This window comes from Furipterus horrens, unplaced genomic scaffold (assembly GCF_987537825.1).
Source record: "Furipterus horrens unplaced genomic scaffold, mFurHor1.1.pri manual_scaffold_17, whole genome shotgun sequence".
Classification (NCBI taxonomy): domain Eukaryota; kingdom Metazoa; phylum Chordata; class Mammalia; order Chiroptera; family Furipteridae; genus Furipterus; species Furipterus horrens.
This window is the reverse complement of record NW_028327187.1, coordinates 38,526,473-38,591,402: the sequence shown is the minus strand read 5'-3', so window position 1 is coordinate 38,591,402 and position 64,930 is coordinate 38,526,473. Positions and strand designations below refer to the sequence as shown.

The 64,930-nt window shown below is 41.4% G+C and overlaps 2 pseudogenes; one reads left to right on the top strand and one right to left on the bottom strand.

Moving 5' to 3' along the window:
• Positions 1-12,568: 12,568 nt before the first annotated feature.
• On the bottom strand, positions 12,569-13,495 carry LOC149990831 (homeobox protein NANOG-like; annotated as a pseudogene).
• Positions 13,496-16,077: 2,582 nt separating this feature from the next.
• Positions 16,078-17,110, top strand: LOC149990830 (twinfilin-1 pseudogene; annotated as a pseudogene).
• Positions 17,111-64,930: the final 47,820 nt, after the last annotated feature.

Genomic DNA, 64,930 nt, shown 5'->3' with positions numbered 1-64,930 from the left:
GCAAGAAAGTGGTTTTTCACCACCATTACCCTATATGAAAGGCTTTTATTCTCAACCTCATTTGTGGAAATTAAGTGCAGCTTTTGAACCTCTTAATGTCTGGACGGGACGGCTATATCAGGCCAATGGTTTTCATAACCTTACTTTTGTGCAAAATGTTACCAGATATTTTCAGGCTTGTGTTAAACTTCCCTATTTACTACTCAAAGGGAAAGTTACCTGGGTTCCTGAGACCGGCGAAATCTCTTGTTTTAATTGTACTTTGCATACCTGTGTTAATCATACTATGAGTTTGTCTCCCAAGGAAAGTCTCTACCTCCTGAGAGCCCGAACTGGAGTCTGGATGCCTGTTCAGCTTGGCCGTGCATGGCAAGACAGCCCTGCCTCTGGACTACTTCATAAGGTGGCTGAACGACTGCTTCGCCGGAGCAAGCGCTTTATTGGCCTCCTTATTGCAGTCATCATGGGACTAATTGCTGTCACCGCTACCGCTGCGACTGCTGGTGTTGCTCTTCATCAGTCTGTGCAGACTGCGGATTTTGTAAGGACTTGGCATCAGAATTCTGAACAATTATGGACTGCTCAACGCCAAATTGATGCTGAAATGCAGTCTGAGTTAGCTGATTTAAACCAAGCAGTTGTTTTAGTAGGTGATCAACTACAAAGTGTTAAAAGACAGTTATTGTTAAAATGTGATTGGAACCAATCTTCTTATTGTATTACTCCTGTTCCTTATAATGAAACTGAATTCCCTTGGGAACGGGTTCGTAAGCATTTGTTAAATCATGATAATCTAACCCAGCATATTATTACCTTACAAACTAAAATTCATACTACTTTTGAGAAACATTTAGAACAATTATCTGGTCAAAGTATTTTTGAAGATGTTATGAGTGGAATTGATAAAATGGATCCTGTTCCCTATATTAATGGGTTCATTGGAACTCATGTTGGAACAATTTCTTTATTCCTTATTTTCGTTTTAGTAATTGTTATTGTGTTTTTGCGCTATAAGAAAAGACAGAAAGTTAAGTCTGCTATCTTCTCAGTCATGCTCCGTAAGACATCTGTAAAACAAAAAGGGAGAGATGTTGCAGGAAGACAGATCTCTGGGTAGGGGCATTCTCATGCCCCACCACCCAGGTGGCATCCCGTGACTCAGGAGACGATGAGCAACTCTCATCTCCGCCTTCAGCTTTAGGCTGTCGAGGCCACTGAGTCATGGAATCCTGGGTAAAACAGGTTCTGTTGTGTACTCCATCTGCTTCCTTTAATGAAGTCTTGATATGGAGCTGGCCTTGAGGATTAGTGGATCTTCCTTACTTCCTTGACAGGTGCTAGATAAAACAGGAGTTACCCTGGCCATATTTTACATATTAATGCTACTGTAAGAATTCTTTCACTTGTAAAATTCTCCTGTTGTTGGCTGGAATGTCACACCCTGTTCTATTTTTAGTAACTTTTGAAACCCTAATAAAAAGAGGATGAGGCTTCTCGCTCTCCGCCGATGGTCTGAGCGAGCCACAGCCCTCTGTTCGTTACTGGCCAATCATCCTGCCTGCCGGATTTATTTCAGCGTCCGAAATCACAACTAACGCAACAGGCCCTCTGTATGTCTTCTTTGGAGAAGTGTTTGTTCAGGTCCTTTGTCCATTTTTTAATTGGGTTGTCTGTCTTCTTGGTGTTGAGTCGTATGAGTTCTTTATATATTTTGGAGATCAATCCCTTGTCTGAGATGTCATTGGCGAGTATATTTTTCCATATGGTTGGTTTCCTTTTCATCTTGCTGATGTTTTCTTTAGCTGAGCAGAAACTTTTTAGTTTGATGTAGTCCCATTTGTTTATTCTTTCCTTTATTTCCCTTGCCTTAGGAGATATATCAGTGAAAAAGTTGCTACGTGGGATATCTGAAATTTTCCTGCCTATTTTTTCCTCTAGGACTTTTATGGTATCACGGCTTACATTTAAGTCTTTGATCCATTTTGAGATTATTCTGGTGTATGGTGTAAGTTGGTGGTCTAGTTTCATTTTTTTGCATGTCCCTGTCCAGTTCTCCCAACACCATTTGTTGAAGAGGCTCTTTTCACTCCATTTGATGTTCTTTCCCCCTTTGTCAAATATTAGTTGACCATATGAACCTGGGTTTATTTCTGGGCTCTCTATTCTGTTCCATTGATCTCATCGTCATCATCGGCAGCCGTCCGTCCCGAGAGACGATGGTGTAGCTTCTTAAGAGGCTATCTGCACCGCCGAGAATGGTTGTGCAGTCCGACTCGGGAGTGACACGGTATCTGTCTCCTCCCGTGTTGAATCGACATCTTGCGATGATGCTGGAGTGTCCTCTCCAGTGGAGCTGAAGCTACAGAGCCTGGGCAGGGTGATATGGAGGGTCTGCTGTTGCCCATGCAGCAGACCCCCCCTCTCTTCGCAGCTGAAGGATCCAAGGGAAAGACGGAGTCAATACAGCTTGGCTTCAGGTGCGCCGCAGGAGTTGCCGGTGTTGACTACAACGTCAAACCGCCTTAGGGACTCCGGCTCCGGATTTTCTGTCGGGGTTTACTCCCTTAGCCTTTCCCCTGAAGAGGTATGCCGCAAGGCAGCGGAGGTTTTTTGGAGTCAGAGTTTTCCTTCTCTGATGTGCCCTGACTGGAAGATCGAACCAGCGACACTTAGCTCGCAGGCCGATGCTCAATCCACTGAGCCAAACCAGCCATTGATCTATATGTTTGTTTTTATGCCAGTACCAGACTGTTTTGATTACCGTGGCCTTGTAGTATAGTTTGATATCAGGTATTGTGATTCCTCCTACTGTGTTCTTCCTCAAGATTGCTGTGGCTATTCGGGCTCTTTTTTGATTCCATATAAATTTATGAAGTATTTGTTCTAGGTTTGTGAAATATGTTGCTGGTATTTTAATAGGGATTGCATTGAATCTATAAATTGCTTTGGGTAGTATGGACATTTTAATGATGTTGATTCTTCCCATCCATGAGCATGGTATATGCTTCCATTTATTTGTATCGTCTTTAATTTCTTTCTTCAGTGTCATGTAGTTTTCTGAGTACAGGTCTTTTACCATCTTGGTAAAAGTTTATTCCTAGGTATTTTATTTTTCTTGTTGCTATGGTAAATTGAATTTTTCTTTCAGTTTCTATCTCTGAGTTTTTATTGTTGGTGTATAAAAATGCCTTTGATTTCTTAATATTGACTTTGTATCCTGCTATTTTGCTGAATTCACTTATTAAGTTTAGTAGTTTTTTTTGTGGAGTCTATAGGGTTTTCTATGTACACTATCATGTCATCTGCAAATAATGACAGTTTTACTTCCTCTTTTCCAATTTGGATGCCTTTTATTTCTCTTTCTTGTCTGATTGCTGTGGCTAGAACTTCCAAGACTATGTTGAATAGGAGTGGGGAGAGCGGACATCCTTGTCTTGTTCCTGATCTCAGGGGGAATGCTCTCAGTTTTTGCCCATTGAGTATGATGTTAGCTTCAGGTTTCTCATATATGGCCTTTATTATGTTGAAGTATGCTCCCTCTATTCCCATTTTGCTGAAAGTTTCTATCATAAATGGGTGTTGTACTTTATCAAATGCTTTTTCCGCATCTATTGATATGATCATGTGGTTTTTGTCTTTCATTTTGTTTATGTGGTGTATTACGTTTATTCATTTGCGAATATTAAACCATCTTTGCATCCCTGGGATGAATCCTACTTGATCGTGGTGTATAATCTTTCTAATGTGTTGCTGGATCCGGTTTGCCAATATTTTGTTGAGGATTTTCGCATCTATGTTCATCAGCGATATTGGCCTGTAGTTTTCTTTCTTTGTTGTGTCTTGACCTTGTTTTGGAATTAGGGTTATACTGGCTTCATAGAATGAGTTTGGCAGTCTTCCCTCTTCTTGTATCTTTTGGAATAGTCTGAGGAGGATAGGAGTTAGTTCTTTCCTAAATGTTTTGTAGAATTCACTTGTGAAGCCATCCGGTCCAGGGCTTTTGTGTGCTGGGAGTTTTTTGATTACTGCTTCAACTTCACTAGCTGTTATTGGTCTATTCAGACTTTCTGCTTCTTCTTGATTCAGTTTGGGAAGACTCTAGGTTTCCAGGAAATTGTCCATTTCCTCTAGGTTGTCATATTTCTTGCCATACAGTTGTTCATAATAATTTCTTATAATCCTTTGTATTTCTGTGGTATCAGTTGTGATTTCTCCTCTTTCGTTTCTGATTTTATTTATTTGGGTCCTCTCTCTTTTTTTCTTGATGAGTCTGGTTAAAGGCTTGTCAATTTTGTTTATCTTTTCAAAGAACCAGCTCCTACTTTTGTTGATCTTTTGAATTGTTAGTTTAGACTCTATGTCATTTAATTCTGCCCTGATCTTGATGATTTCCTTTCTTCTATTTGATCTGGGCTTTGCTTGTTGTTCTTCCTCTAGTTCTTGTAGCTGTAGGGTTAAATTTTTTATTAGAGATTCTTCTAGCTTTTTTAGGTAGGCCTGTATTGCTATGAACTTTCCTCTTAGTACTGCTTTCGCTGTACCCCATAGGTTTTGGGTTGTTGTGTGTTCATTATCATTAGTTTCCAGAAACTTTTTGATTTCTTCCTTGATGTCATTGTTAACCCATTCATTATTTAATAGCATGTTATTCATTCTCCATGAGTTTGAATGTTTTTGAGTTTTTTCCTTGAGGTTGATTTCCAATTTTAAGCCATTGTGATCTGAGAAGATGCTTGATATAATTTCAATTTTCTTGAATTTGGTAAGGCTTGTTTTGTGTCCTACCATGTGGTCTATCTTTGAAAATGTTCCATGTGCACTTGAGAAGTATGTATATTTTGCTTCTTTGGGATGAAAACTTCTATATATATTGACTAAGTCCATTTGATCTAGATTGTTGTTCAGTGCCTCAATATCTGTGGTGTTTCTTTGCTTCGAAGATCTGTCCATTGTTGACAATGGGGTGTGAAAGTCCCCTAGTATGAGTGTGTTGTTGTCTATATCTTTCTTGGAGTCTTTCAAAATTTTCGTTATATATTTGGGTGCTCCTAAGTTGGGTGCATATATATTTATAAGGTTTATATATTCTTGATGTACTTTTCCCTTAAGTATTATGAAATGCCCTTCTTTGTGTCTTTTCATGGACTTTGCTGTGAAATCTGTTTTGTCTGATATAAGTATTGCTACCCCGGCTTTTTTTTCATGTCCATTTGCTTGAAATACTTTTTTCCATCTCTTTACTTTCAGTCTGTGTAGATCTTTTGTTCTAAGGTGTGTCTCTTGTAGACAGCATATATGTGGGTCATTCTTTCTAATCCATTCAGCTACCTATGTCTTTTAATTGGACCGTTTAATCCATTTACATTTAAGGTTATTACCGATAAGTACTTATTCATTGTCATTTTTCCCCTTTGTACTCGTGTTCTTCTCTGTCTCTCTCTGTTTCTTTATCTTCTTAGAGCAGACCCTTTAGCATCAGTTGCATTGCTGGTTTGGTGGAGATGTATTCTTTTAGCCTTCTTTTGTCTTGGAAGCTCCTTATTTCACCCTCCATTTTGAGTGAGAGCTTTGCTGGGTATAGTATTCTAGGTTGTAGACCTTTGTTTTTTATTGCTTGGAATATTTTTTTGCCATTCCCTTCTGGCTTGTAGTTTTTCTGCTGAGAAATCTGATGATAGCCTTATTGGAGCTCCCTTGTATGTTATTAGTTGTTTCTCTCTTGCTGCTTTTAGGATCCTCTCTTTGTCTTTGAATGTTGCCATTTTAATTATGATGTGTCTTGAGGTGGGCCTTTTGGTGTTCATCTTCATTGGGACCCTCTGTGCTTCCTGGACTTGCGTGACTTTTTCTCTCCTCATGTGAGGGAAGTTTTCTGTCATTAGTTTTTCAAAGAGGTTTTCTATCCCTTGCTCTTCTTCTCCTTCTGGAATTCCTATGATACGGATATTATTACGTTTCATGTTGTCCTGCAGCTGTCTTAGAACCTCTTCAGTCTTGTTCAGTCTTTTTTCATTTTGTTGCATTGTCTCAGAGTTTTTGTGTACGTTGTCCTCCAGCTCGCTGATCCGATCTTCTGCTTCCTCTAGCCTGCTTTTAATTCCTTCTACTGTGTTCTTCAATTCAGAAATCGTATTCTTCATTTCCTCCTGGCTCTTACTGATAGCTTCTATGTCCTTTTTGATGCTGGTATAATTCTCAGTAAGTTCCTTATAGTTCTTCTGGAGTTCACTGTAGTTTTTCTGGATTTCTTTGTAGTTTCCGCTGAGCTCATTTAGCTTCTCCATAATCCATGTTTTAAATTCTGTATCTGATATTTTGCTCCCCTCTATTTCATTTAGCACTCTTTCTGGGGATTCTACCTTTCCTTTTGATGGGAGGTTGTTTCTCTGTCTCCCCATTTTTGTGACTCCTATTGTTGGTTGGTGCTTCTTAGAATTATCTGCACTTCCTGGATCTACCTCTGGTGGCGTCAGATCATGTAGCAGTCTGGCCCTAGGCAGCCTGTTGGAGACTTCCAGGGATCTACTGCTGTTGTCTGTCTTCTTTAATTGTTAATCTATTCAATCTGTGATTAGCTGTCAGGCTTAAGGACCGTGGGTGTGGCAGTTTAATTCCTGTAGGCAGGGCTTTTGCTTCCCCTCAGGCTGACGCCACTTGGAGGGGAATGGTCTACCCTCAGTACTGGGAATGAGTCAGCACTGGGACCCAGTCGGCTCCTCCTCCAGTTCTCCCCTCAAAGCCACCGTGCCAAACTCTCCCCAAGTGTCTCCAGTCCTCTCTGCCTTCCCTCCGCTTGATCCCAGGGTAAGTGGGGGCCTAAATATTTTCGTATGTGGTCCACTTAACAGTTCTTTTTCTCCTGCTGTTTCTCTCTGGCTAGCAAGAAACCCTGTGGCTTTTCGCTTTTCATAGCTGATACTATTTTACTTTCCACTCTGTTGTTGTAGGCTGGGAAGCCCAGCTGGGGCTTTAGACCCTGCCCTTCTCGGGGGGAACCCCGGCTGCTGAGCTGTTTCTCAGTCCCTTCAGCAGCCACCCGTGTGAGCCCAGCCAGCCCTTCCGCGTCTCCACACTCCCTACCGGTCACGTTGCGATGTAGCGGCCTTTTCTGTCTCTCCGTGGTTATAAGACTTCTTTCCAGCTAGTGTTCGGTTGGTTATTCCAGATGATTTCTCCAAAATTAAGTTGTAAATCCAGACTGGTCCTGGGAGGAGGTTAGTGTAGCTTCCACTTACTCCTCCGCCATCTTGGGTCTTGGGATTTTTTAGAGTTTAAAGTTAAAGTGCATTTATCAGTGAAGCAGTAAGACAGAAAGTAGGCTACTCCACAGACAGAGCCACTAGAAGCAATTTTTAATGTTGCTTATTGTCTCCCCAACTCAGTGAGGAAGAAAAGGGAGGATCTTTACTCTGGAGTCATCAGCTTCTAGATCCAGGCAGGGTAGGGTAAATGCTGATGGCAAAGAAGGAGCTTGATGTATATGTTCTGGCAAGCCGGGGGCTTCTTGCCTAGTCTAGCTAAGGGAGGAAGAGCAAGAACTGCCTCCAGTGGATCTCAGGGGTAATATCACCAGTATGGTCTGGTAGCCCAGGGCTGTCCCAGAGAAATGGCTGAAGAACACTTGCTTTTGGTGGTCTCTCTGGATATAGTTCTGTTATGGAGAGCAGCCAAGCATTCAGGGCCTAGGCTGACCAAGCCCAATGAACCCCCTATAAGTCAGTCACATTCTTCATTTTAAGCATAACACTTGCAACTAAGACCAAACTGCTGTATTACAATCAAGATGCATCTGGCTGTTTTATATTTAAGGCCCACAGACTTCAACTAATTTAAGGGACCATCTGGTGATAAAAAGAGGAAGTCTTATTACAAACTGACATTTGTTTGCAGGCTCAGGCCTCAAAAGGGGTTGTCCTAGGCACCCCAACCTATTTTCTGTGCCAGTGCCTAGTGCTCCTGACCCTACAAGTTGGGGAGAAAGAGCACAGCATAGGAATGAGACATTTAATTCCTCCTCCAAGATTCACAAACTGGGTCCCGTGAGCCACAAGACTTGTGAGGTTTGAGTTTCCTCATTTAGAAAATGAGAATTAGATTTTACCTGAAGTTGTTGCAAAGATTAAAACAATTAAAGTTTCCCAGAGGGAGTCTAGAACTATTGCTTCTTTTGCCATGATCCATAACTTAATCCTCCATCTTATCCCCTGTGAGCCTTGCTCTTCTTGCCTTCTTTGCCTCACATCCATAGACATGAGCATGCTTTTAAACAGGTCCTTGAACAAAAGGTCTAAAAAATAACTTCTGTTCTAATGCTGTTATTTGTTTACTTCTCCAGAAGGCAAAGAATTGAAATTGCTCTGAAATACAATGATCGGAATGCAATTTTGCCTCTTCTGCATTATGCTCAGCAAATTTAAAACTCTGGGGAAGGTGATGCTTTTATTTTTTTAAAGGTGTTATTTATTTATTTTTAGAGAGAGAGGAAAGGAGGAAGAAAGAAAGGGAGAGAAACATCAATGTGTGGTTGCCTCTCACATGCCCCCAACTGGAGACCTGGTCTGCAACCCAGGCATGTGTTCTGACTGGGAATCGAACCAGCGATCTTTTGGTTCGCAGGCCAGCACTCAATCCACTGAGCCACAACAGCCAGGGTGGGAGTGCTTTTAGATTTTAACTAGTTAACTGCTTCTCAGGTGACAGCTTTATTTCAAGTGAGAATATGAGTTTTGCTGTGGTAATTTAGAATCTAATGCTCAAAATTTCCTCTAATTCAAGAAACTAAATTAAAATATGATGATTGAGATTGGCAGAATGTAATTGCTGAAGCTGAGTAATGGATATCTGGAACTTCATTGCACTATTCACTATACTTTTGTGTGTGTTTGAACATATCCATAAGTAGAACATTTTACATGATCATTATGGGAACATGGAGGTCACTCAAGACCTGGGATGTTTGACAGTCATGTCAGTAAAACTATTAGAGGATGCTTGAACCAAAGAATTCCTTAGAGGAAATGTGATGATTTCTATAATGCTTATCTAGTTAATTGGATTTATGTGAAGGGTTAAGTTCCGTGCAGATAAAATATTTGGTGGATATAATATAATATAAATTGATCTCAAAAAGCTTTTGACAAGATGTTACAGCCACTTTTTTTCTTTTTTTTAAGTATATTTTATTGATTATGTTGTTGCAATAGTTTCAGTTTTTTCCCCTTTGCTCCACTCTGCCCAGTGCCTCCCTTCCCTCCAACAACCCCACCCCCCTTAGTTCATGTCCATGGGCCGTGCATATAAGTTCTTTGGCTTCACCCTTTCCTATATTATTCTTAACTTACCCCTGTCTATTTTGTACCAACCGACTGTGCTTCTTAATCCCTGCACCATTTCCCCATTCCTCCCTGTCCCCTTCCCAGCTGATAACCCTCCAAATGACCCCCATACCTATGATTCCATTCCTATTCTGGTTTGCTTAGTTGAATTTAGTTTTTAGATTCAGTTGTTGATAGTTGTGAGTTTGTTGTCATTTTAATGTTCATACTTTTGATCTTTTTCTTAAGTAAGTCCCTTTAACATTTCATATACTAATGGCTTGGCGATGATGAACTCCTTTAGCTTTACCTTGTCTGGGAAGCACTTTATCTCCCTTTCCATTCTAAATAATAGCTTTGCTGGATAGAGTAATCTTGGTTAATCTATAAAGTTTTTGCTTTTCATCACCTTGAATACTTCTTGCCCATCCCTTCTTGCCTGCACAGTTTCTTTTGAGAAATCAGCTGATTGTCTTATAGGCACTCTTTTGTAGGAAACTCTCTGCTTTTTTCTTGCTGCTTTTAAGATTTTCCCCTTATCTGGAACCTTTGGCATTTTAATTATGATGTGTCTTGTGGTTCTTTTTGGGTCTGTTTGGGGCTCTCTATGCTTCCTGGACTTGTATGCCTATTTCCTTTGCCAAATTTGGAGAGTTTTCCTTCATTATTTTTTCACATAAGCTTTCAATTTCCTGCTCTTCCTCTTCTCCTTCTGGTACCCCTATGGTTCGGATGTTGGCATGTTTAAAGTTGTCCCAGAGGTTCCTAGGCCTCTCCTCATTTTTATCAATTCTTGTTTCCTCATTCTGTACTGGTTGACTGTTTTTTTCTTCCTTATGTTCCAAATCATTGATTCAAACCCCGGTTTCCTTCCCTTCACCATTGGTTTTGTGTGGATTTTCCTTCATTTCATTTAGCATAGCCTTCACTATTTCCCTTATGGGTTTGACGTACTTAAGCATATCTGCCAAGCCTGTGAGCATCTTTAACACCAGTGTTTTGAACTGTGCATCTGTTAGGTTGGCTATCTCCTCATCACTTAGTTCTCCCATGGGAACCTTGATCCATTCCCTCTTTTGGGCCATACTTCTCTGTTTCCTCATCTTGACAGCCTCCTGTGTTGATTTGCCTCTTTGTCTTAGGTAGAGCTATCACTCCTGTTACTTTTAAGGAGTGGAGCCTTAGGTATTTGTCAGTACAGGGCGACACGTTTCACCACGTTGTGGCAGTGTTTGTGGGGGAGGGGTCTGAGAGGGAACAATGCTGCTTGCTTAGCACTCGCCCCCTTTCCAGGCATTTCTCCCACTTTGTATGGGACTTGCGCCTCTCTAGCTGTTGCCCTGGCTGTCGTTCCCAGAGTGGGTGGGTCTGCAGACATTCTAGGACTGTGGGGGCCCTTTAAATAAGTGGACTCTGCTGAAAGACTGGCAGTTTCTTCCTCTGCCCCAACCCTCACTGGTTTGCACAGTCAAAAGTAATGAGGCTTTATTTTCCCTGGCTCTGAGACCATGAGCTGCGTGGTCGGGTCGGTGCTGGGTGCGCTCCTCAGGTGTCCCTCCCGGCTTTTTAAAATGTGTGACTGCACTATTCGCCAGCCTGCTGCTGCCACTGACTCCAAAAAACCTCCGCTGCCTTGCAGCATACCTCTTCAGGGGAAAGGCTAAGGGAGTAAACCCCGACAGAAAATCCGGAGCTGGAGTCCCTAAGGCGGTTTGACGTTGTAGTCAACACCGGCAACTCCTGCGGCGCACCTGAAGCCAAGCTGTATTGACTCCGTCTTTCCCTTGGACCCTTCAGCTGTGAAGAGAGGGGGGGTCTGCTGCATGGGCAACAGCAGACCCTCCATATCACCCTGCCCAGGCTCTGTAGCTTCAGCTTCACTGGAGAGGACACTCCAGCATCATCGTAAGATGTCGATTCAACACGGGAGAAGACAGATACCGTGTCACTCCCGAGTCGGACTGCACAACCATTCTCGGTGGTGCAGATAGACTCTTAAGAAGCTACACCATCGTCTCTCGAGACAGACGGGCATGGGCAACAGCAGACCCTCCATATCACCCTGCCCAGGCTCTGTAGCTTCAGCTTCACTGGAGAGGACACTCCAGCGTCATCACAAGATGTCGATTCAACACGGGAGGAGACAGATACCGTGTCACTCCCGAGTTGGACTGCACAGCCATTCTCAGCGGTGCAGATAGACTCTTAAGAAGCTACACCATCGTCTCTCGAGACGGATGGCTGCCGACGGCTGCTGCCACTGCCGCTGTTGCTGCCACCACAGTGCATCCTCTCTGCCCCAGCTCCACCCCTTCTGCTTGTCTAGATGAATATTTCTTCTTTATATATTTGTTTGTTGGATTTCCATGCAGCTCTATTTTCTTGAACTTCTGGTTGTCTCTAGTTTTGAGGTAGCTGTATTCCTTCTTAGTTGTGGAGGCAGACGCAGCGTGTCTGTCTAAGTCTCTATCTTGGCCAGAAGTAAAAAATATATTTTATTGATAATGCTATTAGTTTTCACAATTTTTCCCCTTCTGCCCCCCTCCAACCAATACCCCCATTCCCTCTAGCAATCCCCCCTTAGGTCATGTGCATGGCTCATGCGTACAAGTTTGTTGGCTTCTCTATTTCCTACACTATTATTAACATCCCTGTGTCTACTTTGTACCTACCAGTTATGCTTCTTTTTTTTTTAAATATATGATTTATTTATTTGTATTTAAACTTATAAACAAACCAACCAGCCAAACTTGTATTATCATGACACAGCAAAACAAAAAATATATTTTACAAATACTTGAGTAGTAAACAAATTAGGGGTTGTCCTAAAACAGCAAAAGGGACAGAGGAAATCAGTGAAATATATTGTTTAACCATTCACCTGAATTGAGGTTTTTAACAAGCCTCCCAATGTCAAAAAACACGAATAATCTTTTATCACCTGTCTTTGTACTTTTACTTTCTATTCTTGAGGTTGAGATTCTAGATCCTAGAGTAATCCAAAATAGTATTATATCTAATTATCTATAGACACAGACATCTTGTATATGTCTATAGCAGCAAGGCTACAGAAATCTCTGATTAGATTTGTCATACCTCAGCCCTACTCCTGCAAATGGGCATAAAAAGAATAATGAGAAGCAGCATATCAAGGCAGAGATACACAGAAAAATCCTAGGGGGGAAAAATCCTAGGATACAACTACTGCCCAAATTGAGATTGAATATACCCGTGATCACACTGAATGTTCATGGCTATATGTTTGTGGAGTCAGGAGTCATGGAGTAGTCTTGGAATAAATCCATGGTTTTCTGGGTACTATAATACTTAGGGGCTTGTAGTATTGCCTCATAGCTTTCCCCAGCAGTTTCCAAGGTGGCCTTTAAATCACTGATGGGAGTTTGCTGTGACTGGATCTGGGGCTGCAGGAATTCCTCTCCATAACTATAGAACTGATTGTTCGAGGCCTAGTTGTTCCAAGCCTGGTTATTCCAGGCTTGGAGGCACCAGAACTGACTATTCCAGGAATGGTAGTTCCAAGATGGGCTGCTCCAGGAATGGTTGCTGCAAGATATGTTACTGCAGGTCTGATTGCTCCACATTGAAAGGTTTCCAGAAACATTCACCAGACATCCCTGGTGATAAGAAGAGAGGCCCAGGTACTCTGTAGTTGCTGAGCTCATCTGAGTTACACGGTTGCTATTTTTTGGCCAGCTGTATTTCTGCCACCTCTTACATTTCATTCTCTGGTTCTGGAACCAGGTCTTAATCTGTTTGTAGCTAAGGTTCAGGATGTTGGAAAGTTCTTGCATCTGCTGGAGGCTGATATATTTCTGTCTCTGAAATCTCTCATTGAGTACACAGATCTGGGTCTGTGAGAAGACGGTTCTGACCTTCTGTTTCTTGACCTGGCCTTTTTCCTCGTTCCCTGTACTGTTCTCTACAGAAGTGGGCAGTATGATGTTGGGACTAGTGGAAGAATCAGGGCTGTTCTGAATAAGCAGGTCCATGGAGGAAGGAAGAGGAGAGACAGTTTCTGTGTGGAGTGTCTCAGCAGAAGACATTTGCAAGGATGCATAGTTTTCTTCAGGCTCATACATCTCAGGCACTGGTGAAGATTCCCTAGAATTAGATGCTTCAGGGAAGGGTAGGCTTTGGGGAGAAGCTGAATCCACACTCATGTTGCTTTGCAGTAATACGTGCCAACCAGCCCAATCTAGGAATAAAACAGTTACGCTTCTTAATACCTGTACTTTTTCCTCATTTCTTCCCCTTCCCCCTCCCAGTGATAACCCTCCAAGTAATCTCCTGTCCTCCTTGTTTGCTTAGTTTGTTATTTTTATTCAATTATTGATAGTTGTGAATTTATTGCCATTTTAATGTTCATCGTTTTGTTCTTCTTTTTCTTATGTAAGTTCCTTTAACATTTCATATGATAATGGCTTGGTGATGATGAACTCTTTTTCTTTTACCTTTTCTGGGAAGCACTTTATCTGCCCTTTGACTCTAAATGATAGCTTTGCTGGGTAATCTAGGTTGTAGGTCCTTGCTTTTCATCACCTTGAATACTTCTTGCCAGTTCCTTTTTGCCTGCAAAGTTTCTTTTGAGAAATCACCCGGGAACTCCTTTGTAGGTAACTCACTGCTTTTTACTTGCTGCTTTTAAGACTCCTTATATTTTAACCTTTGGCATTTAAATTATGGTATGTCTTGGTATGGTCTTCTTTGGGTACAACTTGTTTGGGACTCTCTGTGCTTCCTTGACTTGTATGTCTATTTCCTTCACCAAATTAGGGAAATGTTTGTGGGCAACTGCTCCTCGTGGTTTAGGGAATTGTAGCCCCGGCCTGAGCATGACTGCTGCCAGCAATCCCGGCCGTGCCTGTCTTTTAGTCCCAACACGAGGTTGTGTGTGGAACATAACTGAAAACCACTCAGAGGGTTGCCGTGGGAATTAGATTTGAAAAATGCTTATTATGCTTTAGAACTTGCTCTGCTTTCTTTATCAGTAGTGTAATATAAACAATTTCTAGATAAGAATGTATGAAACCTTGCACCTAATGCCAGTGTGGCGCCAAGATGTTTAATAAACCATAACACAGACTGGTCACTGTGCCCCCTGTACTCGTACATGTAATCTGTTATTGTTAGCTGTAACCCTAATGCCTCCAAACTATTGATGATTCATGAATCTTGACCTTGTATCTCTTATGTGTATCCTCCCCAATAAAAGGCATGAGGGAGCAAGGTCTAGCTGCTGGTCTCCACTAGAGAGGCAGCCACCTTCCTTCCCCCAGATATAACAAAGTGTCCTGGGTAAAAGTTTGTTCTGCCATGGTCACGAAGCCTCTGCTGGACAGAGCAACTTCCAATCGAGCCTAGAGTGTGTGTGGCACCTTCGCCATAAATGTTATTTCATTATATTTTTACATCAGTTTTCAATTTCTTGCTCTCCCTCTTTTCCTTCTGGCACCCATGTGATTCAGGTGTTGATATGTTTGGAGATTCCCAGAGGTTCCCTAGCCTTTCCTCTTTATTTTGAATTATTTTTCTTCTTGCTGTTCTGATTGAATGCTTTTTTCTTCCTTACATTCCAAATCATTGATTTGATTCTCAGCTTCATCCCTCCATTGCTGGTTACCTGTAGATCTTTCTTTATTTCACTTAATGTAACCTTCATTTCTGCCTGGATCTTTTTATGCTGTTGAGTTATCCAATGAATTCCTTGATCATCCTGATAACCAGTGTTTTGAACTCTGCATCTAATAGGTTGCTTATCTCCATTTCATTTAGTTCTTTTTATGGAGTTTTGTTCTGTTCTTTCATTTGGGCTCTATGTTTTGTCTCCTCATTTTGGCAGCCTCCCTGTGTTTTTTTTTGTGTGTATTAGGTAGAGCTTCTTTGAATCCCTGTCTTAGTAGTGTGGCCTGTTATAGAAAAGTGCTCCTGTAAGTTGTATTGGACAGAGCCTGAGGTAGTCAATAGGGCAGGGCAACCCATATCACTGCTCTGTGGATGTGTATGGGAGGACTTGGAGAGGGAACAGAGTCACTATCTGGCCTCTGGAATCTTGTGCTGGAGGAAGCTGTGTCCCAGCACAAGCCCGGTTGCCAGTCACTTCAATTTCTCCTCATATGCCGCTGGTGCTCCTCTAGCTGTTGTCCTGTTGCTGAATCACAGAGGGGGTGAGTCTGCATGAGTCCCAAGTCCATTGTGGGCCCTTTAAGAGGAGTCTACTGAAAATCCTGCAGTTTCTTCCACCACCACAACCCTTACTGGTTTTTACAGCCAGAAGTTATGGGGTCTTATTTTCTAGGTGCTGTAACCCTGGGCTGGATGACCTAGTCTGGGGCTGGGGTCCCTTGCTCCCAAGGCATCTCTTGATTTTTATCTACCACACAGGGATGTAGGACCACCTGTTCCAACTCTCCATGCCATTCTGCATCTCTCTTCCTTGTCTCCAGGCCACTCTGCACCTCTCTTCCTCTCCGTGCCTCTCCACGCCTCTCTGCGCCTCTCCATGTGTCTCTGAGTCTCTGCCCCTCCTACCTATCTGGATGAATGTGACTTCTTTGTAGCCTTGATTGTTGAACTTTATACGGGTCGATTTTCAGATAATTCTGGGTGACATTTGTTTTGTAGTCTAGTTGTAATTTTTGCTGTAATTGTGACGGAGACAAGGCATGTTTACCTATGCCTCTACCTTGACTGGAAGTCCAGCCCCTTAAAACACTTCTTTTAAGATTCTCTCTCTGACTGTAGTCAGTGATGGACCCATGAACCCAAGGCTGCCACCATGTCCCACCAAACTGGCATCAAGCAAGTAAAGATGTTAAATACATCTTTGTTAGAGCAAGAAATGGGAAATAAAGACTTCTGAAAATGAGAAACTTCTGATTGGATCATGCAGTCAGCCTTCAGATTCCTGGGATCAGGATTATGATTCCTTTGTTTTACCTCTGTTGGAGGACAAACAACCATGCTATACACAATTCAGGTTAGATTCTCAGAATGCCCAGGGCTATGAATGGATATTCCTTGCAAGGTCTCCAGATTATTCTTATGTTCGTCAAAAAACATTGCATGCAGCAACAAGAACAACTCTCAGGAAGGAGTTTGCAGGTGGCCACATTAAAGATGAAGTATTTGGAACAGTAAAGGAAGATGCACCATTATATGGATATGAAACCTATTTGCTGTCACAATCTTCTCCTGCCCCATTGACTGTAGCTGAGGAAGAATTAATACAGATTAAAATAAAAGAAGTACAAACTGACGTGGGTGTGGACACAAAGCATCAAACACGGCCAGGAGTAGCATTTCCTATTTCTTGAGAAGCTTTTCAGGCTTTGGAAAAGTAGAACAACAGTTCAACTCTGTGCAATTGGAAATAGATATAAAAATGAAATTATAATATTGGCCAACACAACAAATCAGAACTAAAAGATTTGCCAAAGAGGATTCCCAAGGATTCAACATGTTATTATTGAAGGAGGCTATTTGGAGTCTATAGTTTTATTTGTTCAGTGCTTGGATACACATACAGTATCAGAGAATGCATGCTATATTCTTGTTGCAAGAGCCTAGAAATTGTAGAAAGACAAGTACAAATGTATGTCATTAGAAAGATAGAGATAGACAATGCGAATGAGTTGACTGCAGGCTTCCTTTATGAAGTACACCCCAAGCAGCATGCACATACGTGAAGTTTTGCAAAACCAAAAGGTCATGCAGAAAAAAGAGGAATTCGTAGAATAATTAGGGGTCCAGCTGAAATTTAAGCCAGTACTTGTTAATAGCATTATATTAAGTATTACAATACTAGTTTTTTTTAAAGTCCAGCTTTTAATACGTGAGAACTGAAATAATTCCATGTGTATATGTAATAGGGGGAAAAGTGTACTTTCTGAAAAATAGCACTTTTCACATATGTGTGTTTTTAACATTAATGTTCTAGAAGTCTCATGATTTATATTTTTGAGTTAAAGCTAGAAAAGGGTTCAATGCAGTGATGTTTAATTTTGTCACACTGTTTATTCATAGAGCCATGATGCCACACTTTCACATAATTCTTAGAGCTTTTACAGATGGGCCAGGTCCAGAAACTCTAATGTCTGAAAGTAAGATACACTTTTTATTAATCTTTAGTGAGATATCAGTTTTTTTCTTTAAGCGATAAAGACCTTAAAATATTCATACTACTTAGGGAATATGTTAAGAAACAGCTTAGATTTTTTTTTCTAAGTTGAATATCAGTGTGCCTAAGAAGAGGTGGAAAGTTGCTTACTTTGAGCAGCACTCCTAACTCTCAGAATGGAATCATGCCTGCAACTTTTAGAAACAATGCTTTATTGCAGCAGTCTGCTATTTGACTGTTTGGTTTTTTAAATGGCATTACAATTTCAGAAGGTCAGTTCACTCTGAAACCTTAAGGGTACAAGATGTTTTCTGTACTGCAGGACTTCTCATGCCATTGAAAGACATGTTTATACAGCTTTAGTAATTTCTCTTTCTAGTGCTTTAAAAAATTTTCTATTTCTAAAGTAAATAATTTCATTATAACTAGTGTGAGGCCAAATATTTATGCCCAGTTGAATATTAAACTAATATAATTCAAAATTAAATAATACTTGAAGTCAATAATAGTGAAAAACTTTTAAATATCAAGATTGATATATCTCCAAAAGCCATATATTTATAGGCAAATCTTGTTCTTTATTACTTTTGAGCAAATATTCAGGTTCAATAAAATTGTTTCAAAGTCTCAGTACTTATCAACCTAAGACAGATAAATGCTTAAGAATATTGTTTCAAAAAAAAGAATCTTGTTTCAATTTATGTTATTTCAAAACACATTTAACTGTTTTCTAAAGATTTGCATTTTTAGCTACCACCTACAAAGAGTTTGAGCCTCATTTTTCTTTGATATTTGAAATAGAAGGAGCTAGAACACCTTATCATGTTTAATCTGTTCAACCTGCTTCGAGAGGCACTTGCAGGTGTTTTCTAAATGAACTGTGGGGATTCAGGATTTAGAACTTTTTGGTCTAAACTTTATGCTGCATAAAACAATATCAGAAGTGAACATTTCATGGTGTAAAATATGAAACACTCATTTTTACACCTTATTATCTAAGGTAATATACGCACCTTTTAGAAATTCAGTGTGTGTTCAAGTGAAGCATATTAGAATAATTATAGTTTGACATACTTTTTTCTAGAATTAAGATTATTTGTGTGGGGTTTTGTTTCTTTCAAAATAATCAGGCTATACTTTAAAACATTCAGAATAATCAATAGTAATGTTGCACTTGTTTACTAAAGATATACTTTAAGTTGTTCCATGGGTGCACATGTAGACATAGCATACACACAAACTCCTGCATTGAGAACCCTGAAGCTGGTACTTTTAGTCAGAAAGATCATTAACCTGCCAGGAAGGTATAAAATAATTTAGTACTGAGTGTTTTCATGTACAATTCATGTGCAATTATACTCTAAATTCCACTATACTGCATGAAAGTAAATAGACATTCAGAGTATAGATGTGATTATATGGTCTTACACTAATTATTATTAAGCCAATGATTGTTGAAAATCAATGATGCATTTGTTAGCATATAACTCATTGTTTACAGTATATATTAGGTGGTGACATAATAAAAACAGAGGGTGAATAAAGTATTCCCAATAAATTTATATAGCATTGAAAAATTATGTCTTCTATGGGCATTTTATAACTGCATTTTTTATTGGAATATTTTTTTCTCATTTAAAAAGGATCCCATATCCGAGTACAGTTATATTCTGAGGTACTGGGGGTTAGGGCTTAAACATGATTTTTGGGAGGGCCACATTTCAGCCCATACATTGAGTCATGTGCACTAGAAACATCTGTTAAGAATGTGCTTGTCAACACAGAAACAGACTCGTAGATGGAGAGCAGATGAGAGATAAGGTGCGTGAGGGAGAAGAGTAGGGGGTGGAGGGAATGAGCAAAAAGGGAAAAGGACTCATAGACATGGACAACAGTGTAGTGATTGCTGGGGGGAGGGGAGCATAAATGGGATTAAGTGGTGATGGAAAAAGTACAATAAACCTTAAATAAAAAAGTATGTTCTGTTTTAAAAAGTATATTTTATTGATTATGTTGTTACAGTAGTCCCAATTATTTTCCCTTTGCTCCCCTCTCCCCAGTACCCCCCTTCCCTCCAGCAATCCCACCCTCCTTAGTCCATGTCCATGGTTCATGCATATAAGTTCTTTGGCTTCACCCTTTCCTATATTATTCTTAACATCCCCCTGTTTATTTGTACCAACCGATTATGCTTCTTAGTCCCTGCAACATTTCCCCATTTCTCCCCCTCACCCCTCCCAGCTGATAACGCTCCAAATGATCCCCATACCTATGATTCTGTTCCTATTCTGGTTTGCTTAGTTGGATTTTGTTTTTACTTTTGAGATTCAGGTGTTGATAGTTGTGTTCATTGTCATTTTAGTGTTCATAGTTTTGATCTTCTTTTTCTTAAGTAAGTCCCTTTAACATCTCATATAATAATGGCTTGGTGATGATGAACTCCTTTAGCTTCACCTTATCTGGGAAGCACTTCATCTGCCCTTCCATTCCAAATGATAGCTTTGCTGGATAGAGTAGTCTTGGTTGTAGGTTGCTTTTCATCACATTAAATACTGCTTGCCAGTCCCTTCCTGCCTGCAAAGTGTCCTCTGAGAAATCAGCCGATAGTCCTATAGGCAACCCATGTAGACAACTCTCCGCCTCTCTCTTGCTGCCCCCAGGAGTCTCTCTTTATCTTTCACCTTTGGCATCTCAATCTTGATGTGTCCTTGTGTGGTCCCCTCTGGGTCCAGCTCGTCTGGAACCCTCTGTGCTACCCGGACCTGCATGTCCATCTCCTTTGCAAAATGGGGGAAGTTTTCCTCATTTTTTTCAATTCTTGCTTCCTCATTCCACACAGGTTGACTGTTTTTTTCTTCCTTATGTTCCAATTCATTGATTTGAACCCTCGTTTCCTTCCCTTTACCACTGGTTTTGTGTGGATTTTCCTTCGTTCGTCTTAGCATAGCCTTCACTTCTTTTCTTATGCATTTGCCGTACTCAAGCATATCTGTCAAGTCTGTGGGCATCTTTATCACCAGTGTTTTGAATTCTGCGTCTGTTAGGTTGTCTTATCTCCTCATCTGTGAGGTTGTCTATTTCCTCGTCGCTTAGTTCTCCCACTGGAACCTTGATCCGTTCCCCCTTTTGGGCCATATTTTTCTGTCTCCTCATTCTGACAGACTCCTGTGTTTGTTTGCCTCTGTGTCCCAGGTAGAGCTGTCGCTCCTGCTACATTGTAAGGGGCAGAGTCTTAGGGATTCGTCAGTACAGGGCGACCTGTTTCACCACGTTGTGGCACTGTATGTAGTGGAGGGAACCGAGAGGGAACAATGCCTCCTGCCCAGCACTCGCCCCTTTTCCAGGCACCTCTCCCACTCCTGCACTGGACTAGTGCCCCTCTAGCTGCTGCCCTGGCCGTTGATCCCAGAGTGGGTGGGTCTGCGGACGTTCTAGGACCGTGGGGGCCCTTTAAGCAAGCGGACTCCCCTGAGACCGGCAGTTTCTGCCTCCACCCCAACCCCCACTTGTCTGCACAGTCAGAAGCAATGAGGCTTGATTTTCCCTGGTGCTGGGACTGTGAGCTGTAAGGTCCAGTGAGGAGTTGGGACTGCTTCCCAGGTGTCCCTCCTGACTTTTTAAAATGTGTGACTGCGCTTTCTGCTGGCCTCGGCTGCTGCCGCTGTTGCTGCTGCTGCTGCTCCTGCTGCTGCCGCCACCACACTGCATCCTCTCCGCCCTGGCTCTACACCTCCTACCTGTCTGGATGAGTATTTCTTCTTTATATCTTTGTTTGTTGGACTTCCATGCAGTTTGATTATCTGGAACTTCTGGTTGTCTCTAGTTTTGAGGTAGTCGTATTCCTTCTTAGTTGTGGTGGAAGATACAGCGTCTGTCTACACCTCCATCTTGGCTGGAAGTCCCCAGAATGTGATTTTTAAGAATATTAAGTACCCCATGCTCCATCCTCAATCCACTGATTCAGAATTTGCTTATTGTGAGCCCAAGGACACATGAGTTTGAAGGGTTTGACTTCAGAAATCCTTTGAATGGTAGGACTGCACACTTTTCTCCTTACCAGAGTATGTATGTCTGAAGGGAAGTCATGCTTCCCTTTTGCTCCTATCAATCCTGGGAGGGCAGAATTCCATTCTTTCATTCTGCTCCTCTTAACCGCTTGACAAAGGCCAGGCCCTGGTATGTATACTACCTCTGCCTTATAATCCTGGATAGAAACCCCCATCTAAATTCTGCAAGATCAGAAGGCATGTACTATTTTCTACTCTGTTTCATTTGCTTTCAGTGGACCTTATATTTTTACATATGTGGGGATATTTGCCTCTTTGTTCATGAGAAATTGGTCTGTTATTTTCTTGTACTGTTTTGGTCTGGCTTTGTTATTAGGGTGATGCTAGCCTCATAAAATGCACTGTGAAGTGTTTGTTCCTCTACTATTTTCTGATAGAGACTGTGTAGAATTGATGATATTTCTTCTTTAAACATTTAGTGGTAAAACAATTGGGGCCATTGTTAATATAACAAGAACCATTTGTGTGACATCGATTTAACGTGGCAGCCAGGGAGAGTGGACTGGAATGCACATGCATGAACAATGACAACTTGACTATACTAGTCAGTGGGGGCGGTAGACACCATTGAGTTGAGAAAGTGTACTGTGTGGCTGTTGCATTAAAAATGAATGAGTGAGGGACTTTCGGCCAAGGTGGAGGCATAGACAGACACGTTGCATCTCCCTCCACAACTAAGAAGGAATAAAACTACCTCAAAACTAGAAACAACCAGAAGTTCCAGAAATCCAAACTGCATGGAAGTCCAGAAATCAAGGATATAAAGAAGAAATACTCATCCAGTCAGGTAGGAGGGGCAGAGAGGAGGCAGTGTGGTGGCTGCAGCAGCAGCAGCAGCAGCAGCACGCTGACAGAAAGCTCAGTCACACATTTTAAAAAGTGGGGAGGGTCACCTGGGGAGTGTTCCCAGCTCCTGACCAGACCATGCAGCTCACAGTTCCAGCGCCAGGGAAAATAAAGCCTCATTGCTTTTGATTATGGAAACCAGTGGGTTGGGGGGAGGCAGAAACTGCTGGTTGGTCTCTCAGCAGAGTCTGCTGGTTTTAAGGACCCCCACAATCCTACAGCATCTGTAGACCCACCCACTCTGGGAATGATGGCCAGGGCAACAGCTAGACAGGCGCTAGTCCCATACAGAAGTAGGAGAGGTGCCTGGAAAAGGGGCGAGTGCTGAGTAAGTGGCATTTTTCTCTCTCAGACCCATCCCCCACACACAGTGCCACAACGTGGTGAAATGGGTCGCCCTGTACTGACGAATACCTAAGACTCCACCCCTTACAATGTGACAGGTGCGACAGCTCTACCTAAGACACAGAGGCAAACAAACACAGCAGCCTGTCAAAATGAGGAGACAGAGAAGTATGGCCCAACAAGGAGAACGGATCAAGGTTCCAGTGGGAGAACTAAGTTACAAGGTAGTAGCCAACCTAACAGAAGCAGAGTTTAAAACGCGGGTGATAAAGATGCTCACAGACTTGACAGATATGCTGTATATGGCAGACACTTAAGGGAAGAAGAGAAGGATATGCTAAATGAAACAAAGGAAAATCCACACACAACCAATGGTGAAGGGAAGGAAACTGGGGTTGAAATCAATGATTTGTAACATAAAGAAGAAATAAGCAGTCAACCAGTACAGAATGAGGAATCAGAATTTTAAAAAATGAGGAGAGGCTTAGGAATCTCTGGGACAACTTTAAACACACCATAGGGTACCAGAAGGAGAAGAAGAAGAGAAAGAAATTGAAAGCTTATGTGAGAAAATAATGAAGGAAAACTTCCCAAATTTGGCAAAGGAAATAGTTATACAAGTCCAGGGAGCACAGAGAGTCCCAACAGGCTAAACCCAAAATGAACCACACCAAGACACATCATCATTAAAATGCCAAAGTTTCAAGATAAGGAGAGAATCTTAAAAGCAGGAAGAGGAAAGTGGAGAGTTATCTACAAAGGGGTGTCTATAACACTGTCAGCTGATTTCTCAAAAAAAAAAAAAACTTTGCAGGCAAAAGTGACTGGCAAGAAGTATTCAAGGTGTTGAAAAGCAAGGACTTACAACCAAGATTATGCTATCCAGCAAAGCTATCATTTAGAATGGAAGGGCAGATAAAGTGCTTTCCAAACAAGGTAAAGTAAAGGAGTTCATCATCACTAAGCTATTATTATATGAAATGTCAAAGGGACTTATTTAAGAAAAAGAGGATCAAAATTACGAGCTTTAAAATAACAAACTCACAACTATCAACAACAGAATCTAAAAAATAAAAACAAACTCCAACTAAGCAAACCAGAATAGGAACAGAACCATAAGTATGAGGATCATTTGGAGGGTTATCAGTTGGGAGGGGGAAGATAGAGAAATGGGGAAATGGTGCAGGGATTAAGAAGCATAATTGATTGGTACAAAATAGACAAGGGGAAGTTAAGAATAATATAGGAAAGCGTGAAGCCAAAGAACTTATGTGCAGGACCCATGCACATGAACTAAGGGGCATGGAATTCCTGGAGGGAAGGGGGGTACTGGGCAGAGGGGAGCAAAGGAAAAAAAATTGGGACTACTGTAACAACATAATAAAACATACTTTAAAAATAAATAAATAAAAAGAAATATGTATTACTAAGTTATATATTTGGTTTCCTTTGTAATTAATTATGTTTTATTTTGTGTATTTAAAAATATTGTTATGCAAAGTAATCCATATTTCACCAAACTGTCAAAATGGCCCATGCCTCAGAAATGATTAAGAAACCTAGGTCTAGACACTTTTATTAACAACATATTTGGGAAAAGCACACTAGATTTCCAGCCAAGATGGAGGCATAGGTAGACATGCTGCATCTCCCTCACAACTAAGAAGGAATTTACAACCACTTCAAATTTAAAAAAACCTAGAAAAATCCAGAAAATTGAAACTATAGGGAAGTTCAGCAAAGAAATAAAGAAGAAATATTCAGCCAGAAACATAGGAGGGGTGGAGCCAGATGGAGAGAAGGAGGTACAGGGCTGTGGCAGTAGCAGCGGGGTTGGCGAGAGCAGCAGCAGCACAGGGACTGTAGCTGTGGTAGAAAGCACAGTCATACATTTTAAATCTGGAAGGCGATCCTAGCACCAGACGAGACTGCACAGTGTATGGTTCCAGCGCTGGGGAAAATAGAGCAACGTTGTTTCTAATCAAAAGCCGGTGAGGTTGTGGAGGAGGAAGAAACTACTGGTCTCTCAGCAGAGTCCACTTATTTAGTATGGGAAGAGGGAGGAGTGCCTGAAAAAGGGGCAAATGCTGAGCAAGTGGCATTGTTCCCTCTCAGACCCTGCCCTGACCTACAGTGCTACAATACAGTGAAATGGGTCACCAGCACTGGTGAATACCTAAGGATCCACCCCTTTACAATGTAACAAGTGCAAGAGTTCTACCTAAAACACAGAAACAAACACAGAAAGCTGTCAAGATGAGGAGACAGAGAAGTACAGCCCAAAAGAGGGCAGATCAAGGTTACAGTGACGGAACTAAGCAACAAGGATATAGCCAACCTAACAGACAAGGAGATAGCTAACTTAACAGATTCACAGTTCAAAGTACTGGTGATAAAGATGCTCACAGACTTGACAGAAAAGATTAAGCATGACAGGGAAGAAATAAAGGCTATACTAAGTGAAATGAAGGAAAATCCACATGAAACTAGTGGTGAAGGAAAGAAAACCAGGGTTCACATCAGCAAATTGGAATATAAGGAAGAAATAAACAGTTAACCAGTACAGAAGGAAAAAACAAGAATTGAAAAAAAATAAGGAGAGGGTTAGAAACCTCTGGGATAGGTTTAAATGTGCCAACATCCAAATCATAAGGGTGCCAGAAGGAGAAGAGGAAGAACAAGAAATTGAAAAGTTATGTGAAAAAAAATAACGAAGGAAAACTTCCCTAATTTAGGGAAGGAAATGGACATACACGTCCGGGAAGCACAGACAGTCCCAAACAAACTAGACCCAGGGAAAACCACACCAAGACATATCATAATTAAAATGCCAAAGGTTAGTGATTCACGTTCGTCTCTAGGGAAGCCCTATAATCACACATAACAGTATTCCATTTTACATGAGCAGAGTGTTTGTTGACATATTAACATTAAAATCTTTGCCTTCAAGACCTTTGTCATTGGGGAGCTTCTGGAAGATGGCGGATGAGTGAGGAGAGGCTGCCCTTGCTTGCTCCTGAGACTGGTCTATAGCTTCAGCTGAATGTGGACAGAGCATCTGTTAACATCTGGATACTGGCGGGAGTTGAGCCTTGGTACTGCTGGCAGTGGAGGAGGCTGCCTTTGAGTGTGACCTGTCTGGTGAGGTATGTGGAGGAGGCACAGGAGAGGCATGAGTTCTGGCTGGCTTGGCTCCCCGGGCAGTGGGTGGAGGAGCACAAAGTTTTCTAAATGCCCCTAGGTCTCCCCTGAGAGCAGCTAGAGGGGGAGATCCAGGCTGTGCCCACCAGCAGAGCCAGGAGTTGGCCGGGTGATGTCTGGCTCTGGGAGGCTGGAACCAGCGTTTTTTTGTTTGTTTGTTTGTTTTGTTTTTTTCTTTTTCTCTTTTAAAATTTTTTTATAAAATTTATTGATTGACTTTTGTGGATGTGGAGGAAAGGCTAGGGCCAGGGAGAGATACTTGAGGAGCGTGCTCACAGGAGCCTACTTGCAGGGTTGCACTCAACCCCCACACTCACCACCAGTCAGTGTGGCAGAACACCCACAGCCCACCCACCCACCGAAACTGGGGAACATCACCAGCCAGTGCAGCCCCAGCCAGCATGGGGGAACACCCCCGCCTGGCCACCAGCGTGGGAGAATGCTCCCAGCCCACCCGCCAGCTGGCAGAAAAAAGCACACTTGCCACACTCAAGCTGAGCTGCAGCTGAAAGGTGAAATTAACTAGAGGAGCTTTGGAAAACTTTGGACACTGGTTCTGGAGAAAAAAACTGGAGGAGCAGCAGACCAGATCCCAGGGCAGACTCAACCTTAGTGCCACGGGAGAAATCTCATAAGCAGACTACACTCTCAAAGAGGCATCAGACAGAGGCAGCTCAACAACTGTTAAAAGTGGGCAGAATGACTCTCAGTCAACTAATTTAAAGGAAGGACCCACCAAAGAGCACCACAACAAACAAAACCAAAATACTACTAGAGAGTCCAAATAAAAGGCTTAAAGGGCACCCCAAGAGCATCAAGTTAAGGAGATCAAGGAATCTGCACCACTGAATTACACAGATTCCTACCACAGAAGGTAGCACCACAGGACAGAAAATAAAAGCAGATCAATCTAAGAAGCAGAAACAAATAAGACCAGCCACCCAAAATGGGGAGGCGGAATAACACCCCACCAAACAGGAACAACACTCCACCGGAAGGAAAGGAGGGATTCCCAGAAGGAGGGATAGATGAAATAGAGGTAAGCAAACTATCAGACATGGAATTCAAAATAATAGTAATGAGGAAGCTCAATGAACTCAGCAAACTCAAAGAAAACTACAACGAACTCCAGGGGGACTATAAAAAACTCCAGGGAAACTACAAAGAACTCCAGGGAAGCTACAAGGAACTTATGGAGAACTACACCAGCATAAAAAAGGACATAGAGAGACTTCCAGCCAAGATGGAGGCCTAAACAAACACACTGTGTCTCCTCCACAACTAAGAAGAAATACAACTTCAAAACTAGAGACATCAGAAGTTCCAGAAAATCAAACTGCATGGAAGTCCAACAAACAAAGATATAAAGAAGAAATACTCATCCAGACAGGTAGGAGGAGTGGATTGAGGGCTGAGAGGATGCTGTGTGTTGGCAGCAGCAGATGTGGCAGCGGTGGCAGTGGCAGGCCAGCGGAAAGTGCAGTCATGTTTTAAAAAGTCAGGAGGGACACCTGAAAAGCATTCGAAGCCCCAGACCAGACCATGCAGCTCACAGTCCTAGCACTGGGGAAAATCAAACCTCATTGCTTCTGACTGCGAAAACCAGTGGGGGTTGGGGCGGAGGAAGAAACTGCCCATCTCTCAGTAGAGTCTGCTTGTTTAAAGGGCCCCCAAGGTCCTAGAACATCCGCAGACCCATTCACTCTGGGAACAATGGCCATGACAAAAGCTAGAGGGGCTCCAGTCCCATATGGAAGTGGGAGAAGTGCCTGGAAAAGGGATGAGTGCTGAGCAAGTGAATTGTTCCCTTCAGACCCCTCCCCCACATACAGCGTCACAGTGTGGTGAAACAGGTGCCCTGTACTGATGAATACCTAAGGCTCTGCCCCTTACAATGTAACAGGAGCAGCAGTTTACCCAAGACACAGAGGCAAACAAACACAAGAGCCTGTCAAGATGAGGAGACAGAGAAGTATGGCCCAAAAGAGGGAACAGATCAAGGTTCTGGTGGAAGAACTAAGCGACGAGGAGATAGCCAACCTAACAGATGCAGAGTTTAAAACACTGGTGATAAAGATGCTCACAGACTTAACAGATATGTTTGAGTATGGCAGACACTTAAGGGAAGAAGAGAAGGCTATGCTAAATGAAACAGGATAAACCACACAAAACCAATGGTGAAGGAAAGGAAGCTAGGGTTCAAATCAATGGTTTGGTACATAAGGAAGAAATAAATAGTCAACCAGTACAGAGTGAGGAAACAAGAATTGAAAAAAATGAGGAGAGGCTTAGGAACCTCTGGGACAACTTTAAACGTGCCAACATCTAAGTCATAGTGGTGTCAGAAGGAGAAGAGGAAGAGCAAGAAACTGAAAGCTTATGTGAGAAAATAATGAAGAAAAACTTCCCAAATTTGGTGAAGGAAATAGACATACAAGGCCTGGAAGCACAGACAGTCGCAAACAAGCTAGACCCAAAGAGGACCACACCAAGACACATCATCATTAAAATGCCAAAGTTTCAAGATAAAGAGAGAATCTTAAAAGCAGCAAGAGATAAGTGGAGAGTTGCCTACAGGGGGCTGCCTATAGGACTATCATCTGATTTCTCAGAGGACACTTTGCAGGCAGGAAGGGACTGGCAAGCAGTATTCAATGTGATGAAAGACAACCTGCAACAAGGATTACCCTATCCAGCAAGGCTATCATTTGGAATGGAAGGGCAAGTGAAGTGTTTCCCAGACAAGGTAGAGCTAAAGGAGCTCATCATCACCAAGCCATTATTATATGAAATGTTGAAGGGACTTATTTAAGCAAAAGAAGATCAAAACTGTAAACACTAAAATGACAATGAACTCACAACTATCAACAATGGAATCTAAAAAATAAAAACAAAATTCAACTAAACAAACCAGAATAGGAATAGAATTATAGATATGGGGATCATTTGGAGTGTTATCAGCTGGGAGGGAAAAGGGGGAGAAATGGGGAAATGATGTAGGGACTAAGAAGCATAACTGTTTGGTATGAGATAGATAGGGGGAAGTTAAGAATAATATAGGAAAGGGTGAAGCCAAAGAACTTATATGCATGATCCATGGACATGAACTAAGGGGGGTGAGATTGCTGGAGGGAAGGGTGTACTTTGCAGAGGGGCGCAAAGGGAAAAAAATTGGGACTACTGTAACAATACAGTCAATAAATATACTTAAAAAATGACATAGAAACTATGAATAAGAACCAGGAAGAAATGAAGAATACAATTTCCGAACTGAAGAACACAGTATGAGCAATCAAAAGCCAGCTAAATGAAGCAGAGGATCAGATCTGTGAGTTAGATGACAACGTAGGAAAAAATTCCCAGATAATGCAACAAAGTGAAAAAATTTTTTTAAAGAATGAAGATTGTTTAAGAGAACTGCAGGACAACATGAAACAAAACAGTATCCATATCATAGGGATACAACAAGAAGAAGAGGAGCATGGGATAGAAAACCTGATTGAAAAAGTAATGACAGAAAATTTCCCTAACTTGATGAGAGAAGTCATGCAAGTCCAGGAAGCACAGAGGGTGCTAATGAAGATGAACCCAAAAAGGCCCCCTCCAAGGCACACCATAATTAAATGGCAACATTCAAAGACAAAGAGAGAATCCTAAGGCAGCAAGAGAAAAACAGCAAATAACATACAAGGGAGCTCTGATAAGAATGTCAACGGACTTCTCAACAGAAACACTACAAGCCAGAAGGGAATGGCAAAAAATATTTCAAGCAACAAAAAACAAAGGCCGAAAACAAAAAACAAACAACCCCCCCCCACAAAAACAAAGGCCTACAACCAAGACTACTCTACCCAGCAAGGCTCTGTTTCAAAATGGAAGGTGAAATAAACAGTTTCCCAGACAAAGGAAGACTAAAAGAATATATTTCCACCAAACCAGCATTGCAAGAGATGCTAAAGGGAATGCTGTAAGAATAAGAAAGAAAAGAGAGAGGGAGAGGAACACAGGTACAAAGGGAAATGAATAAATACCTGTCAATAATAACCTTAAATGTACATGGATTAAATGCTCCAATAAAAAGACATAGGGTAGCGGAATGGATACGAAAACATGATGCACATCTATACTGTCTACAAGAGACACACCTCAAAACAAAAGATTTACACAGACTGAAAGTGAAGGGATGGAAAAAAGCATTCCAAGCAAATGGACATGAAAAGAAAAGCTGGGGTACCAATGCTTATATCAGATAAAATGTCAAAGGTTAAGGATAAAGAGAGAATCTTAAAAGCAGCAAGAGAAAAGAAGAGAATTGCCTAAAAGGGGTCCCTATAAGACTCTCAGCTGATTTCTCAAAAGAAAGTTGGCAGACAAGAAGGGACTGGCAAGCAGTATTCAATGTGATGAAAAGCAAGGATCTACAACCCCGATTACTCTATCCAGCAAAGTTATCATTTAGAATGGAAGGGAAGACGATGTGCTTCCCAGACAAAGTAAAGCTGAAGGAGTTCATCACCACTAAGCCATTATTTTATGAAATGCTATAGGGACTTAAGAAAAAGAAGATCAAAACTATGAACATTAAAATGACAACAAAATCACAGCTATCAGCAACAGAAGTTTAAAAAAACAACAACTAAGCAGACAACCAGAGTGGGACAGAATCATAAGTTTAGGGAGCACGTGGGGAGAGGTCAGCTGGGAGGTGGAGAGGGAGGGAAATGGTACAGGAATTAAGCATAGTAGGAGGGTACAGAATAGACAGGGGGATGTAGATAAGAGCTTATATGCACAACACATGGACATGGACTGATGGGGTGGGATTGCTGGAGGGAGGGTGAGTGCTGGCTGGAGAGGAGCAAGGGGAAAAGAAATTGGGACAATGTAATAGCATAATCAATAAAGCTTACAAAAAGTAACATATTTGAACACCCTATTCTAAATTTGACTTGCTGTCTTTCTCCCTGCCACCATTCCCCCTCCCTTCACCACTATACTGTTGCTTGTTTTCCTGCTAATACACAGCAAGAAATCACCTCTCTTCCAAATCGTGCCTGTAGGGCTAATTGCCCAGGCCTGTTCTTTACTCTCTGCCTGAACAACCTGTGCTGGCAACCCCACAAAGTGGATTCAGCCAGTTACCATTTACTATCAATAGTTGGACCTGATGGATGACCTTAATATTTCTTAGTTTTCTACTACTCAAGTGATTCTAACAATTCAGCTGGTTTCACATTATAATCTATTTCAGTCCCTGGCTGTTGGGTAAAAATTTAATCCCTGGCTGTTCTAGGGTTTTGGAAAGCATCCCAGCCCTTAAAATTGTAAAAGAAGAAGCAAGTGTTCTGTGCTCTGCACAGTTTCTTTTATCAATGTTTCTCCCTTACCCCACTTTTCTATGCATTTTCTGCCTCCTTTCCCTTCACACTCAAAGACAGTTTCACTCCTTCTGAGCCCTGCTAGGTGGCAACAGAATGTGATTGCCTCTGTGCTGAATTTATAAGTGTGAGCTGTAGGAGCACTGCTCAGATTGCAAGGGGCAACCATCCCAGTTGTGTATTAAGTCTCTTATGCCAAAGATTTTGTCTCACTCTTTGCCTCAACTCCACCTTGCTGTCCCTTTTCTCTCCCTGTTACCACTATTAGCCTTTAGGACACTGACCTGACTTGGATGCCTAGCACATGTTCTTTGTTGCTGTGGAGGTAGGGCTTCTATAGCATGTACCAATACTCAGGAGCATGCTTCATATAATGTGCAGTTTCCAATATCCAATTATGAGGGAACAGGTAATTCTCTGTCTTCCATTTATGAAGTGTCTGTGACTACAATGAAGTGTCCTTTAAGTTCTTTTATTATGACTGAGGGATGCTGCTATTTTTATAGATAATTTGCAGAGGAGAAATGATTGACATACTCTGATTCTTCCCTTCTCCGGCTAACAGCTCCTGCCAGTTTCCTAGGTAACTTCTCTCCTTAAAAGGGTATGTTCTTAAAGAATCTAATAATTGTGGTTTATAATGTCAAAATACCTTAAACTTTTGGTTCTTTTCAGGCCTTTCGATGTAAAATCAGACATGAGCGTGCTATAAAAATCTGAGACAGACAGCTCAGGATTAATTTAGGCCCTCCCTATCTCACTTTGTATGTTATCTTCTGCATCTCTCCAGTTTTTGCTTTTATATCTTGGTTCTACATTTCTGCTAACCCCTCAGACTTGGTGATTATGTTTTGGGCTCTCTACCAACTTGCATCTTGGCTTCCTCAGGACTCTGCATTTGGAATCTTTTCCTTGGCTCAACACAATATAACCCTGGGCAACAAACACTTTGGCTTCACCCACAGTCCTTGGAACAGCCTCATCTTCTACCCCTGCCTAATACAGATGCTGAGATTCTTCACTTTCCAGGCATACAGAGTCATGGACTATGCATATACCCTGTAGCTCAATAAAGCAGTATCTGATGAGAATGGGACAAAAGTTGAACCAGCACACTAAATTACTGCCATCCTTGTGCAAAATCAAGATTGAAGCGGTTGCACTGTTCTTAGGCCCCCTGTTAAGATGCCCTTGAGCTGCTTTTGCTTCTGTTATGGCTTCTCACTTCAAATATAAGCCTTAATGCAGATAAAACAATTTATTTTTTCTGCTGTGGTAAAATATATATGATAGAAAATTTGCCATTTTAACCATTTTAAGTGTACAGTTCAGTGGCATTAATTATATTAACAATGCTATACAACCATCACCTCTCTCTATTTCTAAAATGTGTTTATCACCTCAAACGGAAACTCTGTACTCATTAAGCAGTAACTCACCATTCTTCCCTCCCTTCCATCCCTGGACCATGGTAACCTCTAACATATTTTCTGTCTCTATGAATTTGTCCATTCAAGATATTGCATATAAGTGGAATCATAAAATATTTGTTTTTTGTGCCTGGCTTATTTCACTCAACATATTTTTAAGCTTTGTTTATGTTGCATCATATATCAATATTTAATTCCTTTTTATGACTGAATAATATTCCATTGTGTGGATATACATTTTGTTTATCCATTCATCTGTTGATGGACACTTAGGTTGTTTCCACTTATTGTGGATAATGTTAGTATAACACTGATGGAGGGGTTCAGAATAGGCCTCCCCAAGACGTGCCACATTGCATGAGGATCACTTTGAGCTGAAGGCAATCGAGACACTGCAGGCCCAAGAGAGAGTTTTACCTTTCCCTTAAAGAATGGAAGTTAGGGCACTTGCCCATAATGAGTTATCAGAAATGACTTTTTCGACGTATCTATATGGCAGGGCAAATGTCTACTGAATACCTCCTCTTTTTTTTTAAAGTATATTTTATTGATTATATTGTTACAGTAGTTCCAATTTTTTTCCCCTTGCTCCCCTCTGCCCAGCACCCCCATCCCTCAGCAATCTCCCCCAAGTCCATGCCCATGGGTCATACATACAAAGCTCTCCCACTTCACCCTTTCATATATTCTTCTTCTTCTTTTTAAAAAAATTAATTAATTAATTAATTAATTAATTATTTTAACAATAAAAAATAACAATCCTTCCCTCTCAGACTTAAGACCATTTATAATCTTATAAAGGACAATGGGCGAAGGTCTCAAGCTCCTCTTGCTGCTTCAAGCTGGACATGGTTGTCGTCCTACCTACCCTTGGGTCCAGAAATCCCTAATAAGAGTGGGGGTGTGGAGGGGAAGGTGGTTTTCCCACATGGGGAAGGATTGTGCAGACTCCAGGTCAGTTGGCTGTCCCCGGACAACGGTGTGCTTGGTTTAACAGGCTGGCATCCTTGTTTGAATACCTCCTCTTTTTATTGTCCTGGGAATGACTTTCCTCCCCTCTGAAGCCCCAAGGACCCTTACCTCATCCTTAGCTCAGAATGTCATTTATACCTCATTTTCCCTTTCTGTCTCTGAATCTCTCATATGTGTGTGTGTTGGGGGGTCTCTGACTCTTTCATGTATGTGAGGTTCCCATACTATGTATTTAATTAAATTTGGTAGTTTTTCTCTTGTTAATTTGTCTTTTATTTGATTATTAGATCAGCTGAAGGAACCTAGGAGGGAAGAGAAAAGTTTCTTCCTCCACCACACTGATATACAAATATTTGTTTGAGTCCCTACTTTCAGTTTTTTGTTTTGTTTTGGTATGTACCCAGAAGTGGAATTGATGGATCATATAGTCGTCATATGTTTTTGAGGAACTACCAAACTGTTTTCCATAGTAATGACACCATTTTGCATTCCCATCAGTAATGTGTGAGGGTTTCAATTTGTCCACATTTTCACTAACCTGTTATTCTTTTATTTTAAAAATTATTATAGCCATTCTAGTAGGAGCGAGGTGATATTTCTTTATTTTTGTGTGTGTGTTTTTTTTTTTTTTTGTGTGTGTGTTTTTTTATTTTTATTTTTTATTTTATTTTGGTTTTTCAATTACAGTTATCCCCTTTTCCCCCAATTTCTCTCCCCCACCCAGCCCACCCCCTCTCCCGCAATCATATCCCTCCCCGTTGTCTATGTCCATGAGTCTTTTATACAGGCTCTTTAATTAAACCCTTCCCTTACTTATCCCCCTTCTCTCCCTCTCCCCTCCCCCCTATTGACTTCTATTCTGCTCTTTGTTCTATTTAGTTCCTTTGTTTGTGTTGTTCTTTAGTTTCCTGTATTAGGTGATATCATATGGTATTTTTCTTCCTTTGCCTGGCTTATTTCACTAAGCATAATTCTCTCTAGTTCCATCCATGTTGTTGCAAATGGTAGGAGTTCCTTCTTTCTTTCTGCTACATAGTATTCCATTGTGTAAATGTACCACAGTTTTTTGATCCACTCATCTACAGATGGGCACTTAGGTTGTTTCCAGCACTTAGCTATTGTAAACAGTGCTGCTATGAACATAGGAGTGCATAAGTTCTTTTGAATTGGTGTTTCAAGATTCTTCGGGTATAATCCTAGTAGTGGAGTCGCTGGTTCAAAAGGCAGTTCCATTTTTAATCTTTTGAGGTAATTCCATACTGTTCTCCATAGTGGCTGCACCAGTCTGCATTCCCACCAACAGTGCAGTAGGGTTCCCGTTTCTCCACATCCTCGCCAGCACTTGTTGCTTGTTGATTTGTTGATGATGGCCATTCTGACTGGTGTAAGGTGGTATCTCATTGTGGTTTTTATTTGCATCTCCCTGATGGCTAATGATGTTGAGCATTTTTTCATGTGTCTATGGACCTTCTGTATGTCCTCTTCGGAGAAGTGTTTGTTCAGGTCCCTTGCCCATTTTTTAATTGGGTTGTTTGTTTTCTTGATGTTGAGTCGTATCAGCTCTTTATATATTTTGGAAATCAGTCCCCTGTCTGTGATGTCATTGGCAAATATGTTTTCCCATATGGTTGGTTTCCTTTTCATTTTGCTGATGTTTTCTTTTGCTGAGCAGAAACACTTCAGTTTGATGTAATCCCATTTATTTATTTTTTCCTTTATTTCTCTTGCTTTAGGAGATGTATCCGTGAAGAGATTGTTACGTGAGATATCTGATATTTTCTTGCCTATGTTTTCCTCTAGGACTTTTATGGTGTCACGGCTTACATTTAAGTCTTTGATCCATCTTGAGTTTATTCTCGTGTGTGGTGTAAGTTGGTGGTCTAGTTTCATTTTTTTGCAGGTCCCTATCCAGTTCTCCCAGCACCATTTGTTAAAGAGGCTCTTCTCACTCCATTTTATGTTCCTTCCTCCTTTATCAAAGATTAGTTGACCATAGAGGCCTGGGTTTATTTCTGGACTCTCTATTCTGTTCCACTGATCTATATGTCTGTTCTTATGCCAGTACCATACTGTTTTGACTACAGTGGCTTTGTAGTATTGTTTGATATCTGGTGTTGTGATTCCTCCTGCTGTGTTCTTCTGTCTCAAGATTGCTTTTGCTATTCGGGGTCTTTTTTGGTTCCATATGAATTTATGGAGTATTTGTTCTAGGTCTGTGAAATATGTCATTGGTATTTTAATAGGGATTGCATTGAATTTGTAAATTGCTTTGGGTAGTATGGCCATTTTGATGATGTTGATTCTTCCCATCCAAGAACATGGTATTTGCTTCCATTTATTTGTTTCTTCCTTAATTTCTTTCTTCAATGTTATATAATTTTCAGAGTACAGGTCTTTTATCTCTTTGGTTAAGTTTACTCCTAGGTACTTTATTTTTCTTGTTGCTATAGTAAATGGTATTTTCTTTTTTGTCTCTGTCTCTGCTATTTTATTGTTGGTGTACAGAAATGCCTTGGATTTCTGTATATTTATTTTGTACCCTGCGATTTTGCCAAATTCACTTATTATATTGAGTAGTCTTTTAGTGGAGTTTATAGGATTTTCTAGGTATACTATCATATCATCTGCATATAATGAAAGTTTCACTTCCTCTTTCCCAATTTGGATTCCTTTTATTTCTTTTTCTTGTCTGATTGCTGTGGCTAGGACTTCCAACACTATGTTGAAAAGGAGTGGAGAGAGTGGACAACCTTGTCTCGTTCCTGAGTTCAGGGGGAATGCTTTCAGTTTTTGTCCATTGAGTATGATGTTGGCCTCAGGCTTCTCATATATAGCCTTAATTATGTTAAGATATGCTCCCTTTATTCCCATTTTGCTGAGTGTTTTCATCATAAATGGGTGTTGAACTTTATCAAATGCTTTTTCTGCATCTATTGATATGATCATGTGATTTTTGTCTTTCATTCTGTTTAGGTGATGTATTATATTTATTGATTTGCGAATATTAAACCATCCTTGCATCCCTGGAATGAAGCCCACTTGATCATGATGTATGATCTTTTTGATGTATTGCTGGATCCTGTTTGCCAATATTTTATTGAGGATTTTAGCATCGATGTTCATCAGTGATATTGGCCTGTAGTTTTCTTTCTTTGTTGTGTCTTGACCTGGTTTGGGGATTAGGATAATACTGGCTTCATAGAAAGAGTTTGGGATTTTCCCTTCTTCTTGGATTTTTTGGAACAGTTTGAGGAGGATAGGAGTTAGTTCTTCCCTGAATGTTTTGTAGAATTCGCCTGTGAAGCCATCCGGTCCAGGGCTTTTGTGTGCCGGGAGATTTTGGATTACTGTTTCAATTTCCTTCTTTGTTATTGGTCTGTTGAGACTTTCCACTTCTTCTTGATTCAGTTTTGGAAGGTTGTATGTTTCTAGAAATTTGTCCATTTCTTCTAGATTGTCAAATTTCTTGTCATACAGTTGTCTGAAGTAATTTCTAACTATCATTTGTATTTCTGAGGTATCAGTCGTGATTTCTCCTCTTTCATTTCTGATTTTGTTTATTTGTGTCTTCTCTCTTTTTTTCTTGATTAGACTGGCTAGAGGCTTGTCGATTTTGTTGATTTTTTCGAAGAACCAGCTCCTAGTTTCGTTGATCTTTTGGATTGTTTGTTTAGTCTCTATGTCATTTAGTTCTGCTCTGATCTTGATGATTTCATTCCTTCTTCTTGCCCTAGGCTTTGTTTGTTGTTGTTGTTCTAGTTCTTGTAGCATTGTGGTTAGGTTTTTTATTTGAGATTCTTCTAGCCTTTTCAGATATGCCTGTATTGCTATAAACTTCCCTCTCAGGACTGCTTTTGCTGTGTCCCACAGGTTTTGGGTTGTTGTGTGCTCATTATCATTAGTTTCTAGAAATTTCTTGATTGCTTCTTTGATGTCATTGTTAACCCATTCATTATTTAATAGCATGTTATTCAATCTCCATGAGTTTGGGTGTCTTTGATTTTTTCCTCTGAGGTTGATTTCTAGTTTCAAGGCATTGTGATCTGAAAAGATGCTTGATATGATTTCAATTTTCTTGAATTTGTTGAGGGTTGTTTTGTGACCTATCATGTGGTCTATCTTTGAAAATGTCCCATGTGCACTTGAAAAGAATGTATATTTTGCTTCTTTGGGGTGAAAAGTTCTATATATATCAGTTAGATCCATGTGGTTTAGTGTGTTGTTCAATGCCTGTATATCCTTGGTGTTTCTTTGCTTTGATGATCTGTCTATTGTTGATAATGGAGTGTTGAAGTCCCCTACTATGAGTGTGTTGTTGTTGATATCCTTTTTGTGGTCTTCTAGTATTTGCTTTATGTATTTGGGTGCTCCTATGTTGGGTGCATATATGTTTATCAAAGTCATATCTTCTTGATGGATTGTTCCTTTAAGTATTATGAAATGTCCTTCTTTGTCTCTTTTTATTGTCCTTGCTTTAAAATCCATTTTGTCTGATATGAGAACTGCTACCCCGGCTTTTTTTTCCGGTCCGTTTGCTTGGAATATTTTTTTATATCCCTTTACTTTCAGTCTGTGTAAATCTTTTGTTTTGAGGTGTGTTTCTTGTAGACAGCAAATATGTGGGTCCTGTTTTCTGATCCATTCCGTTACCCTATGTCTTTTAATTGGAGCATTTAATCCATTTACATTTAAGGTTATTATTGACGTGTATTTATTCATTTCCCTTTGTACCTCTGTTCCTCTCCTCTCTTGTTTTTTCCTTCTTTTTTCTTAGAACAGTCCCTTTAGCATCTCTTGCAATGCTGGTTTGGTGGAGATGTATTCTTTCAGTCTTCCTTTGTCTGAGAAACTCCTTATTTCACCTTCTATTTTGAATGAGAGCCTTGCTGGGTAGAGTATTCTTGGTTGTAGGCCTTTGTTTTTCATTGCTTGAAATATTTTTGACCATTCCCTTCTGGCTTGTAATGTTTCTGTTGAGAAATCAGTTGATAGCCTTATCGGAGCTCCCTTGTATGTTATTTGCTGCTTTTCTCTTGCTGCTTTTAGGATTCTCTCTTTGTCTTGGAATGTCGCCATTTTAACTATGATGTGCCTTGGAGTGGGTTTTTGGGGGTTCCTCTTGATTGGAACTCTCAGTGCTTCTTGGACTTGCATAGCTTTTCCTCTCATCAGGTTCGGAAAATTTTCTGTCACTATTTCTCCTATCAGATTTTCAATTCCATGTTCCTTTTCTTCTTCCTCTCGTATTCCGATGATCCTTAAATTATTTTTCCTAATGCTATCCTGTAATTCCCTTACATCTTGTTCATATTTTTTCAATCGTTTTTCATTTTGCTGTATTGTCTGGGAGTTTTTCTCTACATTATCTTCTAACTCACTAATCCAATCTTCTGCTTCGTTTAGTCTGCTTTTGACTGATTCTACTGTGTTTTTCAGTTCAGAGATTGTATTCTTAAGTTCTTCCTGGTTCTTGTTAACGATTTCTATGTCTTTTTTTATGCTGGTGTAGTTCTCTGCAAGTTCCCTGTAATTTTCTTGGAGCTGCTGGTAACTTCCTTGAAGGTTGTCATAGTTGATTTTAAGGATGTCGAGTATATTGAGCTTCTTTACCACCATTGTTTTGAATTCCATGTCTGACATTTGGGCTATGTCTATTTCGTCTATCTCTCTTTCTGAGGATTTCTCTTTTCTTTTCATTGAGGGGTTATTTTTGCGTCTTACCATGTTGGATTCTTTTTGTTATTATTTATTTATTTATTTATTTATTTATTTATTTATTGGGGGGGTAGTCTGCTTTGACTTCCCTCCTTTGTGGTGTAATATTCTTTATCGAAGGTCTGGGAGTTTCAGTGGTGCAGTCTCTTTGATATCCTGAGCCTGATGGTCTTGAGTTACCCTTTATGTCGTTTGTTTATGCTGTTCAGTTATATTTCAGATGTTCTTTGATAGGATCTTCCTTCTGGCTACTTGGTTGAGAGTCACTCTATCTGCTTTGTCTTGAGTTCTTTTGTGGGTATGCTGTTAAAGACATAAACACACAGCCCAGGCAGGAGACCCACACCCTCAGAAAGTATCCCCCACTCTATCCTGCTATCGTTAGCCAACTAGCCCATATTAATATAAATGTAAAGAGATTTGAGCTTTTATACTATAAGAAGAATAGATACGAGTTGTTTTTGGGGAGGAAAAATATAATTTTTGATAGAGGGGTTGATAGATTAATAATAGTTGAGACTGTGCAAGCCAGTTAGTAATATTTACATTGTATGTTAAGAAAAATAGAAGAAAAGGATAGAAAAATACTTAGTATAGTAAGAAAGTGGGATTGTATTGTATTTGGGTTTATATAGTAATTATATTGTATTATTTAAAGTAATAGGGGGGCTAAGCTAGACACACAAACGAATAAACCACTATTAAAGAGAAAGGATGAGAAGGAGAGGTTATATGCAACACGTTAGAGATAAAGTTTGTTATTATTGGAAGAGGTGGAGGAAAAACACCCCCCCAAAAAATCCCCAAGAAAATAGAAGAAAGAAAAGAAGAAAGAGAGAAAGAGAAGAAAATAAAAAATTTACCACAACCCCCCCAAAAAACCCCAAAAGGTAAGCAAGAAAGGAACAAAGAAAGATAGAAAAGAAAGAATACAGAAGAAAGAAAGAAAAAAGAGAGAGAAAAAAAAATTGAACCAAAAAAAATAAAAATATATATATATATATATATATACCCCCCAAAACCCCCCCAAAAAAAACCCCAGGAAAAGAATAAAGAAAGAAGGAAAGAAAAGAAATTATTAAGAAGAAAGAAAGAACAAGGGAGAAAAAATTTGGAAAGAAAAAAAAAAAAACGATGTTTTTACTCCGTTTTAGCCTTGGTGTGTTGCCTTCTTTTTCTGGGTCCGCAGTTGGTCTAGTGTGGGAGGTCAGAGGTTCTTGTTCTTTTGCCGGACTGGTGTGCGCACCCGGTTGCCGCTATGGTGCGCGCCCGCCGTTGCCGGCACGGCGCGCTACCTTGCTGCCCGCTGTAGCCAGTTGAGGTGCCCTTGCGCGCAAGCCCCTGCGCGCTCGGACGGCCCGAGAGTTTGCCCCGCGGTTGGAGCCCACTGCTGCCGGGCCGCGGTGGTTCCCCGTTCGTGCCAAGGTGTCTCTGTCCGCGCGGGCAGCCCGAGCGCTTTCCTCGGGATTGGCTCCTGCCTTCGCTGGGCCGCGGCGGTTCCCCGTTTGCGCCGAGGTGACCCTGCCCGCACAGGCGGCCCGAGAGCTCCCACTGACCCCGGGCTGAGGTGCTTTCGCGCTCGCGTGCTGCCCCGTGCCCTCAGTCCCGCTGAGCCGAGCTCCGGGAGTTGGTCTCTCGCCTCTTAGGGCAGGGCCAGGGACACTTGCGCTCAGTGGAATCGAGCGTCCGTGGGTCGCCGCCTCTCGCTGTTCCCGTGCTGCAGCCGCCCGTTCCCTCACCCGTCTGGGTGGGCACAAACAGAGCCTGAGCTAGTGGTCTGCTTTCCGGCCTAGGGCCCTGCGCCCACGGGAGCTGTCTAGGGGTGTCTGTGCACAGTCCTCTGCGTGTTCAGTGGGCCCTCCCTGTGCCCGTTGGGGCACTGATCTTATGTCCGTTGGGGAGTGTCCGAGGGACGCCTGGACTCACGGCCCCGCGCACCTGGGCCAGTGAATGAGAGCACTTCCCTATGTGCGCCCCCGCGACCCAATGGTAGGGTTGAGGAGTGGATTAGCGCGCCCCTGCGCCTGGGCTCCTCCAGAACGGCCTACCACACCCAAACTTTCCTCCCGTCTCCACCATCCACTAGAGAAAAATATAAAGGAGAATTATGTTCTCACTTGCCCGGCAGCACGCTGTCTCCTGTCCTTCAGCGCCAATGCCACTTGGTCGAGTCCTGTCTCTGCCAGCGGGCAGAGATCCGCTGTCCGCCTGACTCCTCTCTGGGGTAGCCTGTGGTCGCCAAAAATCCTTTGTGTGCTTCCCGCCACAGCTCGGGCAGCCGCCCCAGTCAGGAATCCCGTTTCGTCCCCTTTTTCTCTGCTATCCTCACTAAACAGGTTGTTCCCAGATGGATTTTCTCTAATCCAGCAGTGCCTTGGCTCAACTCCCGCCAATGTCCAGCTGCTCACTGAGATGTTCTGTCTGCAATTAGACCAAACTGCAGACGGGTCTCCGGAGCCTAAAACCGCAACCTCTCCTCACTCCTCCGCCATCTTACCTCCCTAGGTGATATTTCTTTATGATTTTGCTTTATATTTCCCTAATGACTAATGATGTGGCCATCTTTTCATGTGCTTATTGGCCATTTGCATGTCTTCTTTGGTGAAATATCTATTCAAGTCTTTTGCCCATATACAAATTGAGTTGTCTTTTTGTTGTTGAGTTATATGAGTTCTCTATATACTTTGAATATTAAACTCTTATCAGATATGTGATTTGCAAGTATTTTCTCATTCTGTGGGTTGTCTTCACTTTTTCTGATAATTTCCCTGATACACAAAAGTTTTATATTTCAATGAAATGCAATTAAATAGTTTTTTTTTTGTTGTTGCCCATGCTTTTGGTGTAATAATTAAGAAGCTATGCCCAAATCCATGGTAATAAAGATTTTCCCCTATGATTTTTTTCTACACATTTAGATTTTTCAGTTGTTCTGAGTTAATTTTCATATATGGTGTAAATTAAGTTATAATGTGTTTGCTGGTCTTGATTCATAAGTTCTTTTGGTTCTTCATCCAAATTTGACTTCATACCATTGTTCCCACCTTTAAAAAAAATCTACGCCCTTGAAATGGCTATGCGGCTAGGACCTCGGCCCTATTGAGCCTCTGCAACCATGACTAAGTCACTTATCCTATGTGCTGTCAGCCAATGTGTTAGAGAATGATATCAGACATAAACACAGAGTACCAGATGATTGGTCATCAAGTCTAAGAGCAGGATGTTTTCTTGTAATATAGGAGAACCATGTGCTTATCACATGCCTAATTGAATATAAAAGGATAAAAGGATAAAAAGTAGTATATATAGTTATATAATAATATAATGTATAAAATGTATAAACCGATATTGTAATCAGAATTCAGAAGGACTGAAGAATCATAGGTTGCCCACAAAGAGCTGTAAGAACTGAGATTTGGTTCTCTCCACATTAATGAGATGATCCAATCTCTGCTGCATGTTAATACTTGATAGTATAGGATAAAGGATAGTATAAAGTATGTATCTTAACCCTTTAAAGTGAAGAATATACTCAGAAGATAAGGCTGATGACAGGCCACTGTGAGGGATCACTTTGGGCAGGGAACACATTTAATGCTGCGAGGTGCTCATGCCATTCTGCTGGTGGTTGACTGCAACAACACAGAAAGCTGAGACCACCTGGAAGGAGTAATGAATTTGCATCTAATGTGAGAAAAAGTGACTCTGGAATGAAAGCCTTGCTATGTCCCTACTCATACTGTAGATGACAGCATCCCTCTCTCAGTTCCTCTACTGCCTAATGTTGTGGCATCTGCTAGGGAAGGTTGAGAATAATTTCTTCTTTCTCTACTTTTGCAATTCAGTGAAATTTCACTGAACATCTACTCTGAGTCGGGCCTTCCACTAGACTGGGGATTTAAAAGTGAAAAAAGACTTGGTTCTTATTCTTGGGAACATTCTCATCACAGTCTTGTTTCATTGATGCCTTGCTTTATTACTATATGGAAATTTGAGTCCTTCAGTCTGTATTTGTTTCCGGGGACATTTGAAGGAGTCTACGTGTCAAGGAGACTCAGGATTTTACACTCATGTTTAAATAGAGGAAAAGGGCTTTCAGAATGCACGTGAGAAAAGTTAGATTTGAATGAGGGAAATGGGGCATTGTTCTACAAGAAAACCTTTCCTCGGCCAACTACTATATGGTTGTATCTTTTTAGATGGTTGGGGTTTAAAATATGTGTTACTATAATAATAATAATAATAATAATAATAATAATAATAAATAGTTAATACTTAGTGAGCACTTACTGTTGTCAGGCACTGTACTAAGCATTTTACATGTATGAATTCATTATTATCTTTGACTCAATCTTATGAAGTGGGTGCTGTTGTCATCTCCATTTTACAGATGAGGAAACAGAGGCATAGACTGATATGCTGGTTTTTCTTTCCATAGGTTGACATAAATGAAGCAGCACCCCTGGGGATAGATGTTTCTTTCCAAGGGGGTGCCATTCCAGTCAAGCTCTGCCTGAATTGGGGTTGCATTTATAGCCTAAGAACAGAGGTGGATTTAATGGTGGGCACACTGGGTGCACGCCCTGGGCCCCGAATTCTGAATGGCCTAACAAAACCATGTATTTTTATTTTCGCTGTCTCTCTCTTTTTTTAATGGAGCCCAATATTTTCTTCTGTGCCCAGGGCCTCAACTGACCTTAGTCTGCTTCTGCCTAAGAATCTCTGGATACCATGTTGATCCTGTTGACATGGATGATGTTCTGAAGGCTGTTTGAACCCTTTTAGAAAACTATGCCTCTTCTGCTTTCACTAGGTACTGCCTATGCTAAAAGGGGCTATGAAAAGCCTTAGGAACATGTTGGTGAGTCAGATCCAAGATGGCTGCAGAGTAGGTAGATGTTACACACACCTCCTCCTGGTGCCAAACTGGATTTACAGCTAAATTATAGAGCCATCAACCTGAATGGCCAACTGAAGGACAGCTGAAAAGGAGTATTATATCCAAGGGATTATAGAATAAGCTGGTGGAGAATAAGCTGGAAGAGACTGTTAGAAGGGCAGAGACACAGAGAGCGCTGGCCCCTGTACCCAGGCGCAGTGGCTGAGAAGCCAGAGGGATATCTTGACTGTATAATTCCCTCTCTAAGGAGCACTGGAACCTCTAGACCACAGCACTAAGGCTTGAAAGTGGAAACTGCATAGTATCTGGCAGCAAAAATCAGCAGGGACTCTGCTGGAAAGAGAAGGGAGTCTTCAAGAAACGCAGGTTCTCTTCTAAAGGGCCAACACACAGGAGCTTCCTGCTCTGGGGCACTCACCTGGGGCTCTGGTAGAGGGACGTGACTGGGCATATGGAAGCCATAAAGAGAAGACCTGGGTGGCATGACTCCGAGGAGAGATCTAGAGGGTCAGCTACTGTGGCACCTGTCCTGAGTCAATATCCCACCCCGCCCTCGAGTGCATCTCCCAGGGTTGGGCACTCCGATCTTACAGCACCTGCTGGGGAGTGCAATAACCTGGTCCTACAAACACTGGTGACACCACCCTATGAAACTCAAGTAGGGCAGAAAGGACTCTTGGCTGCACCCAACAGGAACCTGTGGTGCTGTTTTTGTGGAGAAACTATAGTCAGACACTCAGATAGTCATTGAACCATGTGGCTTTGGAACAGGGGCCAATCTTTCCTTCCTCCCACAGGTTAAGCAGATGTTACCTTCAAGTAAGGACTCCCTTGCCAGAGTCTCTGGCTGCACAGCTGTGGAGCTAAGGGGAGGCATGCAGCTTGCTCCCCTCTCCTCCTGTGGGCCTCTACCACCCGCAATGGAGGGCTGCCTTCCTCTGTTTTCCCACTCCTGCTGGCCCTGTCTTTCTGAGCTCAGTTCCACAAGGGAAGGGAGTACAGCCCAGAGCTGAGACCTTCTGATTGTGGCTCTGCTGGGATCTCTGAAAGCTGGCTGTGCAGCTAGAGGGAGGCATGCAGTTTGTTCCCCTCTCCCCTCTAGCTGGCCGGCACCACAGCCAATGGAAGACTGCCTTGATTTGTTTTTCCAAGTCCCCCTGGTCCCATCCTGTTGCAGAAAGGCAGCTCTGCTGAGAGTTGTGGCATTCGAGTGCATTTCCCTCAGAGGCTCCAGTCTGGGGCTCAAGCAGGTGTGGCTATATAACTTAGGAGAGGAGTACAGCTTGCCCCACCTCCGGAGTTTCAGCCAGTGCCACCGCCAACAGAAGGCTTTCTTGATCTGTTTTCCCAAGCCTTGGTGTCTCCTCCCTACCGAGCTTGTTCCTGCAGTGGAAACAGCTAGCTGCACCCAACCTGAACCTGTAGTGTGTTCCTCCTGGGGGAGCTAGAGTTAGAGACTCTAAGCAGAGACTGAATGGTATGGCTCTGGAGCAGGAGCCTCATTCCACCCCACTGAATGCCTGACCACACTGTCCCAAAGGTGGGGACCCACAAGCCCCACCTTTCAGACCCAGTCTCCCTGTCTTACAGAGCTTGAGCTGTATGGAAGGGTCAGTGGCGCAGCCAGCTTGGGCCCACTCTACAGCCTTTCTTCATAAGACTCTGGAGGAAAGCCAAGAAACCTGGGGTTGGGGGTGGTGTGGAGTAGCCGACAGATGGATGCTGACTTCATGGAGACTTCGACTTTTGTTGATCTGTCATCAGCTCAGAGCTGCAGGAAGCCAATCCCGATACACAGCCTGGCCCCTGCCACACACATCCAGGCCCAGTAAATGCAGCCTCAAACAGTGAATAACATGGCAGTCTAGATGGTTAGCCCAAGGCCAGTTACGCACAACATTTGAGATTGACCTGCACTGGAACCCCAGCCAGGGGGGCCGAGAACCAACACAACCAGTGGTGGGCTTCCAACAACACCAGAGATAGACCAAACTAGCCACACAGAGGAAGTAAAACTGTCATTATTCACAAGATGACATGATACTGTGCATAGAAAACCCTAAAGACCCCACCAAAAAACTACTAGAACTAATAAATGAGTTCAGTAAAGTAGCAGGATACAAAATTAATATTCAGAAATCGATGGAATTCCTGTATACCAACAATTATCAAAAAGAGAAACTGTGAAAAATTTCCACTTACTATTACAGAAAAAAAAATAAGGTAACAAGGGATAAATTTAACCAAGGAGGTAAAAGACCTGTACACGGAAAACTATGGAACACTGAAGAAAAAATTAAGTAAGACACAAAAAAATGGAAGCATACACCGTGTTCACGGATTGCAAGAATTAACATAATTAAACTGTCCATACTAGCCAAAGCAATCTATAGATACAAAGAAATTCCTATTAAAATACAAATGGCAAAGACTTCCGGCCAAGATGAAGGCATAGATAGACACGGTGCATCTCCATCACAACTAAGAAGGAATTTACAACCACTTCAAAACTAAAAAACAAACAAAACAAAAAAAACAAATCAGAAAATCTGGAAAATCAAAACTACATGGAAGTTAAACAAAGAAATAAAAAAGAAATATTCAGACAGAAAAGTAGAAGGGGTGGAGCTAGGATGGAGAGAACGAGATGTGGAGCAGCAGGTATGGGAGCTGTGCTTGGGGGCAGCAGCAGGCAGCGTGGCTGGCGGCGCGGCTAGCAGCACAGGAACTGAAGCTGTGATGAAAAGTGCAGTCATACACCTTAAACTGGGAAGCTATCCCAGCCCCAGACCAGACCGTGCAGCACATGGTTCCAGCGTGGGGGAAAATAGAGCCACATTGCTTCTGACAATGAAAGCCATTGGGGGTTGGAGCGGAGGAAGAAACTGCTTGTTTAGTATGGTAAGGGGGAGGAGTGCCTGGGAAACGGGTGAATGCTGAGCAAGCAGCATTGTTTCCTCTCAGGCCCTTTCCCCATGTAAAGTGCCACAGCGTGGTGCAACAGGTCACCAGCACTGATGAATACCTAAGGATCCACCCCTTTACAATGTAACAGGTACGACACCTCTACTTACAACACAAAGCAAACACAGAAACCTGTCAAGATGAGGAGACAGAGAAGTATGGCCCAAAAGCAGGGGCAGATCAAGGTTCCAGTAGGAGAACTAAGTGACGAGGAGATAGCCAACCTAATAGATGAGGAGATAGCCAACCTAACAGATGCAGAGTTCAAAACACTGGTGATAAAGATGCTCACAGGCTTGACAGATATGCTTAAGTATGGCAAACACCTAAGAGAAGAAGTGAAGGCTATGATAAGTGAAATGAAGGAAAATCCACACAAAACCCATGGTCAAGGGAAGGAAATCGGGGTTCAAATCAATGAACTGGAACACAAGGAAGAAATAAACAGTCAACCAGTACAGAATGAGGAAGCAAGAATTGAAAAAAATGAGGAGAGGATTAGAAACCTCTGAGATAGCTTTAAACGTGCCAACATCCGAATCATAGGGGTGCCAGAAGGAGAAGAGGAAGATCAAGAAATTGAAAAATTATCTGAAAAAAATAATGAAGGAAAACTTCCCTAATTTGGGTAAGGTAATGGACATACGGGTTCAGGAAGCACAGAGAGTCCCAAACCAATTAGGCCCAGGGATTACCACACCAAGACACGTCATAGTTAAAAAGCCAAAGGTTAAGGATAAAGACAGAATCTTAAAAGCAGCAAGAGAAAAGAAGGAAATTACCTACAAAGGGGTTCCTATAAGACTATCAGCTTATTTCTCAAAGGAAACTTTTCAGGCAAGAAGGGACTGGCAGGAAATATTCAAAGTGATGAAAAGCAAGGACCTAGAACCAAGACTACTCTATCTAGCAAAGCTATCACTTAGAATGGAAGGGCAGAGAAAATGCTTCACAGACAAGGTAAAGCTAAAGGAGTTCATCATCACCAAACCGTTGTTATAGGAAATGTTAAAGGGACTTATTTAAGGAAAAGAAGATCAAAACTATGAACATTAAAATGACAACGAAATAACAACTATCAACAATAGAAACTAAAAAATAAAAATAAAAACAAACTAAGAAGACAACCAGAATGGGAACAGAATCATAGGTATGGGGAGCATGTGGAGGGGTGTCAGCTGGGAGGAGGAAGAGGGGAGAAAGAGGGAAATGGTGCAGGAATTAAAAAGTATGGTAGGAGGGTGCAGAATAGACAGGGGGTTATAGAAAAGAACTTATACGTATGACCGATGGACATAGTCTGAGGTGGGTGGTACTGCTGGAGGGACGGGGTGCTGGCTGGAGCGGAGCAAAGGGAAAAGAAATTGGTACAACTGTAACAGCATAATCAATAAAACGTACTAAAAATACCAATGTCATATTTCACAGATCTAGAACAAATTTTCTAAAAGTTTATATGGAACCACAGAAGACCTCAGATAGCCTCAGAAATCTTGAGAAAGAAGAGCAAAGTAGGAGGGATCACAATACCCAATATCAACCTATAGTACCTGGCCACTATAATCAAAATGGTCTGGTACTGCATAAGAATAGCCACATAGATAAATGGACCAGAATAGAGAGCCCAGAAATAAGCCCATGTCTTTAGGTTCAATTAATATTTGACAAAGGAGGCAAGAGTATACAAATGGATAAAGACAGTCTCTCCAATAAATGGTCTTGGGAGAGCTGGAATGGTACATGCAAAAAAATGAAATTAGACCACCATCTTACACCATACACCAGAATAAACTCAAAATGGATGAAAGACTTAAATATAAGTCATGATACCATAAAAATCCTAGAGGAAAACATAGGCAGTAAAATTTCAGATATCACATAGCAGCATTTTGGCAATATACCTCCTAAGGCAAGGGAAAGAAAGGGAAAAATAAACAAATGGGACTGCACCAAATTATAAAGCTTCTGCACAGCCAAAGAAACCATCAGCAAAATGAGAAGGAAACGCACTGAATGGGAGAACATATTCACCAATGATACATCTGATAAGGGGTAACTTCCAAAATATGTAAAGAACTTACACAACTCTACATCAAGAAGACAACCCAATTAAAAATGGGCAAAGGACCTGCATAGACACTTCTCCAAAAAGGACACGCAGACGGCCCATAGACATATGAAAAGATTCTCAACATTACTAATTATCAGAGAGATGCAAATTAAAACAACAATAAGATATCACCTCACACCTGTCAGAATGACTACCATCAATAAATCAACAAACAACAAGTGCTGGCGAGGATGTGGAGAAACGGGAACCTTTTTGCACTGTTGGTGGGAATGCAGCTTGGCGCAGCCACTGTGGAAAGCATATGGAGTTACCTCAAAAAATTAAAAATGGAACTGCCTTTTGACCTAGCAATTCCACTTTTGGGAATATGTCTAAAGAAACCTGGAACAGTAATTTGACAGAATACGTGCACCTCTATGTTCATTGGAGCATTATTCACGGTGGTCAAAACATGGAGACATCCAAAGTATTCTCGATAAAGGATTGAATAAAGAAGATGTGGTAAATATATACAATGGAACACTACTCAGCTATAAGAAAAGATGAAATACTGCCATTTGCAACAACATGGATGGATTTTGAGAATATTATGTTAATCGAAGTAAGTCAGTCAGAAAAAGCTAAGAACTATATGATTTTGCTTATATATGGGATGTAAAACTGAAACTCATAGACGTGGACAGACAACTGCATGGTGGTTACTAGAGGGAAGGGAATTTGGGGTAATAAAGTATAAAGAAGGCCAAATATATGGTGATGGAAGATGATTTGACTGTGGGTAGTGGGCACACAATGCAATATACAGATCATATATCAGAATTGTACACTTGAAACCTTATATGACCATATGAACCAAGGTAACCCCAATACATTTAATAAAAAAGTCATGAAATTACAAATCTAATTCCTTAAAGTCATAAGAATTAGAAAGAGAAATAGAAGAAATGACATAGCTGTTGTTCTTAGCTGTTTTTTAAAAAAGTGGTTAAAAAAAGAGGTAGTGAGTAATAAACAATAAAGCATTCTTTCATTTAGGCTATCCATCTATTAATATACCCTTTAACACTTTTAAATCTTGTGGGTTTTTTATACATTAAGTTGTCTAATTTAATTATTCAAGAACCAAGGAGGTTCTATCATCTCCACTTGACACACGAGGTAACTAAGGCTAAGATAAATTCTATAATCTGTCCAGGGTCATAGATATGTACTAGTGAGCAGAAATTCAAAAGTCACAACCCCTCCTCAGCCACTTAATAGATCGGCATATTGGGTGAATTACTAACCTCTGGGCTTCAGTTTCATCACCTCTAAAATGAGAATAATAACACTACTTACTTCTTAGGATTGTTGTATAAACCAAATGCTTATCAACAGTGCCTTGCTTACAGTATGTGTACAACACTAGCAGTGATTTTTTTTAAGTATATTTTATTGATTTTATTATTATGGTTTTCCCAATTCCCCCCCCCCCTTTCCCTCTCTGCCTGGTACCCACCTTCCCACCAGCAATCCCCACCTTGGTTCATGTCCATGGGTCATGCATATAAGTTATTTGGCTTCTCCATTTCTTATACTATTCTTAACATCCCCCTGTCTATTTTGTTCCTACCACTTATGCTTCTTAATCCCTGCACCATTTCCCCATTTCTCCCTCTTCTACCACCTGGCTGATAACCCTCCAAATGGCCCCCATACCTATGATTCTGTTCCTGTTCTGGTTGTTTGCTTAGTTTTTGTTTTTGTGTTTTAGATTCAGTTGTTGATAGTTGTGAGTTGTCATTTTAATGTTCATAGTTTTGATCTTTTTTCTTAAATATGTGCCTTTAACATTTCATATAATAATGGCTTGGTGATGTTGAACTCCTTTAGCTTTACCTTGTTTGGGAAGCACTTTCTCTGCCCTTCCATTCTAAATGATAGCTTTGCTGGATAGCGTAATCTTGGTTGTAAGTCCTTGCTTTTCATCACATTGAATACTTTTTGCCAGTCCCTTCTTACCTGCAGTTTCTCTTGAGAAATCAGTTGATTGTCTTATAGGCACCCCTTTGTAGGTAACTCTCTGCTTTTCTCTTGCTGCTTTTAAGATTCTCTCTTTATCTTTAACCTTTGAAATTTTAATGATGATGTGACTTGGTGTGATCCTTTGTGGGTCTAGCTTGTTGGGGACTCTCTTGCTTCCTGGACTTGTATGTCTATTTTCTGCACCAAATTAGGGAAGTTATCCTTCATTATTTTTTTTACATGATTTTTCAATTTCTTGCTCTTCCTGTTTTTCTTATGGCACCCCTATGATTTAGATATTGGTATGTTAAAAATTGTCCCAGTGGTTCCTAAGCCTCTCCTCATTCTTTTCAATTCTTGTTTCCTCATTGAAACAAGTACTGGTTGACTGTTTATTTCTTTCTTATGTTCCAAATCATTGATTTGAACCCCAGTTTCTGTCTCTTGACCATTGGTTTTGTGTGGATTTTCCTCCATTTCATTTAGCATAGACTTTACTTCTTTCCTTATGCTTTTGCTATACTTAAGAATATCTGTAAAGCCTGTGAGCATCTTTATTACCAGTGTTTTGAACTCTGCATCTGTTAGGTTGGCTATCACCTCTTCACTTAGTTCCCCTACTGGAACCTTGATCCATTCCCTCTTTTGAGCCACATTTCTCTGTCTCATCTTGATGGGTTCCTGTGTTTGTTTGCCTCTGTGTCTTAGGTAGAGCTGTCCCTCCAGTTACGCTTAAGGGGCAGAGTCTTAGGTATTCATCAGTACAGGGTGACAGCACATGTTGTGGCACTGTATGTGGGGGAGGGGTCTGAGAGGGAACAATGCCACTTGCTCAGCACTCGCCCTTTTTCCAGGCACTTCTACCACCTCCCTATGGGACTGGCGCCTCTCTGGCTGTCATTCCCTGAAAAAGTGGGTCTGCAGACGTTCTAGGACTATGGGGGCTCTTTAAAGAAGCAGACTTCTGAGACAACAGCAGTTTCTTCCTCTACCCCAACCCCCACTGGTTTGCGCAGTCAGAAGCAATGAGGCTTTATTTTCCCCAATGCTGGGACCATGAGCTGTGTGGTCTGGTCTGGTGCTGGGAGCGCTCCCCAGGTGTCCCTCCCTACTTTTTAAAATGTGTCACTGCACTTTCCACCATCCTTCCACTGCCACCGCCGCTGCTTCCACCACACCACATTCTCTCTGCCCCAGCTCCGCCCCTACTACCTGTCTGGATGAGTGTTTCTTCTTTATATCTTTGTTCATTGGACTTTGACGCAGCTCAATTTTCTTGAACTTGAAGTTGTCTCTAGTTTTGAGGTAGTTGTATTCCTTCTGAGTTCTGGAGTGAGACGCAGTGTGTCCGTCTTGTCTCCATCTTGGCCAAAAGTCCCTATTATAGTATTATACAGAATATTTTCACGGCCCGAAAAATGCCCTGTGCTCCACCTATTTATCCCTCCTCTCAACTCCGAAATGGCAAGCACTGATCTTTTCACTGCCTCCATAGTTTTGTCAATAATAATTTTTAAAATTTTCATCAGATGGAAGAAGTTACTAAAAGACCAAAAGTGAGGGTGAAGTAATACCCAGAGGTGATAACTGAAGGGCCTAAGTCCCTGTAGAGGCAGAAGTAAATGGAATCTAGAAGGAATTAGCCTTCGATAGAAGCAGCTAAAGACACCAAGAATGTTGACAAGAATTTAGGTAGAGAGGAAAACCAGCCTGAAGGGAAATACTGCCCCAAGCCCAATTTCTACTACCACTTTCAGGTTTGAGTGCGGTGCACATTTTAGATACTCTTAGAACACGACTCCTGTACCTTTATGTCCCCAGGCTCAGATATCTAGCCCTTTTCTCTTCTAGCCTCAGAGTCCTCTCCTTTCCTCCCACTCTTGGACACCTCCCAATTCTTAGACAATGCAATTCTAATACTTATCTCTAGAATAGCTGTGAAGTCTAAATGAGATAATTATACATATATCATGCCTTACACACGGAAAACACTCCATAATAATTAGAAGTTGTCTTTGTTACTGAATTAAGGCCCCAAACTAGAGAGTGCTTAGAGCTGAGGCCAGGAAATAGGCTACCAGGATTTAGAAATCTTCAGAGGAGGAAGCTAGGCAGGCTTGAACCTAATCTCCTTAGGCATTCTTCCAAGAAGCATTTCAGTGGCCCAACTGGCATTTTGAAATCTGGGCCCCCATCCATCACAACCCCTTTACATTTTTCTATACTATTTTGCAATAAAAAATGAGTTAACTGCTTGGAAATGTTTACTTGACTGAGCCAAGGTTTAAACTTGCTCCCATGGAAGTATCTTGGGTCAGTACCCTGCATTGGGTAGTTGGTTGCAAAATGGGAATTAGATGGAGAGGGGATCCATCTCTATTAATCTCCACTTACATAGTGATTAGACTTGTGAAGAGAGCTAAGAACATAATTGTTCAGTGTCATCAGGAGGTCAATTATTTTAATCTCTCTTCAACAGTTAGCTATTAATTAACCGGGAATAAAGAGGAGAATAATTGGAGATGAATTTGCTCAGACTATCTTGTGCCTTGTGGAGCAAGTATTCTTGGCTATAATGAGATCTCAGATAAAAGGAAGTAGGCAGAAAGGGAGGCAATCAGCTAGACATGATAACTGGATAAGAGCAATATGATGGGTTAGATGAGCTCAAAGTATCCTGCATCTTCTTCCACCTGTTTCAGCAACTTTTCCCCCAGGACTCTACACAGCAGTCCCAACCCCAGGACTACCAATTATAGATGAGTTTCATATGTAATGATTAAGAATATGGATTTTGCCCTGGCTGGTGTGGCTCAGTGGATTGAGCACCAATCTTTGGACCAAAAGGTTGCCAGTCCAATTCCCATTCAGGGCGCATGCCTGGGTTGCAGGCCAGGTCCCCGGTTGGGGGCATGGGAGAAGCAACCAATTGATGTTTCTCTTGCACATTGATATTTCTCTCCCTCTCCTTCTCCCTCCTTTATCTTCTCTCTAAATAATAAATTTAAAGAATATTTTTAAAAGAATATGGATTTGCAGTCAGATCTGAGCTAGAATCCCAGTATGGCCACTAACCCCCTGGTGACCTTGAGTAAGATACTTCATTTCTGTTTCCTCAGCAGCAAAATGGCAGTAATAATAATACTACATGATTGTTTAGAAAATTATTTGAAATTAATGCAGTAAAGACCTTAGTATAATGTCTGACAAAACGAAAAAGGGCTTGCCAATGAATATTTGTTTCCTTTCATACTTTTCCCACACCAAGAATCTTTTGTGGTGGAAAAATCCCAACTGCTCTGATGTTTTACACATACTTCTTTCCATTAGGCTGCTACCAGTGAAGGACTGATGAATCCTCGAGCCTTGCTTTGGGCTTTGGCTTAGCAGCCCCTGTCTTTGATATGCCCATCTCTACCCTTTCCAATGTGGTGTAATGGTTTTATGTGTGGGTTCTGGAGTTAGATATATCTGGGCTGGAATCCAAGCTCAATAACTTCCTGGCTATATAATTTTGGACAAATCATTAACCCTTTTATGCCTCAATTTCCTCATCTGTAAAATAGCAATAATAACATTAAGTTACCTCATGGGATTGTTGGGAGGATTCAATGAGCTCATGCACATAAAGCACTTTGAACAATGTCTGGCATATAGTAAGTGCTTAGAATGTGGTAGCTCTGTTATATCTATATTATTCTCTTTATCCTGGCTGCCATTCTCTCAGGGACCCAAAGGGTGTCAAGAGTTCAACTGACAGCCTTGGTCAGTGTGGCACAGTTGGTTGGAGCATTGACATGTAACTGAAAGATTGTGGGTTCAATTTCCAGTCAGGACAAATGCCTAAGTTGTGGGTTGTTTTTTTTTCTTGGTTTTTCAATTACAGTTGTCCCCTTTTGCCCCAATTTCTCTTCCCGACCCAACCCACCCCCTCTCCCGCAATCATATCCCTCCCCGTTGTCCATGTCCATGAGTCATCTATACCGGTTCTTTGACTAAAACCTTCCCTTACTTATCCCCCTTCTCTCCCTCTCACCTCTCTCCTATTGACTGCTATTCTGCTCTTTGTCCTATTTAGTTCCTTTGTTTGTGTTGTTCTTTAGTTTCCTGTATTAGGTGATATCATATGGTATTTTTCTTTCTTTGCCTGGCTTATTTCACTAAGCATAATTCTCTCTAGTTCCATCCATGTTGTTGCAAATGGCAGGAGTTCCTTCCTTCTTTCTGCTACATAGTATTCCATTGTGTAAATGTACCACAGTTTTTTTATCCACTCATCTACAGATGGGCACTTAGGTTGTTTCCAGCACTTAGCTATTGTAAACAGTGCTGCAGTGAACATAGGGGTGCATAAGTTCTTTTGAATTGGTGTTTCAAGATTCTTCGGGTATAATCCTAGTAGTGGAGTCGCTGGTTCAAAAGGTAGTTCCATTTTTAATCCTTTGAGGTAATTCCATACTGTTCTCCATAGTGGCTGCACCAGTCTGCATTCCCACCAACAGTGCAGTAGGGTTCCCATTTCTCCACATCCTCGCCAGCACTTGTTGCTTGTTGATTTGTTGATGATGGCCATTCTGACTGGTGTAAAATGGTATCTCATTGTGGTTTTTATTTGCATCTCCCTGATGGCTAATGATGTTGAGCATTTTTTCATGTGTCTATGGACCTTCTGTATGTCCTCTTCGGAGAAGTGTTTGTTCAGGTCCTTTGCCCATTTTTTAATTGGGTTGTTTGTTTTCTTGATGTTGAGTTGTATCAGCTCTTTATATATTTTGGAAATCAGTCCCCTGTCTGTGATGTCATTGGCAAATATGTTTTCCCATATGGTTGGTTTCCTTTTCATCTTGCTGATGTTTTCTTTTGCTGAGCAGAAACTCTTTAGTTTGATGTAATCCCATTTATTTATTTTTTCCTTTATTTCTCTTGCTTTAGGAGATGTATCCATGAAGAAATTGTTACGTGAGATATCTGAAATTTTCTTGCCTATGTTTTCCTCTAGGACTTTTATGGTGTCACGGCTTACATTTAAGTTTTTGATCCATCTTGAGTTTATTCTCGTGTGTGGTGTAAGTTGGTGGTCTAGTTTCATTTTTTTGCAGGTCCCTATCCAGTTCTCCCAGCACCATTTGTTAAAGAGGCTCTTCTCACTCCATTTTATGTTCCTTCCTCCTTTATCAAATATTAGTTGACCATAGAGGCCTGGGTTTATTTCTGGACTCTCCATTCTGTTCCACTGATTTATATGTCTGTTCTTATGCCAGTACAAGACTGTTTTGATAACAGTGGCTTTGTAGTATTGTTTGATGTCTGGTGTTGTGATTCCTCCTGCTGTGTTCTTCTGTCTCAAGATTTCTTTTGCTATTCAGGGTCTTTCTTGGTTCCATATGAATTTTTGGAGTATTTGTTCTAGGTCTGTGAAATATGTCATTGGTATTTTAATAGGGATTGCATTGAATCTGTAAATTGCTTTGGGTAGTATGGCCATTTTGATGATGCTGATTCTTCCCATCCAAGAACATGATATTTGCTTCCATTTACTTGTATCTTCCTTAATTTCTTTCTTCAATATTATGTAATTTTCAAAGTACAGGTCTTTTATCTCTTTGGTTAAGTTTACTCCTAGGTACTTTATTTTTCTTGTTGCTATAGTAAATGGTATTTTCTTTTTGGTCTCTGTCTCTGCTATTTTATTGTTGGTGTACAGAAATGCCTTAGATTTCTGTATATTTATTTTGAACCCTGCGATTTTGCCAAATTCACTTATTATATCGAGTAGTCTTTTAGTGGAGTTTATAGGATTTTCTAGGTATACTATCATGTCATCTGCATATAATGAAAATTTTACTCCCTCTTTCCCAATTTGGATGCCTTTTATTTCTTTTTCTTGTCTGATTGCTGTGGCTAGGACTTCCAACACTATGTTGAAAACGAGTGGAGAGAGTGGACAACCTTGTCTAGTTCCTGAGTTCAGGGGGAATGCTTTCAGTTTTTGTCCATTGAGTATGATGTTGGCCTCAGGCTTCTCATATATAGCCTTAATTATGTTAAGGTATGCTCCCTCTATTCCCATTTTGCTGAGTGTTTTCATCATAAATTGGTGTCGTACTTTATCAAATACTTTTTCTGCATCTATAGATATGATCATGTGATTTTTGTCTTTCATTCTGTTTAGGTGATGTATTATATTTATTGATTTGCGAATATTAAACCATCCTTGCATCCCTGGAATGAAGCCCACTTGATCATGATGTATGATCTTTTTGATGTATTGCTGGATCCTGTTTGCCAATATTTTATTGAGGATTTTAGCATCTATGTTCATCAGTGATATTGGCCTGTAGTTTTCTTTCTTTGTTGTGTCTTGACCTGGTTTGGGGATTAGGATAATACTGGCTTCATAGAAAGAGTTTGGGATTTTCCCCTCTTCTTGGAATTTTTGGAATAGTTTGAGGAGGATAGGAGTTAGTTCTTCCCTGAATGTTTTGTAGAATTTGCCTGTGAAGCCATCCGGTCCAGGGCTTTTGTGTGCAGGGAGATTTTGGATTACTGTTTCAATTTCCTTCTTTGTTATTGGTCTGTTGAGACTTTCTACTTCTTCTTGATTCAGTTTTGGAAGGTTGTATATTTCTATAAATTTTTCCATTTGTTCTAGATTGTCAAATTTCTTGTCATACAGTTGTCTGTAGTAATTTCTAACTATCATTTGTATTTCTGAGGTATAAGTCGTGATTTCTGCTCTTTCATTTCTGATTTTGTTTATTTGGGTCTTCTCTCTTTTTTTCTTGATTAGACTGGCTAGAGGCTTGTCGATTTTGTTTATTTTTTCAAAGAACCAGCTCCTAGTTTTGTTGATCTTTTGGATAGTTTGTTTAGTCTCTATGTCATTTAGTTCTGCTCTGATCTTGATGATTTTGTTCCTTCTTCTTGCCCTAGGCTTTGTTTGTTGTTGTTGTTCTAGTTCTTGTAGCTTTATGGTTAGGTTTTTTATTTGAGATTCTTCTAGCCTTTTCAGATATGCCTGTATTGCTATGAACTTCCCTCTTAGGACTGCTTTTGCTGTGTCCCACAGGTTTTGGGCTGTTGTGTGCTCATTATCATTAGTTTCTAGAAATTTCTTGATTTCTTCTTTGATGTCATTGTTAACCCATTCATTATTTAATAGCGTGTTGTTCAATCTCCATGAGTTTGGGTGTCTTTGATTTTTCTCTCTGAGGTTGATTTCTAGTTTCAAGGCGTTGTGATCTGAAAAGATGCTTGATACGATTTCAATTTTTTTCAATTTGTTGAAGCTTGTTTTGTGACCTATCATGTGGTCTATCTTTGAAAATGTCCCATGTGCATTTGAAAAGAATGTATATTTTGCTTCTTTGGGGTGGAAAGTTCTATATATATCCGTTAGATCCATGTGGTTTAGTGTGTTGTTCAATGCCTGTATATCCTTGGTGTTTCTTTGCTTGGATGACCTGTCTATTGTTGATAATGGAGTGTTGAAGTCCCCTACTATGAGTGTGTTGCTGTTGATATCCTTTTTGTGGTCTTCTAGTATTTTCTTTATGTATTTCGGTGCTCCTATGTTGAGTGCATATATGTTTATCAAAGTCATATCTTCTTGATGGATTGTTCCTTTAAGTATTATGAAATGTCCTTCTTTGTCTCTTTTTATTGCCCTTGCTTTGAAATATGTTTTGTCTGATATGAGGACTGCTACCCCGGCTTTTTTTTCCGGTCTGTTTGCTTGGAATATTTTTTTTATATCCCTTTACCTTCAGTCTGTGTAAATCTTTTGTTTTGAGGTGTGTTTCTTGTAGACAGCAAATACGTGGGTCCTGTTTTCTTATCCATTCCGTTACCCTATGTCTTTTAATTGGGGCATTTAATCCATTTACATTTAAGGTTATTATTGACATGTATTTATTCATGGCCCTTTGTACCTCTGTTCCTCTCCTCTCTTGTTCTTTTCTTCTTTTTTCTTAGAACATTCCCTTTAGCATCTCTTGCAATGCTGGTTTGGTGGAGATGTATTCTTTCAGTCTTCCTTTGTCTGAGAAACTCCTTATTTCACCTTCTATTTTGAATGAGAGCCTTGTTGGGTAGAGTATTCTTGGTTGTAGGCCTTTGTTTTTCATTGCTTGAAATATTTTTGACCATTCCCTTCTGGCTTGTAATGTTTCTGTTGAGAAATCAGTTGATAGCCTTATCAGAGCTCCCTAGTATGGTATTTGCTGTTTTTCTCTTTCTGCTTTTAGGATTCTCTCTTTGTCTTGAAATGTTGCCATTTTAATTATGATGTGCCTTGGAGTTGGTTTTTGGGGGTTCCTCTTCATTGGAACTCTCTGTGCTTCCTGAACTTGTATAACTTTTTCTCTCATCAGGTTCGGAAAATTTTCTGTCACTATTTCTCCTATCAGTTTTTCAATTCCATGGTCCTTTTCTTCTCCCTCTCTAATTCCGATGATCCTTATATTATTTCTTTTCATGCTATCTTGTAATTCCCTTACATCTTGTTCATATTTTTTCAATCTTTTTTCATTTTTCTGTATTGTCTGGGAGTTTTTCTCTACATTATCTTCTAACTCACTAATCTGATCCTCTGCTTAATTTAGTCTGCTTTTGACTGGTTCTACTGTGTTTTTCAGTTCAGAGATTGAATTCTTCAATTCTTCCTGGTTCTTTTCAACAGTTTCTATGTCTTTTTTTATGCTGGTGTAGTTCTCTGCAAGTTCCCTGTAATTTTCTTGGAGCTGCTGGTAACTTCCTTGGAGGTTGTCATAGTTGTTTTTAAGGATGTCGAGTATATTGAGCTTCTTCACCACCATTTTTTTGAATTCCATGTCTGACATTTGGGCTATGTCTATTTCATCTATCTCTCTTTCTGAGGATTCCTCTTTTCTTTTCATTGAGGGGTTACTTTTGCGTCTTATCTTGTTGGATTCTTTTTGTTTTCATTTATTTATTTATTTATTTGTTTTTTTGGGGGGTGTCTGCTTTGACTTCCCTCCTTTGTGGTGTGAGATTCTTTATAGGAGATCTGGGGGTTTCACTGGTGCAGTCTCTTTGATATCCTGAGCCTGATGTTCTTGAGTTACCCTTTATGTCGTTTGTTTATGCCATCTGGTTATATTTCCGATGTTCTTTGGTAGGATCTTCCTTCTGGCTAGTTGATTGAGAGTCAATCTATCCACTTTGTCTTGAGTTCTTTTGTGGAGATGCTGTTAAAAACATAAACAGATAGCCCAGGCAGGAGACCCACACCCTCTAAAAGTATCCCCCACTCTCTATCCCGCTATCGTCAGCCAACGAGCCCGTATTAATATAAATGTAAAGACATTAGAACTTTTATACTATAAGAAGAATAGGTAAGAGTTGTTTTGGGGGAGGAAATATATCATTTTTGATAGAGGGGGTGATAGATTAATAATAGTTGAGACTGTGCAAGCCAGTAAGTAATATTTACATTGTGTGTTAATAAAAATAGAAGAAAAAGATGGAAAATGCATAATATAGTAAGAAAGTGGGGTTGTATTGGATTGGGTTTATATAGTAATTGTATTCTATTATTTAGAGTGATAGGGGGGCTAAAATTGGCACACAAACAAACAACGAATAAGGAGAAAGGATGAGAAGGAGAGGTTATATACAACACGTTAGAGATAAAGTTTGTTGTTCTTTTTGGAAGGGGAGGAAACCCCCCCAAAAAAAACCCAAGAAAAGAGAAGAAAGAATAGAATAAAGAACGGAAGAAAGAATAAAGAAGGAAGAAAGAAAGAAGAAAGAGAGAAAAAAAATTGAAAAAAAAAAGTGATGTTTTTACTCCGTTTTAGCCTTGGTGTGTCGTCTTCTTTATCTGCGGCCGCAGCTGGTCTAGTGTGGTGGTTCAGAGGTTCTTGTTTCTTGCAGCACTGGTGTGCGCCCGCGGTTGCCGCAATGGTGCGTGCCCGCGGTTGCCGGCACGGCGCGCTCCCTTGCTGCCCACTGGAGCCAGTTGAGGTGTCCTTGCATGCGAGCCCCTGTACAGGCGGGGCGGCCGAGAGCTTGCCCCGTGTTTGGCGCCTATTGTTGCCGGGCTGAGATGTTTCCACGTTCGCGTGGAGGTGTCCCTGCGCGCGTCCCTGCACGTGCGCGCGGTCGGCCCGAGAACTTGCCCCGCGATTGGCGCCTATTGTCCCCAGGATGAGGTGCTTTCATGCTCACATGCCCGTGCCCTTAGTCCCGCTGAGCCGAGCTCCAGGAGTTGGTCTCTTGCCTCTTAGGGCAGGGCCGCGGACACTTGTGCTCAGTGGATGTGAGCGTCTGTGAGTCGCTGCCACCCGCTGTTCCTGGGCCACAGCCTCCCACCTTGCCTCACCCATTTGGGCGGGCACGAACAGAGCCTGAGCTAGTGGTCTGCTTTCCAGCCTGGGGCCCAGCGCCCATGGGAGCTGGCTAGGGGTGTCTGTGCATGGTCCTCTGCGTGTTCAGTGGGCCCTCCCTGTGCCCGTTGGGGCACTGATCTTATGTCCGTTGGGGAGTGTCTGAGGGACGCCTAGACTCACGGCCCCGTGCACCTGGGCCAGTGAGTGAGAGCACTTCCCTATGCGCGCCCCCGGGACCCAAGGGTAGGGTTGGGGAGTGGATGAGCACGCCACTGCGCCTGCGCTCCTCAGGAATGGCCTACCACCCCCAAACTTTCCTCCCCTCTCCACCGTCCACTAGAGAAAAATATAAAGGAGAGTTATGTTCTCACTTGCCCGGCAGCACGCTGTCTCCTGTCCTTCAGCGCCAATGCCACTTGGTTGAGTCCCGTCTCTGCCAGCGGGCAGAGATCCGCTCTCCTCCCGACTCTGCTCTGGGGTAGCCTGTGGTCGCCAAAAAGCCTTTGTGTACTTCCAGCTGCAGCTCGGGCAGCCGCCCCAGTCAGGAATCCCGTTTCGTCCTCTTTTCCTCCGCTATCCTCACTAAACAGGTTGTTCCCAGATGGATTTTCTCTAATCCAGCAGTGCCTTGGCTCGACTCCTGCCAGTGTCCAGCTGTTCACTGAGATGTTCTGTCTGCAATTAGCCCAAACTGCAGACGGGTCTCAGGAGCCTGAAACCTCAGCCTCTCCTCACTCCTCCGCCATCTTCCCCTCTCCCTAAGTTGTGGGTTTGATCCCCGGTCTGGTTGGGTACAGGAGGCAGCCAATTGATATTTCCATCTCACATCGATATTTCTCACTCTCCCTTCCTCTCTAAAAAGCAGCGAAAAGTCCTTGAGTTAGGATTTAAAAAAGAGTTCATCTGACAAAATCATATAAGTGTACATTCAATGGTTTAAGTGTCTCCTCCTCTTCTACCATGAAACCAAAGGCACCACTAACTAATAACAGGTTAAGGGTACTAAGCTGTGTGATTTTAAAACATGCCTCCTAAATTTTGACACTCAAGAGGTGATGTCTAGTCCCCTCCCTTTGACTCTGGGTTCTGTGAATGCTTGACCAATAGAATATGGAAGAGGTGACACTGCCAGTTTCTTGAGGCATAGCCCCTGAAACTGGCAGCTTCTATTTTCTGTTTTCTGTCTCTGGGGGTGTTTACTTTTAGAACCTAGCCAAATGCTGTGAAGAAGGCCAATCAGGCCATGAAGAGTCCCCTGTGGAGAGGAAGTGATGCTCCTGGACCTCAGCCCTGGCTGAGCTCTCAGTTTACAGCCAGCACCAACTTGCTGGTCAATGTGAGTGAGTCATCTTGAATGTAGATCTCCCAGCTTCCAGTTTAGCCACCCCAGCTGATACCACGTGAAGTAAACATCACACAACCTTGCCAAATCTTGCCTGTTGTTGTGACCAGGATAAAAGTTATTTTACGTCACTGTTTGGGGTAGTTTGTTACATAGCAATAGATTATCAGAACATAGATTATGGGCAGCTGGCCAATAGGTGGGGGAGATATTTTGGGGCAGGCTGTTCCATGTATTGACAAGTACATTATGCAAGTAGTAACTGGTCCTGTACACATGTAGGACTGGCCTTTGGCTGAATTATGGAATGAACTTGTCATGAAATATGGTTATTAAGTCTAATGCTTTAGTGTTTAAAAATAAACCACAAGTGCAAAATGTTTTTGACCAAAATTGTTGAACAGTATTACACTAAATACTGATCTCCTCCTTGCCAAATGTATTGCTCCTCATATCTCAGAAGTGATATCATGTTTCATCCAATTACTCAAGTAAAACATGTAGGAGTCATCCATGAATCCTCCCTTTCACTGATCCCTCACATCTAGGTCATTACAAAGTTCTGTTGGCTCTATCCTCAAAATATCCTAAGTGTATTCTCTTTTCTCCATCCCCATTGTTACTCCTCTAGTCCAAACTATCCTTTTGTCTTATTTGGACTAACCTGGCTGGTTTGGCTCAGTGGATTGAGCGTCGGCCTGCGAGCTAAGTGTCGCTGGTTCGATCTTCCAGTCAGGGCACATCAGAGAAGGAAAACTCTGATTCCAAAAAACCTCCGCTGCCTTGCGGCATACCTCTTCAGGGGAAAGGCTAAGGGAGTAAACCCCGACAGAAAATCCGGAGCTGGAGTCCCTAAGGCGGTTTGACGTTGTAGTCAACACCGGCAACTCCTGCGGCGCACCTGAAGCCAAGCTGTATTGACTCCGTCTTTCCCTTGGACCCTTCAGCTGCGAAGAGAGGGGGGGTCTGCTGCATGGGCAACAGCAGACCCTCCCTATCACCCTGCCCAGGCTCTGTAGCTTCAGCTTCACTGGAGAGGACACTCCAGCGTCATCGCAAGATGTCGATTCAACACGGGAGGAGACAGATACCGTGTCACTCCCGAGTCGGACTGCACAGCCATTCTCGGCGGTGCAGATAGACTCTTAAGAAGCTACATCATCATCTCTCGAGACGGACGGCTGCCAAGAGACTACACAGCCATAAAAAGAAGGAACCTTAACCTTTTACAACAGCATGGATGGACCTGGAGATTATTATGATAGGTTGAATAAGCCAGTCAGAGAAAGATAAATACCATGTGATTTCACTTATGTGGAATCTAATGAACAAAATAAATTGATGAAAAAAAATAGAAACAGAGGCATGGATACATGGAACAAACAGACTGAAAGCTGTCAGAGGGGAGGGTGGAGGCCAAATAAAAGAAGAGGAAGGGATAACCAAAGAACATATATGCATAACCCATATACACAGACACCAGTGTGGTGATGGCCAGAGGGAAGGGGGATGGGGGCTGAGTGGAGGTGGACAAAGGGGGAGAAATGGGGACATCTGTCATAGTCTCAATAATAAAAAATAAAGGAACAAAGAAAGGATTTCTCAGTTAGCTATTTGTAATACTTTTCTGCAAATGATACATTGCTTGTATTTCCTCATTTTTGAGTACCTCTGCTGTGGCCTCATGCACAATTGTCACTGGGGACTTCTCTTTGCATCTCTTCTATCACTTGTCTTCTGTATTTTGTATGTTCCTCTCAAGACGTTTCCTAAGAAAAGATGCACTGGAAGTAAATTCTTTGAGAATTTGAATATCTGAAGATGTCTTCATTCTTCTAGTACTGCTTGTTGTTTGGCTGGGTATCTATTTCTAGATTGCGGAAAATTTTTTC